The following is a 72,089-nucleotide window of genomic DNA, read 5'->3' on the forward strand; positions in this document are numbered from 1 at the left end:
AGAGTGGGTAGCCATTTCCTCCTCCAAGGGATCTTTCTGACCCAGGAATTGAACCCAGGTCTCCTGCAGCTCCTGCATTGCAGGCGAATTCTTTCCCTTTGAGCCACCAGGGAAACCCCATTCCCCCAACTTGTACAGTATTTGTTTATATATACTGGACAGCAGTTCTGATCATCCATCTCCCAGCATACCCCAGAGACTCCTACTTGCACATGGTCCAGACTCAGTGATTATGGAGTGGCTGCAGCCGTTCCCTCCATGGGCTCCATAACGCCTCATCCACTTAGGGTAACACCCACACTGTGTCCTATGGCCTGTGGGGCCCTACATGGCCTGGCCCCTCCTTGCCTTCTTTATTCAGTGCCCATTTCCCCCTGTTAATTCTGCTTCAGCCTCTCTGACCTTCCTGCTGTTCTTTGAACACTCTGGGCTCACTCCTATCTTAGGGCCTCTGCATTTGCTCTTCCTCCTGTATGAAAACTATTCCCACATGTTTTATCCTTTTGGTCTTCAGTCTAGTATCGCCTCCTCAAGAGGCCTCCCCTAATGTAGTCTTCTCACACCAAGTCACTCTCACGTCACCCTCTTTGATTTTCTTCATTGTACTTGTCACTGTCTGAAATTATTTGCCTGTCTATTTGGAATGTAATTTCTGAGCCCACTGATTGGGGAACCTGCTCTGAATCCCAGCATCATAGCTTCCTGTGTGAACTTGGGAGAGTGAATTGGCCTCTCTCTACCTTGGTTTTTCATTTACCAATTAGGGTTAATGAGAGCACCTACCACAGTTGTTATGAAGTCAAGTAACACAGGCAAAATTTTTATAGTAGTGTCCGGTTCATAATAACTCATAATCATATGAGTGACGGCTTGAGTGCTATGTAAGCCTTTGCTCATATGATTGCTCCGTCTGCTGTCCCCCTGCTGCTGCTCCCATTACCACTGTCAGCATCCCCATCTTCGTCGTCTTCAGCACCATCACAACCATCACCATCACCACTCTTGTCATCACCTTCGTTACCATCACCACCACCATCACCAACATAGTTATTCCATCACAAGAATATAAACTCAACTGAATATAAACTGAAGTGCTTGTTCATTCTTCCCAGGGTCTAGAACAGTGCTTGGCATGCAGTAGGCATGTAAGAATTTATCGAATGAATGTGGAGTTATTAAAAGAATACATGCGCAAATACTCCTGTTGACATTGAATTCTGCTGCAAAGCTGACGTTACGCGGAATAGACTGCTGATTGCTGGAGTGTGGAAGAACAGGGTCAAAAATGAAAACCACCCTCCCACCCGCTCAGGATGCTCTTCTAGCCTTGCCTGACTTCCAGCACCTCTGAATCACAGGGGCTCCATGCTGCCTCATTGATTAAATGTCCAGGCCCATTCAGTGATGGATTTTGCATCAATTCCATCCCGCCCCTGGGAGCAGGCCTGGGCAGGAAAGCTCTCTAAATAAAGACATTTAATGATAGGTTTGTGACCCTGTGTGAAGGGAGGCAGGGTAGGGAACTCCTTTTTCATTAGCTGAGGCCAGAAGAAGCCAGGTGGGAGGAGGAAAGAGGGCTGGAGCCTTGGAGCCTGTACTGTTCTCTGAGTCAGAGGAGCCTGGGTCACAAAGCTGCCTGTGAGTTGTCTGGGCAGAGGGTATTAGAGTGACTTGTAGTGAGGTGTCCTGAGGCTGATACAAAGGAGATGGGAAACTCCTACTTGACTTTGCAGCCTGTTTGCCTGGAGGCTGCAAGGGAGAAAGGGATGGAGCAGCTTTGGGGCAGCCATCCGAGAGTGCCTGGCAAAGGGAGGGAATTCAGATGCTTGTTCATAAGATTCAGCTCAATAGATTGCAATAAGAATTCAGGTTCTGTAACACTAGCTGTATTCCACTAATCCAGAAAAAAGAAAATAAGAGAAATACGTTTCATTCATGTGTGCTATCAAATTGCATCATTTATAAAATGCTCTTTTTTCCCCCTAGATACTTAAATTGCTAATACTCTTGCACAATTTATAGACCAACACCTGAGGTAGTTTTTCCCTCAGGCTTCTTTTCTGTGTATTATGGAAATCTAAAGCCCTCTCCAAGACTCCATATATCCCCCTGGGAAATGGTCTCCTTTGACACCAAGCTGCCTCCACTGCACGTAATTCCTCATCCCATATTCCCTGTGTCTATTCTGTTCATAAATGCCCAGATCTGGGACTCAGCCTTCATCCTTATTTTCCATGAAAGAAAGATAGGGAGGAAGGGAGTGAGGAAGGAAAGAGGGGTTTGCACAGATCACTCAACATGTTCTGATAACTGCAGGACCCCTGGCCCAGCCCTTCCTCCTTCTGGATGCTCCTCCCATCTCCTGGCTGATGGTCAATTTGCAAAGTTATCAGAAAAGACTCCTGTAGGTTTAATTAATTAACCTACAGGATATTTTCTTCTTTCTGGTCCATACCCCTTTCTCCATTACAACAACACTGGTCTTACAGCTTTTTAGGGAAAAGTTGATGCTGTGGAATGGTTGAGTCACAAATCTTGTTTTGACTTTGGAAGACTCACAGCATAGACTTGGAGGGCTACTGGGTTCATTTTTGTCATCTGCAAATAAGGCGACAGTGGCCAGTCTAGACAGTGGTAAGACGAGGTTTGGACAGGAAGCAGGACAGAAGGGCCTGGAACTGACCCTGTGTTGGTTGAATGAGGTGGGAGGATCTGAGACTACGAGGGGACCTTGCTCTCTTTCCAGGTGGAGCTTTGGAGGCAGGAAGTCTCCTGGGTTCTCTGCCTGCAGAGGGGGCTATGTCAATGATAATAGCTGCACAGGATCCCCCACATTCCCAGAGTGTCAGAGAAAATTACTTCTGTGGCACCAAGGGGGCCTTGGCTGGGTGGGGAGATAGAGACCAACAGGGGCACCACAGTCAAGATGGTGAGTCTAAAGCAGTTACCACATGGACCACAGTGAGAACCAAGGAGAACACGGGACAGCGTGCCCTCAGTCGTCGTGACCCCTTGAAACTGGGCACACAACATCAGGTTCCAGACCCCACACCCACCCTCCATTGCCTGGGCCCCAGGAAGACCCTCCCCTCCAACAACTTGAAGATGGAGTTGAGGAGGGAGACTCTGAGCTGGTCACTCTCCATTCGCTGGCCTCTCAGCTCTGCTCTCTTATGGACTGTAACCCTCAGATGCCATTAACAGCCTCCTCCATTGAGTCTGGCCTAAAGGGCGGCCCAAGGCGGAGGCTGAGAGGCAGGAGGAGGGGGAAGCAGAGTAACTTCTCCCTCATCCCTCCCTGCCGAGTCTGTGGTTCTGGCAGTCCTTCAGGGCCACTGCCCTCCCCGGGTTCTGTGACAATCTCTTCTCCCAGGCCAAAGGGAAAGGGTAACTGCCTGCCCTGGCTAGTCCCTGGTGTGTCAACATCCCTGGTGATTTCCTTGTGCCCTGCCCACAGCTCTGAGAACAAACTCTTTATGAGACCACCCTGTGAACCCCCTGAGCTGGATCCTCTTCCGTTGGGACTCTGAAAGTCTGAACTGGCTGAGATGCACTCATGGACCAAGGTGGCATTTCTCACCCCATGGGGAAATGGAGGCTCAGGCAGGGACCACGGGGAGACTCCCAGGCACACAGAGCTCCCTTGGTGCACCCCTGAATATGCGGTCTGGGGTCACATCTGCTCCAGTTCCCAAGGCCTCCTTTGCACCCAAAGCTACCCCCCTCCTCCTCCTAGAAGTGGCTTCAGAGCTGCCTGAATCTGCAAACTCAGAACTCCCAGGGCCACACTGTGACTGACAGACACTCACAATGAAAACTTGCAGAGCTCCTGTAAAGCTGAGTCGATGTGAAGAATCTTCAGGAACAGAGCAGTCCTGGCCCCGGCTGTCTGCCCTTGCTTGGACATTCCCTAGAGTTAGAGGATGTGAACACCACTAGCACTGTGGAAAGTAGTGGACATGGGGACTCCAGGAGTCTTTCTAGCCAAGTATTTAGATCAGAGCTTTAGGGAATAGGGAATAAAACTCCGTATTAAAGTCTCTTGGACTTCCCCGGCAGTCCAGTGGTTAAGACTTCATCTTCCAATGGCAGGGGCTGTGGGTTCGAACCCTGGTTGGGGAGCTAAAATGCCACATGCCTTGCAGCCAAAAACCCAAAGCATAAAGCAAAAGCAATATTGTAACAAATTCAATAAAGACTAAAGAAATGGCCCACATAAAAAAATCTTTAAAAAATAATTTAAAAAATTGTTTCCTTTGTACAAAATAAAGTTTTTTAGTCCCTTGCCAAGTCATTTCTGATATGACTAGTCTGCAACCCACAGCTGAGAATCAAGTCCCTGATTCATGGAAGGGTCCCCAACCTGGATGGCTGCTGGGTCTCCCCTTCTTTGGACAGAGGGGCTGGCTTTGCAGAGCTCCCAGCAAGAGGCATTTATCACTCAGGTCATTAGGAGGAAGCGGTGTCCTTGGGTAATATTTATATGGTAAACATCCTGGGACTTTATAAGTGGCAAAGACAGCTATCATCACAGTAATTTTCCTCACGCCATCATAATAGCTTGAAGCGTTAAATAGCCTTGTAAAAGTCACAGCTCTCCTTAGGAAGGACAGTGTCCTTACTGAAGAATGCTTTAGAGGCAGAGTATACATGATCTACTGAGGAAGGCAGCCTGGGCTTCCTTTCTGTTGTAAATTACTTGGCCTGACAGCATGTCCAAGTATTGAATTATTAAGTAGAGAGATGTTGGCCCCGTTTAATACAGTTCCTGTAAACCAGGTGTTGGAGAAAAGGTCACAAAGGAAATTTTAATATAAAGATGAGGGGAAACCTAGGACCAAGATCCAAATGGCCAAATGCTGCAGAAGAATCAGTCCCTGCTGATGAAAGATAGGAAACAGGGCAGAATGGAGAATATGATTGCCCTGACTTACTAGAGGAGCTTTCCTCCAGGCTGGAGTATGGTCCCTACTATGAGGTTTGTAGACATGGAGGGACAGCTTCTCAAAGCAGCTAGTGAAAGCAGATGCGCATTCTAGGGCCAGCATGTGGAAACACTCTGCTTACTCCATTCCAGCCCTGAATAAAGGACTTCCAGCCTCCCTGAATCTACATGAAATGCAGGAGACCTGGGTTCAATCTCTGGTTCAGGAAGATCCTCTGAAGAAGGGAACAGCAACCCACTCCAGTATTCTTGCCTGGAAAATCCCATGAACAGAGGAGCCTGGCAGATTGCAGTCCACGGGGTCGCAAAAAGTCAGAAAGGACAGAGCAACTAATGCAACTTCCACGAGCCTCCTGGATTGGCTCGGATCTCTCCAGGGTGCTGAAAACTTCCTGCCTGTTGTTTCCACGGTGACTGAGATGTTGCATGAGTCCTGTAGTCACATCTATACTGGACTGGATATCTCCTCAGTTCTCCTAGTGTGTCTTCACTAGCCAGGAGTGGTCTCCCTTGTCCCTGTGCCGTGTCTACACTGACTGCACCCACTCCCTGCACTGACCCAGGATTCTGTTTGTTTATCTTGCTTTACGGACTTGGTTAGCTCCCCATTTCCTCTGGTGAGTCTACACAGGCCTGGGAAATTTTCCCAGACCTTTGCTGTGTTTGCTCTGACCTAGAATGTTTTTCAAGTGTCTATACTGCTTGGGATTATCCCCTCTTTATCCTGCTGTGTCTACAATGAACTAGGATCTTCCCCAATTCCCCTCAAATGTCTACAGTGATCTGGCATGTGTTTGTTAGTTGCTCTCCTGTGTCTACACTGACCTAGATTACCTCCCAAATTCCTCTGGCAGGGCAATTCTGGTCTGGGATGTCTTCTTAGTTCCTTTCTGTTTCTATAGTGACCTGGGATGATTCACCAGTGCCCCAGGTGTGTCTGCACGGGCCTTGTTGTCTTCTTAGTTATCCTGTTGTATCTACACTGAGCCGGCAGTGTCTCCCCAGCTCCCTTGGTCCTGCCTTGGCTATGTGAGCTCAGTCAAGAGTTTATAGAGAAATACAGCCTGGAGCAGGTGCTCAGTGCCCGTCTGTGGACATAGGCCCCTGTCCTCAGTCAGGGGCACCAGCTCCTGGTCTTCAAGCATCAATGCAGAACTCTTTCCTCATCTGTCACTCTATTCCAGACAAAATCTCTTAGTCAGTCAGCTTTATGAGCCACCCTTTATCATGCATTGATCTGTCCAGTCTGAGGCTGGCCCTTCTATGCTCAAGCTTGTTAAACAAGCACAAGGTCCCTGGGTCAGGAGCTCATTCATGGCGGAGGCACTGTTGCTGGAGGAGAAGATGGAGTTCCTTTTCCTAAAATAGATCCTGTTTCTCCATGAAGGAACTTGCAAGGTGCAGCCAGGAGGGGTTCAGGCAGCTTTCCACAGTCATGGCTTCTGAAGACTCCCTGGGCAGTGACCCCCTCCATGGTGAGAACCCAGAAGAGCTGCCCCAGGGGTCTGACCCCAAGGACTTCACAGGTGTAGCAGCCCTGAGCCATGGGGCACCTGACTGGGAGATGGATGGGGCCCTTGCTCTCACCCTCAGACCATTTCTCTGCCCGTAGGATGGAGCTGAGTTGTCTCCAGAGAACAGAGTTGGACCTGCTCCTGCACCCACAGTCAGAGGACTCTGGGTCCCCACAGCTCCCTGTCCTCTGTTCCCCCAGGTACACTCAGGGCTGGTTGTGGGGCAGGAAGCAAGTTTAATCCACTGTTCACACCTGCATGAGTCACCAGGTGAGTGGCTTTGCAGAAAATGCAGCCCTGAGTGTGGGTCTGAGCCTCCTAGGGGCCCTTCAAACCCTACTTACTCCGGGTATCACCTGAGCTGTGCCCAGGGATGAAGGGCAGGTGGGTTTCCTGCTCTGTGACTGTCACTGCAGATTTGAGCTGCAGAAGGGGCAGTTTGAACTCCAGACAGGAATAATGGAGCTCCTTTGTGAAGAGGGGCTCAGAGGTTTCCAGAATACAGAGCAGGCCTCCTACCTCCAGCCCAGCCTGAGATTGGAGCCACAAGATGACTGGCTCCCTAAACCCCAGTGCCCATGGGTTCCATGTCAAGTATCAGTAGAGACCAGACTGCAGGTGAGGATTCACTTTTACTGCATCATAAATGTCAAAGCAGCAGTTGGAGGTCTGCAGCATGCAAAACGCAAACACACCATCTGGCAGAATCTTCTTTCTCCTCTAACCCCCATCTGTCAAAAGGGCCCTAACACCTGACTTGAGGAGGCGGTGGGATGTTTGCTTTGTCCCTGAGGCTTCAGGAGGGAAACGGGGGGAGGTCTGCCGGGAGAGGCAGCAGCTGGAGCAGGAGTCCTGGGATACCTCCCTGTTCAGAGGGAACAGCTGGGAGGCGGTATGCAGGGGCTCTGCTGGGGGCCAAAATTCAGGATAGGCAGGAACCTGGGGGTAGAGGATGGAGAATAGCCACCTGCAGAGCTGGGCTATGGTGAGAGCTGAGGATGGCTGACCTGGGCCCACAGGGAAGATGTTTCTCACAATCCCATGAAGGGGCTGCTTGTTTCACAGGGGGTGAGGACCCTGTCACTGGGAAGGTTCAAGCATGTCAGACTTTTAGCTTCTCCCTGCAGAATCTGACTCTGGGAGAGTCAGATCTGGTCTGGAGTGGGGCCTGAGAACCCTTTTACCTCTGCAGCTGTTCCTGGTGTCCTGGAGTCTTTGCCTCTGCAGCTGCTCCTGAGAGTCCTGATCCCTGGGGTCTGAAAGCCCAGGCCTGGGACTGGCCTTGGACTCTGCTCCACGCAGACATAGCTCTGGAGCAGGGTCTCCATCACAGCGCTGAGAACAGCTCTGGCTCCAGGCAGATTCTCAAACAAAGAGGTCAGTGCCCCCTTCCCCTCTCCAGCATCAGGGCTGTGAGACAAGAGCCCTAATCCTGGGGACACTGAGCGTACAGCCTGTGGAGATGAGCCCTGGTCACTGACAACCCTGTCAGGAAGCCCCGGGAGGAGGCGGCGCTCAGAGAAGTCTGGTCCCAGCCCATGGTGTCCTTCTGCAGGAGGGGTCTTCCCACTGAGACCACTAAGGATACACTGAGTGAGTCTCCCCTCCCTGAACAGTCGGCAGGTGGTCTTGCTTTGAAGTCAAACTCAAGTTGGGAGCAGCATCCACACTGGGTGCTGTATGTGGACTGATTGTCAGACACAAGGTTTGTTTCCGATTCAGGACCCAAGTCAACGCTGAGCCCCCTGTTCCTCTGTGTACACTTGGGGGTCAGAAGAAGAAGTCCAGGGCAATGCATTTATGGGGCAGGGCCCTCAGCATCACCCTCCATGAGGACAGGGCCTGGGGGGCAGGGATCTGGGCTGAGCAGCTCTCAGGTGGGAGCAGGACACCTGCTCAGGAAGCTGACTCTCCTGCCTGTGTTGCTGGGCCAGTGGGCAGAGACGCAGAAGTGACCAGACGCACCCAGTCCTAGAGGGGCCCCCAGCACAGCCCTGCAGCCCTGCCACAGGCAGATCCATCCTCCCGGGGGAAACCGTGCTGTGCTGGATCCCCCAGATTCCCACAGGAAGTGACCCCAGAACCCAATCTCTGCTGATCACAGTGACGTCAGCACAGAGCACAGAAGGTGGGCTGAACTATGGGCTCAGGTGACCAGGCCAGGTTTTCTCCTGCTTGTGATTAGACCCATCAGGGGTGGGGAGCAGGCCTCAGGGAGCCTGGGGGAGGGGATCTGTCTCAGGTGAGGTTCCCAGATCACCCTGGAGCACCTGATGGATCCCCAGGTAGCCATGACCTGGACCCTCAAAGTGCTCTTGGACCTGATGCCCAAGGAACTCACTCTCCAGGGGGTGCAGAGTGTTTCCCACCTGCATCCTGCCTGGCACTGCCCAAGACAGCTTCTGCCTTTGGGGCGGGGGACTGACTTGCACTTTGCAGACAAGACCCAGGTGGCTGAGTGATCTCAGTTTAAATAATTCAGTAGGAAGCATGGAGATTAAGCAGGAGATATTTCTGCTTAAGGACAACACATTACAAACTTATGGGTTATTTATTCCTTTAATTTTGTCTCTAATGCAACCATAAATTTACATTATTAGATTTTTCATGAATATTAATTTCTAAAAGAAAATTAGTGGTGGTTGTGGTTTTCCAGTGAAAGGGGAGGGAGGGAAGGAGACTGCATTTCTCAGGCTCTGAGGGCCCTGACTTCTGGGGCAGGTCCTGGACTCTCAGGTGCCTAGTGCAGGAGAACCCGCTGTGGAGTCTTCCTGCAAAGGGGCAGCCGCCCCCCAAGGCAGGAATGAGCAGGAGACAGGAAGCAGGCAGAGCTGAGGGTATAGACACACCCCTCGAGTCAAGCCTGGTTTCAGGGAAGAAGTTTGCTTCTGCAGAGGGGCTGGCTTTGCGGCATTTAGGGTGCAGGTGTGGCAGGCAGGGGTGGGGCAGACGGGTGCAGGAGGAGTGAGGGGCAGAGATACCACATCTTCTCGGCCCTGGACTTTTCACTCTTCCCTCCGTTTAGCTCCCACACTCACTCTGCCCCGCACTGTCTGAGAGGCTGACCTCTGACCTCCATCTGCGGGTTTGGACATCATGGGCGCCAGCAGGAGAGCAGAGGGAAGGAGGAGGGGAGGCGGACATTTATTCCCACCCCTCTCTGCTCGGCGCTCTGGACTCAGGCAGGCCCCCCCTCCCCCAACATACACACCTGTGCATACACAACATACACACACACACACTCAACATGCACACCACGCAGCCAGGCTCTGCGGACGTGAAGTCCGGGAGCCTGGGGACCCAGGAAGACACACATGCTGTGTAGAAAATGTAGGGTGAGGAGGGATGACTGGGGGGTGATGGAGGATAAGGGAGTCTCCCCGAGGAGGGGACATTTGTGTTGAGAACGCTTGTGATGGCTCAGTGGGCAGCTGAGCTGTGGATTGTAATTTAATCATTTACTTCCTGCAAACTGGAAGTCAGGAACTGTCCACCCAGATTAGATGTTTGTGGGGTTGGAAGTTTTTAGCTGCCTTCTGCCAGCAGCCCAGGCCCCCTCAGGTTGTGAGTTATGAGCAGCTAGGACCCCAAAGAGCTCCTTGAACATCTGTCTTCCAAACAAGTGCCTCTCAGAAGCACCCAAAGAGCTTGTTAAACTGTAGACTCTGATTCCGGTGGAGCAGGTTGAGTTTATATTTCTATTGTGATCTACCCACCCCATCTTTTGTCCCCTGAGTTCCTCAGTGGGGTTCACCCTTGTCCTGCCCATGGAGTCGGGTCTCCTGCCCGGCCACTGAAGTCTGTTTCCTGTTCAGTTTCCTTCTGCTTCCTGTTTACAGAGCAGTCCCACATGGCATCTGGCTTGACTTTGGGGCTCCACTCCAACACTTGTTAATCTTGCTTTAAACAAGGAGAGAGAGGCCCGAGTCTCAGAGACCTTGGCAGCTGCTGTGTTTGGCTAGCATTTAACAACAGGCCTCTTTGGAGGCATTTCCATGCACTTAGGTGAAAAAATGAGTCATTATTTTAAAATACTGTGTATATGAAAAGAGAAGTTTTAGGTGGACAACAAAATTGAGGGAAATAATATAGAGACTTCCTGTATAACCCACTTCCTCATGCGTGCACAGCCTCTCTCTTTCTCAACACTCCCCATCAGATGGTACATTTGTCACAACTGAAGAACCTACATTGACTCGTTGTTATCACTCAGAGTCCATAGATTACTTTATGGTTCACTCTTGGCTCTGTGTGTATGAGCTTGGACAACTGTACACTGACTTGACCCATCATTATAACATCACACAGACCATTTTCACCGCCCTGGAAATCCTTTGTTCTCCAACTGTTTATCCCTCCCTCCCTCCCACCCAAACCCTGGCAACCACTGATCTTTTCACTGTCTGTGTAGTTTTGCTTTTCTGGAATGTCAGTAGTTGGAATCATACAGTAGGCAGCCTTTTCAGATGGCTTCTCTCACTTAGGAACATGCATTTAAGGTTCCTCCCTGTCTTTTCATGGCTTGATAGCTCACTTATTTTTTCCAGTCCTATTGAGGTATAATTGACATATTAATTTGTGCAGGTATAAGGTGTACTTACAATATGTTGATTTGAACATATATGTTTGCACCTATACACTGCCAAAGTTAATATCCCCATCATATCACATAATTACTGATTCTTTTCTATGGTGAGAACACTTAAGATTTACTCTCTTTGTAATTTTCAAGCATATAATCAGTATTATTAACTATAATCACCATGCCCTACATTAGACCCCCAGAACTTATTCATCTTATAATTGGAGATTTGTACCCTTTGACTAACATTTCCCCATTCCCCTCACTGAGCCCCTGGTAACTACCATACTAGTCTCTCTAACTATGAGTTTGGCTGTTTATGATTCCACATATAAGTGATGCAGTATTTTTCTTCCTCTATTTTACTTACCATAATGCTCTTAAGGTCTGTTCATTTGGTCCTATGGCAGAATTTCCCTTTTTCTCATGGCTAAATGATATCCCATTGTATTTGTATATGTATATGTATAAGTATAAATATATGTGTATGTATATGCAGGGTTTCTTCCCTGGTGGCTCAGATGGTAAAGAATCTGCCTTTCATGCGGGAGACCTGGGTTCAATCCCTGGGTCAGGAAGATCCCCTGGAGGAGGGTATGGCAACCCACTCCAGTATTCCTGCCTGGAGAATTCCCATGGATGGAGGCGCCTGGTGGGCTATCGTTCATGGAGTCGCAAAGAGTTGGACATGACTGAGCGTATACCTTTATACAGATAGCTAGCTATCACATATTCTTTATCCATTCTTCTGCTGATGGACTTTTAGGATGTTTCCTTATCTTGGCTGTTGAGAATCAGGCTGCAGTGAACATGGGAATGCATCCTATACATATTCTGTTTTCTTTGGACATATATCCAGAAGTAGAACTCCTGGATCATACAGCAACTCCATTTTTAGTTTTTGGAAGAAACTCCATAATTTTTTTCCATAGTGGTCACATCAGTTTCCATTCCTACCAACAGTGCACCAAGCCTCCCTTTTCTCCATATCCTCACCAACACTTCTCTCTAGTCTTCTGGTGATAGCTGTCCTAACAGCTGTGAGGTATGATAGCTCACTTTGGTTCTGATTTGCCTTTCCTCAGTGGTTAGTGATATCAAGCACCTTTCCATGATTCTGTTGAGAATCTGTATGTCTTTTTTGGGAAAATGTCTACTCAGTTCCTCTGCCATTTTGAAATCAGATAGTTTGCTTTTTTTGCTTTGAGTTGTATGAATACTTTACGTATTTTGGATATTAACCGCTTATCAGATATATGATTTGAAAGTATTTCCTCCCATTCCAGATGTAGTCTTACTTGGAGATTTCCAGTATGTTTTCTTCTAGGAGTTTTATGATTTCAGGTCTGGTATTGATATATTTAATCCATTTCAAGTTGAATTTTGCAAGAAAGGTCCAATTGCAGAAATTGGTGGTATCAGTGTTCTGGACTTTGGCTGGTCTGATAAGTGTGTAGTAGAATTTCATTGTTGCTTTAATCTGCATTTTTCTGATGACAGGTGACATGGGGCTTGATTCCATGTGCTTATTTGCCATCTGTATATCTTCTTTCATGAGATTGGTTAAGGTCTCTGGCCTGTTTTAAAATTGGGTTGTTTGTTTTCTTATTGTTGAGTTTTAAGAGTTCTTTATATTTTTGGATAGCTGTCCTCTATCAGTCGTGGCTTATCTCTTTAATCCCTTGACAGTGTCTTTCACGTAACAGAAGTTTACAATTTTAACCAAGTCTAGCTTATCAATTATTTCTTTCATGAATTATGACTTTGGTGTCCTTTCTAAAAAGTCATTGGTATACTCAAGGTCATCTAGGTTCTCTCCCATGTTGTCTTCCAGGAATTTTAGAATTTTGCAGTTTATGTTGAGGCCTGTGATGCATTTTGAGTTAATTTTTGTGAAATGGGTAGGATCTATGTTTAGATTCAGTTTTTTTAAAAATAATTTTATTTATTTATGGGCTGTACTGGGTCTTCATTGGTGCTTGAGGGCTTTCCTCTAGTTTTGGAGAGTGGGGGCTACTCTTTAACACAGTCCTTAGAACACGGAGATTTCAGCAGTTGCGGCACATGGGCTTGGTTGCTCCGCAGCATGTAGAATCTTCCTGGACCGGGGATCAAACCCATGTCCTCTGCATTGGCAGGCAGATTCTTATCCATTGCACCACCTGGGAATTCCTAGATTTAGTTTTTTAAAACGTAGATGTTTAAGGTAGTTGTTTCAGTATTTGTTGAATGTGGATCTGTTTCTGGGCTCTCTATCCTGTTACACTGATTCACATGTCTGTTCTTTCACCAATGCCACATGCTCTTAATACTGTAGCCTAAAGTTGGGTTATCATTAGTCTTCCAGCTTTATCCTTTTCCTTCAATGTCGTGTTGACTACTCTGGGTCTTTTGCTTCTCCATATAATCTTTAGAATCAGTTTGTTAATATCCACAACATAACTTGCTGAGGTTTTCATTGGGATTCCACCAAATCTATAAACCAATTTGGGAAAAACTGAAAATTTGACAATGTTGAGTTTCTCTATTCATAACATCACAGTATATGTATTTATTTAGTTCTTTTTGGATTTCATTTATAGTTTTCCTCATAGAGATCTCGCACATATTTTGATTTATACTAAGTATTTAACTTTTTTGGTTGCTAATGTAGATGGTATTGTGTCACTGGGCATATCCATGTGGTCAACACATCCCTGATTAGCTCATCAGTTCACTAACCCATCCCTCCTATTGACTATCTCACTCCCAGGCTCTCCTTCGCAGCAGGAGGCCCAACTCTACACAGTCCAGGCTGTGGCTCCCTCCCTCCTGTCTTCTTCCATCCCCTGGTGCCTTCCTTCCCTCCTCCTTCCTCTCTCCTCCTTACTTCCCTCCTCCCTCCTCAACTCCCCTGCTACCCCATCCTCCCTTTAACATGATGCCCCATTGCTGTTGTCTCTCCCCTGAAGCCTTTCCCCCTTTGCCTTTCCCATGGGATGTCAGCAGTGGCCCAGGTAAAAGGCACCACGAACCAAAGGACTGGCAAGTGGGGGAGGGGGAGAGAGAGAAGTGAGGAAAACAAAGGTGGGGGAGGGCAGGGACAGACTTGCAGGGGAGAGAGGGACTCAAAGCCTTTGGACAGAAGTGACACACACATTCCCTCTCACACTTATTTGGCTGAAGTAAGTTGGTGCTTGAGCACCTCTGAGTTGAGCAGAGTGGGGATTCATGGTCTTTTCACAGGGATGCGCGTGCTGTTGCTTCAGTCATGTCCGACTCTTTGCAACCTTATGGACTGTAGCCTGCCAGGCTCCTCTGTCCATGGGGATTCTCCAGGCAAGAATACTGGAGTGGGTTGCCGTCCCTCCTCCAGGAGATCTTCCCCACCCAGGGATTGAACCTGCATCTCCCACATTGTAGGTGGATTCTTTACCCACTGAGCCACCTAGGAAGGAAGCCCTGAAGCTAATAAAAACAATGGGGTCTGTTCCTTAAAACAGAATGTCCTTGGTTATCTCAGGGAATGACTTATTTTTCCTTTTGTTGAAATTCAATTACAAATCACAGTACATAGCCCAGTAGATTTCCGCCTGGGCAAGCACACCTGGGTGACCTGCAGTCAGCTCAGGAAACAACTTAAAGAGAAGAGCCCTCCCACTCAGGACTTGCTTTGCTCTGGAATCCAGCAGATGGCAACTCTAATCAGAGAAACCACTGTTCAGTGTATCTGGAAAACATAATTAAAAGCAACAAATTAGAAATGTGGAAGGGCCTGTGTTGATAGAACTGTGGCTCTGGAATAGAAGGGTCTTCTGGATCTGTGCCTGAGATGCGTTGGTTCTAATTACAAATCCCACTGGATTCTGTTTTCATTTGGACTTTCACGGTCTATGGTTCTGGCTCTGTTTTCATTGTTTCATGTCCCCCCTTTATTCATAAGTTATCAATCCACCAGAAAAACCAATTAAAAACTAAAAGAGATGAAAGGCATTTACTGTTACCATGTGAACATTTCTATAGCATTGGGAACAAGCAGCTTAAAAACTACTCACATTAAAATTAAACAAATGCGTTACATTCAGTGTTCATTTTCTTGGTCAGATTTTGTGTTGTTTCTATGGAAACATGCAGCACTTAACGCTAAATGCAGCACCCTTCATGGTTTATGTACTTTTATGCCCAGCTCTGGATACTTGCGCTAATATCTGAGTACTTCTTCAGTAAGGTTTCTCGCTAAAGTACGGCACGCGATGTCTAATGCAGCATCATTTTAAGGCAGATTTCATGGTAGGAAAACAGAAGTTTTGCCTCAGGGACGCGTGCACTATATCTTTAGGGGAACACAACAAAATGTCCCAAGATTCCTTCTGGTGCACAGTTTTGTATCTTCGCAGAAAATAGAAACAGACTTTTCAATGGCCTGCCTCCAGGGGAATTCAGTGTCTGTCCCAGTTCTCATTCAACCAGCAAGAAAGCCCTGAATTCCAATGGTCAGTGGTAAGCTCAGACAGCTTATGATCGGAGATTAGAAAGAAAAATCCAAATCGTGAATTCCATTTTTGAGCCAAGTGATACAATTAGATAATACCTCTGAATAAAAATTGTACCCCATTGCCTCAAAAAGTAGAAACTGACTCTCAGGAATGAGGCAGTACTCAGTAAACTCTATGAGAACAGGAGGCTAGCTAGCTGTTGGGTCCTGGTGGGAAGGCAGTCCTGAGCCTCCTACAGCTCAGTCTTGGCAGCACAGTTCACCCCAGGGAAGGAGCTGGTTACAGTGACACCTGTGGTCATGAGAGAGTCACACAGTGGGTCCGTCACTGGGAAACTCTGGGTGACTTGGTAACAAAGTGTGTGAGATGCAGACAAGAGCCTGCTCATCTTTGGTCATCAGTGTCAGGCCCTATGAGTCACTCAGTGTGGATACGTGGCTCTTCTGAGCAAGCTTGTAGCATATAGAGACCCATGTCTTTCACACAACATGGCTCTTACATGCAAGCCGTCTCCTTTACCTGATGCCCAGCTGGAGAAGCATGGGTCTGGCCCATCACTGCAGGAAGACTGTCCATGGTGGGTGCATGAGAGATGCTGGGTCCTCACACTACAGTGCAAGGGCTCCCTAAGGCAGAATGTCAAGGGCAACTTTGATTATTCATGATTTCGTCCCATGTGCTGACTTTAGAACTTTATTCTGAAAATGATTTCTTCACCTATTCCATTTTAAAAAGTGACTTTTTAAAAAGGGACCTACTGCCTGAGGGAAACTTCTATAATTCTAGGGTCAGAACTGGAGCCTCAGGCCGAGTGATTTGGAACAAGAGAAGTGTGGCAGAAATGACTGACACATTTGTAAAAGAGACTTCTATTAACTCTGTGTTTGAAGGATAAAAAAGTATAATTATAACTGACACAGAGAACACAGTATGTGCCTGCACTGTTCAAATTAAATTGTCACAGAAGCCCATTCTGTTGATAAGGAAATGGAGACACAGAGAGTTTAAACATCTTCCCCACTGCCCCACAGCTTGTAGACAACAGAGCAGGTGAACCAGTGTCTGGCTCCAGAATCTGTGGCCGTGACCACTAAACATTTGCCTGTAAGAGCTGTGCATGCTAAGTCACTTCAGTCGTGTCCAACTCTGAAACCCTGTGGGCTGTATCCTGCCAGGCTTCTCTGTCCATGGGATTTTCCAGGCAAGGGTGCTGGAGTGGATTGCCATTTCCTTCTCCAGGGGATCTTCCCGGCCCAGGAATCAAACCCAGGTCTCCCGCATTGCAGGCAGATGCTTTACCGTCTGAGCCACCAGGGAAGTTAGAATAAGAGCAGAACTCCAGGTTATTCCTTTATACATGGAACACAAATGCTGATCAAATCAGATGGTCACCTTGGCCTGACAGAGTAGACTCTTCTCTCCAAAGGACTGGTAGTGGAGGGTTGTCGGTCTCTAAGAGTCTCAGTGGAGGTCACTTTCGGCTCCCTTTTCCCACATCTACCTCTGGGACCCTGGGTTGGCCCACTCAGCTGCCCTTGGAGGTGCAGAGACCCCCGCTCACAGCACTGTTTCTGTTGGATGAGTCACACCCTCCCAGAGGCATCCTGGACCCTGCGTCCACATCTGTCTCAGCTGCACATCCCCAGTTCTCCCACTGCTCACAGCTAAGGGGGAATCTGAGCCCAGGGTGGTTCCCAGTGCTTCTCTCTCCTGTCTCATCCTGGGGATCCCTGCCCACCCTCTTATTTACCATGTTCCCACCTCTCACTCACATTTGGAGGATGGCTCCCTAATTTACCCACATGAATCCAGTTCTCAAGGGTGGTAACAACTTAGCCCCACTGTGGTGGATACTGGTGTTTCTGATGTCTCGTTGGTTTGTTGCCTGACATCCACTGGACATATGGGTGGTTGTGGGAAGGCAGGACTGAAAAGATGAACACTTTGCATTAATCTTCCCTAATAGCTGGGCTTCCCTAATAGCTCAGTTGGTAAAGAATCCGCCTGCAATGCAGGAGACCCCGGTTCGATTCCTGGGTCTGGAAGATCCACTGGAGAAGGGATAGGCTACCCCCTCCACTATTCCTGAGCTTCCCTTGTGACTCAGCTGGTAAAGAATCTGCCTGCAATGCGGGAGATATGGGTTTGATCCCTGCGTTGGGAGGATCCCCTGGAGAAGGGAAAGGCTACCTACTCCAGTATTCTGGCCTGGAGAATTCCACAGACTATATAGTCCGTGGGGTCGCAAAGAGCCAGACACAGCTGAGCAACTTTCATTTTCACTTGCGTTAATCTAAACTGACTCATTAGCCCTGAAGATGTCAGGAACTGATTACGTTAAAACAAACCATTTAGCAATGGACAGGAAATCAGAAATATATGTATGGACATTCTAAGGGGCTGATATCTGGGCATCTATGTAAAAATTTCTTAAAACTTCCTTTTATATTCACATTTGGACCTGTGATTGAACCTGTTCTCACATTTGGCCAAGGTGCGCCATAGGAGAGAACATCCAGTCCACCCTCCAACCTCAGTTTTCAGCTTTGGGTTCTGGTAAAGGAAAACGTGTGAAATCAGCCCCAGAGAAACTGTCTGGGCACACTGTAAGAATAGAGATGACTCAGGGGCTGCCCACGCTCATTTCGTCTGTGATAAAATGACTTCTGTAAGGCTCCTTTGTCATTTTCATTATATTGGACCTTTCCATTAGTGGCAACTGGAAAGGTGACCACAGCTTAGTGAGGGCGCCAGCGACAGACCTAGAGCCTGGATCCAAAGAGTCTCAGATAAGGAAATGGAAATATGAGACATGACTTCACATGTGTGATAGCTCCTGTAACAGAAAAGAGATGGGAGTTTAGGATTAGGTGGTGTGGCTTTTATTCCCAGCCCCACTGCAAAAATATTAACTGTCATTCTTTGGAAATTACAAAATTTGAACATGCTGTTTGAAATTCTACACTCAGAGGGGCTTGTAGTAGGATATTCACTGGGACCCTTTTCATCATCCAGAGAGAGCTGATGGCAACTTCAAGGGGGATAACATAGAGATGCTGGTTAGCCCCAGGAGAGGAACCTTCTTGAGCCTTTATTAAAGGCTGTTGGGGCCTCTCTGAAACGGAGGAGTCAGTAAACGGAGTACAAGAAGGGCTCAATATCAAAGATCAGCCTGGTTTGGTTTAGTTACCAAATCGTGTCTGACTCTTGCAATCTCATGGACTGTAGCCCACCAGGCTCCTCTATCCATGGGATTTCCCAGGCAAGAATCCTGGAGTGAGTTGCCGTTTTCTTCTACAGGGGATCTTCTTGACCCAGGGATCAAACCTGCATCTCCTGCATTGCAAGTGGATTCTTTCTTTACTGACTGAGCCACCAGGGAGTCCCCCAAATCAGCATAATACACCTCTTTAACAGAATGCGGGGAAAAGAACCACATGATCATTTCGACTGGTGCAGAAAACACATTTTACATAGCGCAACACCCTTTCGTGATAAAAACACTTAAGAAACTTGAAATGAGGTGCCATGCTTCCTGAAGTTACTAAAGCTTGATATGGTTTTATGTTAAGATGGGAAATTAATAACTGAGTATAAGAGCTGGGGGAAAAAACTTGAAATGGAAAGAAATTTCCTCAATATAATAAAGGCAACATATGAAAAAACCCACAGCTAATATCATACTCAATGGTGAAAGAGTGAAACTTTTCCTCTAAGATCAGGAAGATAAAGTACCTGCTTTAGCTACTTGTTTTCAACATAATATTGCAAGGTTTAGCCAGGACAATAAGAGAAGAAAGAGTAATAAAAGGCACAGAAATTGGAAAGGAAGAAGTAATGTTACTTTTGTTCACAGGCAACATGATCTTATATGTAGAAAACTCTAATGTCTCCAAAACCAAGACAACTGTTAGAACTAGTAAACAAATTCAGGAAAGTGGCAGGATGAAAAATCAACATGCAGAAATCACCTGTGTTTCAATATACTAACAATAAGCAATCCATCAAGGAATTTAAGAAGCCAATTCCATTAAAATGGCATCAAAAAGGATAAAATATTTAGAAATAAACTAAACCAAGGAGACAAAACACTTGTACACTGAAAACTGTAAAATGTTGCTGAAAGAAAATAGCATTAATAAATGGAAAGACATCTGTGTTCATGGTTTGGATAACTTGATGTTGCTAGAAGGTCAATAATACCCAGAGTGACCTGCAGATTCAGTGCAATCACAATCAAATCCTAAAGACATTTTGGAGTAGAAATAGAAAAATACATCCTAAATTTCATACAGAATTTCAAGTGGCCCAGAATAATCAAAACAATCTAAAAAAAGAATAGTTTTGGAGAACTGACACTTTCTGATTTCAAAATTTACTGCAAAGATATATTAATCAAATACTGTTGTACTGGCATAAAGACAGAAGTACAGACCAATGAAATGGAAGAGAGATTGAGAAATAAACACTCACATATGTGGTCAAGTGGCTTTTGACAAGACCAGCAACACCATTCAGTGGGGGAAAGATAGTCTTTTCAACAAACGGTGTATGGAATGCTGGATACACATGCAAAAGGATGAAGGGGAAACTTTACATTACACCATATTGATAAATTAACTAAAATTGAATCAAATACCTAAGTGTAAGGTACACTTGCAGTCTTAGTGTAAAACTAAGTATAAAACTCTTAAAAGAGTATAAAACTTAGAAGAAAACTCTTAGTATAGTATAAAACTCTTAGAAGAAAATACAGGGGAAAAGATTCATGACATTGGATTTGCCAGTGATTAATTGGCTATATAAAGCACAACTAGAAAAAATAGATAAACTGAGCTGCAGCAAAATTTGAAACTTTTGGGCATCAAAGGACTCTGTTAAGCAAGTTAGAAGACAACTCACAGAGTGGGAGCAAATATCTTCCAATCATGTAGCTGATAAAGGATTAATTAAAAATATATATAGAATTTTTACAACTTAACAAAAACAACCCAACTGAAATAATGGGCAAAGGGCTGGAATAAACATTTTTTCAGACTATGTATGAATGGCCATAAGTACATGAAAAGATACTCAACATCCCTAGTCAGTATATAAAGGCAAATCAAAATTAGGAGATACTATTTCTAAAAAAAAAAAAACCAGAAAATAACAATCGTTGGCAAGGCTATGGAGAAATTGGAACTCATGTGCATTGCTGATGGAATGTAAAATGGTGCACTCATAGTGGAAATAGTGTGGAAGTAGCTGAAAGAATTAAACACAGAATTACCATATGATTCAGTAATTCTGTCTTGGTATATACCCTAAGGAGTTGGATATATACTCAGTGTTCATGGCAGTATTATTTACAAGAGCCAAAAGGTGGCAACAAGCCTGATGTCTCCCCCAGCATCACCCCATGGGACACCCCATCACCAAATGCCCCTGACCCTTGATGGGGCAAGATTGCAGTGCTCTCTGGACCTCACATCGGCCCCAGGGGGGTCAACCCCAAGGCAGGGCCCCCTCCTCTGAGGTTGTCTCTCCCTGGTGGACCAGCCTCCCACCCCTGGAAAGCAACCAAGACCCAAGTCAGGAGACAGAGCACTTTGCAAAATTAGCTTCCTCTGCCAAAAGTGTCTCACTCAAACAGCAGTCTCTTATAATTGCTCATTTTGGGATCTGATCAGGTATTTCCTTCACAAGAGTCTGTGGATACAATGTTAAAAGAAAATATTATTGCATTTCTGAGCTCTTTTTGCCAAAGGCACCCAAACTCATTTCTTATTAGTTTTTTGCTGGCAGGTTTATTTTTGCTTTTCCTCTTTATTGCTGGTCTCGAGGGAACCAGCACACTTTGAGGGGAGAGAGATTCAGACTTTCCAGCTCTGCCATGCGGCTCATCAATATTGTGCTCATAGCAGAGTCTGGTCCCAAGTCCAGACTCAGTTGGTGGAGGGCTTTCGGGGGGACAACCATGAGGGCAGCCGGTGGGGGCTCCGGGAACTGGAGTGTGTGCACCCCCTCTGATGGGGTCGCTGATCATTGCCTGGTGTGGAGTCCAGTGTTGGGAAACTTCTGATTATCCAAGGGTGTCTGGGGGGTCTGCATTCTTGGGTGAGACCCCCTGATGTCCACAGGGGGCTTGTGGACCCCTCTATCCTCCAGAGCCACCCTCTTTCACCCACTGCACCCCCAGGAGATGACCTGGGGGCCGGGTCACCCAGGCTGCCTTGCCTCCTGCCTTCTGTTCTGGCCCCCGCAGTGGGAGGCTCCCGGGAGATCCGAGAGTGTGTGGAGAGAGGGTGGGGCATTTGGCACCCACATCTCCCTGCTGGGGGCTGCACTGCTGGCAGGACCTGTGATCCTCAGCCCGCAGCCCCTCTCCCTGTGACCATCTCCCCCTATGTCGTCCCCTCCTGCCCTTCTGGAGGGGGTGGACACAACCTCCCACTGTTGTTCCTCTCTGAGTGTCCCAGCTTCTCAGTTTGTTTCTCTGTAAGAGTCCCTGCTTTTATATTTTCTCATCCACACTTGAGAGGAATTCTCTTCCTGCCAGGACTCAGGCTGACAGAGTCCTGAATTGTTAATAAATAGTGAGAAAGTACAAGTGTCTGATCCCCTCCCTCATTTGACAAAGAATCAACCTCCCCTTTATTAGAACAAGCAAACAATCTCCACATCTGTCTGACTTTGCCCTTGGACTAACGTTCGGGTCCAGAGCACAAGGTCAGATGGCGCCCACCTCTCAATCCACTGTGGCCACAATATGGCCCTCGAGCCCGGCCCTTCCTGCAGGCTGGCTGGCAGTGGGCAGTTGAAGGCAGGAGAGGTGCAGAGGGGAGGGCTGGGGAGTCTGGGGCAGGAATTCCTGGGACAGGTGGGTCCTTGGAACAGTGTAGAGAGATCAGCAGGTCAGCAGAGAATCCATGTCGAGAAAGGATGTCTGTTCTCTAAAGGATGGAGCCTCCTGCAGGGGCAGCCTGTTCTGTGAATGGGGAGTTCCCAGCCTGGCTGTGAACCTCCGAACTGGGAAGAAGTAGCCATTTGGTGGGATTTCTGCCTGGTGGTGCTAGTGGTAAAGAACCTGCCTGCCAATGCAGAAGACATCCGAGATATGGGTTCCGTCCCTGGGAAGGGAAGATCCTCTGGAGGAAGGCGTGACAACCCACTGCAGTTTCCTTGCCTGGAGAATCCTTGGACAGAGGACACTGGTGGGCTGCAGTCCACGGGGTTGCAAAGAGTTGGACATGACTGAAATGGCTTAGCATGGACGCATGCACACTGCCCTGAGGTATGGGCCCACCAGCTGCTGCTTGTGGCTCTCATTCATGCCGGAAAAAACACAGGCTTCTCCTGGTACTGCAGGGGCCACTGGCTGGTGGGTGGCCACTGGCTGGCGTCTCCCAGGCATGTTCTTGTCCCCAGGTGGCTCCAGCAGCCTCGCTCTCAGGTGAGAGAAGGGCCTGCAGTCCAGAAGGAGGGGGAGGGCTCCTTCCCCACTTGGAACTGATAGCATCACTTTGCTGCTTGTCAAAGAGATTTGTGGCCCTTGCTGAGGAAAAAGATAAATGACGCAATGGAAAAGTATGTTGAATGAAATAGGAAGCCCGTGGAGGAGGAAGTCAAAGTGCCCTTCCAGCCCCCCACCAGGTAAGCAACTTGTTGATGTTTTCCCAGCTTTTACAAATTTTCACAAACTAATGTCATCCATGTATTTGGAAACAAATTGGGTCATAATGTAGAAAAGATTTTTATTTTAATTTCAGGTTCTGCCATGGCATTATTCCAATGAACAAAGATCTACAACACCTTATAAAAGGAAATATAATATTTCATTGGGAGGCTGCATCTCCACTGGCAAAACCGATGTTCTCTTACCAGAGCCTTGATTTGTCATCCACATGTCTCCAGCATAAATATTGTTGGTGGAAATTCCTGTATACATGTGCTGTAAGCTTGCCTTTGTGGGAACTTATTCACTTGCCAAGTTGAAGACTTGACACCTGTCATCAAACTGCCCCACGAAAGTGATGTACATCTGACCCTTCCCCAGCCTGGGAGCACCTGGAGGGTGATATTCCTGGGCCCTTGCCAGTGAAAGTTATTATAGTGGTTTTACTCTTTATTAAACCCAGTGAACACAAAATATTTTCTTTTCACTGGCTTAATTGTGATAACGAGAGATGAGGGGTTCTTTGGCAGTTGTATTCTTTTTTATTTTTTTTATTATTTTTTTTAACTTTATAATATTGTATTGGTTTTGCCATATATCAACATGAATCCGCCACAGGTATACATGTGTTCCCCATCCTGAACCCTCCTCCCTCCTCCCTCCCCGTACCATCCCTCTGGGTCATCCCAGTGCACCAGCCCCAAGCATCCAGTATCATGCATCAAACCTGGACTGGTGACTCATTTCATATATGATATTACACATGTTTCAATGCCATTCTCCCAAATCATCCCACCCTCTCCCTCTCCCACAGAGTCCTTTTTCATTATTTACTGTGTGCTCAGTCGTGTCCAACTCTTTTCTACCCCATGGACTGTAGCCCATCAGGCTCCTCTGTCCATTTAATTTTCCAGGGAAGAATACTGGAGTGGGTTACCATGCCCTTCTCCAGGGTTTCTTCCCAACCCAGGGATTGAACCTGCATATCTTGTGTCTCCTACACTGGCAGGCAGATTCTTTACCACTGTGCCACCTGGGAAGCCCTTGTATCATTTATATTAATATATGAATCTTATTTTTGATATCCTTTTAAAGCTCTTTCTTTTCTTATAAAAATCTTCTTCTTATTGATTTGAATACTCTCTTGGAACAGTAAGAGTAGAAACCTAATGTTTGTCATATTCTCATATTTTCTTTAGATATTTTTCTCCAGGTCATTTGCCTTATGCTATTAAGATTTTTTAAAAAATTATTTATTTTAATTGAAGGCTAATTACTTTACAATACTGTGGTGGTTTTTGCCATACATTGATGTGAATCAGTACATGTGTCCTGCTGTCCTGAATCTCCTCCCACCTCCTTCCCTATCCCATCCCTCTGGGTTGTCCAAGTGCATCTGCTTTGAGTGCCCTATTGTACAGTCAGAAAATTTTAAATCTACATTATTAACCTATATTTTGCCTATTATTTTCCCTTTGCCTGCATTGTGGTTAACAAAACCTTTCTCACCCTCAAGATTTTAGATTATTAACCTCAACTTTCCTTAAAATGTGTGTCGATTTTAAAGTTAATGTATTTTATTTTATTTATTCATTTTTTAAAAGGATTTCTATTTTTCACCATTGAGGATAATGTTTGCTGTGGGTTTGTCATATATAGCTTTTATTATGTTGAGGTATGTTCCTTCTGTTCCTGCTTTCTGGAGAATTTTTATCATAAATGGATGTTGAATTTTGTCAAAGGCTTTCTCTGCATCTATTGAGATAATCGTATGGCTTTTATTTTTCAATTTGTTAATGTGGTGTATTACATTGATTGATTTGTGGATATTGAAGAATCCTTGCATCCCTGGGATAAAGCCCACTTGGTCATGGTGTAAGATCTTTTTAATGTGTTGTTGGATTCTGATTGCTAGAATTTTGTTAAGGCTTTTTGCATCTATGTTCATCAGTGATATTGGCCTGTAGTTTTATTTTTTTGTGGCATCTTTGTCAGGTTTTGGTATTAGGGTGATGGTGGCCTCATAGAATGAGTTTGAAAGCATTTCCCCTAAAGTCAGGAATAAGACAAGGGTGCCCACTTTCACCACTACTCTTCAACATAGTTCTGGAAGTTTTGGCCACAGAAATCAGAGCAGAAAAAGAAATAAAAGGAATCTAAATTGGAAAAAGAAGAAGTAAAACTCTCACTGTTTGCAGGTGACATGATCCTTTACATAGAAAATTACTAGAGCTAATCAATGAATATAGTAAAATTGCAGGATATAAAATCAACACACAGAAATCCCTTGCATTCCTATACTAATAATGAGAAAATGGAAAGAGAAATTAAGGAAACAATTCCATTCACCATTGCAATGAAAAGAATAAAATACTTAGGAATATATCTACCTAAAGAAACTAAAGACCTATACATAGAAAACTATAAAACACTGGTGAAAGAAATCAAAGAGGACACTAATAGATGGAGAAATATACCAAGTTCATGGATCAGAAGAATCAATATAGTGAAAATGAGTATACTACCCAAAGCAATCTATAGATTCAATGCAATCCCTATCAAGTTAACAACGAATTTTTCACAGAGCTAGAACAAATAATTTCACAATTTGTATGGAAATACAAAAAACCTCGAATAGCCAAAGCAATCTTGAGAAAGAAGAATGGAACTGGAGGAATCAACTTGCCTGACTTTAGGCTCTACTACAAAGCCACAGTCATCAGACAGTATGGTACTGGCACAAAGACAGAAATATAGATCAATGGAACAAAATAGAAAGCCCAGAGATAAACCCACGCACCTATGGACACCTTATCTTTGACAAAGGAGGCAAGAATATATAATGGAGAAAAGACAATCTCTTTAACAAGTGGTGCTGGGAAAACTGGTCAACCACTTGTAAAAGAATGAAACTAGAACACTTTCTAACACCATACACAAAAATAAACTCAAAATGGATTAAAGATCTAAACATAAGACCAGAAACTATAAAACTCTTAGAGGAGAACATAGACAAAACACTCTCTGACATAAATCACAGCAGGATCCTCAATGACCCATCTCCCAGAATATTGGAAATAAAAGAAAAAATAAACAAATGGGACCTAATTAAAATTAAAAGCTTCTGCACATCAAAGGAAACTATAAGCAAGGTAAAAAGACAGCTTTCAGATGGGAGAAAATAATAGCAAATGAAACAACTGACAAACAACTAATCTCAAAAATATACAAGCAACTCCTGCAGCTCAATTCCAGAAAAATAAATGACCCAGTCAAAAAATGGGCCAAAGAACTAAACAGACATTTCTCCAAAGAAGACATACAGATGGCTAACAAACACATGAAAAGATGCTCAACATCACTCATTATCAAAGAAATGCAAATCAAAACCACAATGAGGTACCATTTCACGCCGGTCAGAATGGCTGCTATTCAAAAGTCTACAAGCAATAAACGCTGGAGAGGGTGTGGAGAAAAGGGAAACCTCTTACACTGTTGATGGGAATGCAAACTAGTACAGCCACTATGGAGAACAGTGTGGAGATTCCTTAAAAAACTGGAAGTAGAACTGCCTTATGACCCAGCAATCCCACTGCTGGGCATACACACTGAGGAAACCAGAATTGAAAGAGACACGTGTACCCCAATGTTCATCTCAGCACTCTTTATAATAGCCAGGACATGGAAACAACCTAGATGTCCATCAGCAGATGAATGGATAAGAAAGCTGTGGTACATATACACAATGGAGTATTGCTCAGCCATTAAAAAGAATACATTTGAATCAGTTCTAATGAGGTGGATGAAACTGGAGCCGATTATACAGAGTTAAATAAGCCAGAAAGAAAAACACCAATACAGTATACTAACACATATATATGGAATTTAGAAAGATGGTAACGATAACCCTGTATGCGAGACAGCAAAAGAGACACAGATGTACAGAACAGTCTTTTGGACTCTGTGGGAGAGGGAGAGAGTGGGATGATTTGGGAGAATGGCATTGAAACAGGTATAATATCATATAAGAAACGAATCGCCAGTCCAGGTTCGATGCAGGATACAGGATGCTCAGGGCTGGTGCACTGGGATGACCCAGAGGAATGGTATGGGGAGGGAGGTGTGAGGGGGTTCAGGATTTGGAACACGTATACACCCGTGGCAGATTCATGTTGATGTATGGCAAAACCAATACAATATTGTAAAGTAATTAGCCTCCAATTAAAATAAGTAAATTAAAAAAAGAAACCTGTTTAGTAGCATTTCAAATGCTAGACTAAAACTGGAGGAACGTTTAATTTGCATTTTATTGTTTTTAAAATGAAATTGTTCTCATCTTGGTCTAAGAGAAAAATTTCCTGCAGCACTTGGCATCTTTTGAAAAACTAATAATAAACTCTTCCACCCATTAAAAAAAAAAAAAAAGATTTCTTTCTTTTTAGTTTAGGTTGCTCTGGATCTTCCTTGCTGTGTGTAGGCTTTCTCTAGTTGTAGAGAATTGGGGGCTACTCTTCATTGTGGTGCATGGGTTTGTCAATGCAGTGGCTTCTCTCATTGCAGAGCACAGGCTCTGGGCACGTGAGCTTTAGCAGTAGCAGCACATGGGCTCAGCAGTTGTGGCTCATAGGCTTAATTGCCCCGTGGCATGTGGGATCTTCCCAGACCAGGATTCAAACCCATGTGACCCCTGCATTGCAAGGTGGATTCGTAACCACTGGACCACCAGGGAAGCCTAAGTTAATGTCTTTTAAATAACAAAAATTTAATGTATCTAGTAAAAATTTCAGAGAATTCAACAGAGCCCATTTTTGGAAGAGTTACTATGAGCTGGACTGTACTTAATGCTGGGTGTATCATGGAAAAATCTGTGCCCTTAGAGTTCATATCTGGGAAAGCTTCCCAAATATCACACAAGTAACTATAAAATTAACTCTGGAAATTCAGAAATAAGCACAAGATAAATGCAAAACCACCTCTGAGAATTCACAGATCATCATAGAGAACATGTAAAAATTCTGCCAAGACAAGTTGTATGAAGATGAGATATTGGGAGTAGTGATGCTGACACAAGAGTGGCTGACCCAGGTCACCCCATTAGCACATTTCCCAGAGACAAGAACAGTTGGATTGGGATGTAACATGAGTGGAAGTTCACTACACATGGAAGGTAGTGGTGGTTGGAGGGGAGGGGAGTGGGAATAGGGAAGAGCATTCTGAGAGTCTGAAAGAGCATGTGCAAGTGTCCTGGGGCAGGTGGATATGGAGCATGCAGAGCAAGATGTCACTGAGATAGTGGGAGAGGGGCTGAAGGGTCACAGAAGGGTAAAAATGTAATGTATTTCTTCTCTGTCCCCTCCTGACTCACTGCCTTCTTGTCCCAATCTCAGAGGCTACCACAGTTGAAATCTGGGTGTTTACCTTTGTAGATAATTTCTGTGCATATGTAAAAATAAATGTACAATATTAATGATAGAAATATAATAATAATAATGGGAAAAATGATGTATACATATTTATATTTGCTTTCTAATTATGAAAAGGTAAACATACTCAAGGCTAGAGACATAAAACTCTCATAAACCCATCACCCAACATCAATAACCATCAACATTTTGCCACCCCCAGAAGCAGTCAAGAATATACGGAACTATGCAAAAAAGTCTCAATGACTTGATGGTATGGATACCACGATGGTGTGGTCACTCACCTAGAGCCAGACATCCTGGAGTGTGAAGTCAAGTGGACCTTAAGAAGCATTACTATGAACAAAGCTAGGGGAGATAATTCCAGCCAAGCTGTTTTAAATCCTAAAAGATGATGCTGTTAATGTGCTGTACTCAGTATGCCAGCACATCTGGAAAACTCACCAGTGGCCAGAAGACTGGAAAAGTTTTCATTCCAATCCCAAAGAAGAGGAGTGTCAAAGAATATTCAAACTACTGCACAATTGCACTCTTTTCACGTGCTAGAAAGATAATGCTTAAATCCTTCAAGCTAGGCTTCAACAGCATGTGAACTGAGAACTTGTAGATGTACAAGCTGGATTTAGAAAAGGCAGAGGAACCAGAGAGCAAATTGACAACATCGGTTGGATCATAGAGAAAGCAAGGGAATTCCAGAAAAACTTCTACTTTTGCTTCATTGAATACACTAAACCCTTTGTGTGGATCACAGCAAACTGAAAAATTCTTCAAGAGATGAGAACACCAGACCACCTGACCTGCCTCCTGAGAAATCTGTATGCAGGTCGATAAGCAATAGTTAGAACCAAAATGGAACAACAGACTGGTTTCAAATTTTGAAAGAAATTTGTCAAGGCTGTATATTGTCACTCTGCTTATTTAACTTATATGCAGAGTACATCATGAAAAATCCCAGGTTGGATGAATCACAAGCTGGAATCAAGACTGCAGGGAGAAATATCAATAACTCAGATGTACAGATGACACCACTCTTATGGCAGAAAGTGAAGAGGAACTAAGGAGCCGCTTGATGAGGGTGAAAGAGGAGAGTAAAAAGCTGGCTTAAAACTCAACATTCAAAAAACTAAGATCATGGCATCCAGTTGCATCACTTTATGACAAATAGATGGGGAAAACGGTTACAGAGTTTCTTTTCTTGGGCTTCAAAATTACTGTGGATGGTGACCCAAGCCATGAAATTAAAAAATGCTTACTCCTTGGAAGAAAAGCTATGACAAACCTACGCAGCATATTAGAAAGCAGAGATATCACTTTGCTGACAAACGTGCGTATCGTCAAAGCTATGCTTTTTCCGGTAGTCATGTATGGATGTGGGATCTGGACAAAAAGAAGGCTATGTGCCAGAGAATTGATGCTTTCAAATTGTGGTGCTGGAGAAGACTCTTGATAGTCCCTTGGACAGCAAGGAAATCAAACCAGTCAATCCTAAAGGAAATCAACCCAGAATATTCATTGGAAGGACTGATGCCGAAACTGAAGCTCCAGTACTTTGGCCACCTGATGCAAACAGCCAACTCGTTGGAAAAGACCCTGATGCTGGGAAAGATTGAGGGCAGCAGGAGGAGGGGGTGACAGAGGTTGAGATAGTTGGATAGCATCATGGACTCAATGGACGTGAGTTTGAGCAAACTCCAGGAGGCAGTGAAGGACAGGGAAACCTGGTAGGCTGCAGTTCGTGGGGTCACAAGGAGTCAGATGTGACTTGGCGACTAAACAGCGGAAACAGCAAGAGGCAGTCAGAATTCCCCAGATAACATAGGAACTCGGGGTTGGGGAAGAGCTCAACGAAGGACAGTGTGCACACGGGTGGGCGGGGTGAAGAGTGCATCACTTTAGGATCTGCAACAGCAGGAAGCAGTTCTGTGTCTGAGTGGAAGGGATGGTGGTTACCCAGATCACAAGAGCTGTGACTATCTGTGAAGGAGGCATGCGGGGTGGGGGTACGGGTGGGTGAGGCACCAGTGCCTACGTACAGCCTGGTGACTAATGCTCTGAACACTCCCCTTTGCCTCTGATTGAACCAAGGGATTCCAGAGGGAAAGCGTTCCTTTATTCCAAGATAAGGAGCTTAGCATCCTGAACATAGAAGGCTAATAGAATCTGGAGGTGTGAAAGAATACTGAGCACAGCTTTCTTTTTCAGTGCAGTATTAAAAATTTTTTGTTATTTATTATTTATTTGGCTGCACCTTGTCTTAGTTGTGGCATGCAGGATCTTAGATCTTTGTTGCATCATACGAACTCTTAGTTGCGGCATTCAGAATCTAGTTCCCCAATCACGGATTGAATCCGGATCCTCTATATGGGGAGCGTGAGCCAGCCACTGGACCACCAGGGAAATCCCTTCATTGCAGTATTTTAAAGCAAATTGAATACATGGTGTCATTTCACTCCTAAATACCTCAATAAGCATCCTAATAAAGAACCTCACCTTTCATAACTACCATATTATTATCATATTTTATCAAACACAAATTTCTTAATTTAATTCCAGTCCATGTGCAAACTTCCTTGTCTGAAAAACTATGTTAATGATTGGCTCATTTGAACCCCAGCTGAAGCAGATTCTATGTACTGTGTATGAATTCTATATTTCTTGTCTCTCTAAATCGAGAATAGGTCCCTCCCTCTCTCGTGTCATGGATTTCTAATTTCACATTGACTAGTTGAAGACACCGTGTCAATGTCTTTGTTAGAATGCCCTGTATTCTGATTTCAGCTGAATTGCTTCCTTGGCTCTTGTTTCATTTGCTCTCCTGTTTCCCAAATAGCTGCAGGCTTGTCATGAAGTCTGAAGGCTGAGTAGATTCAGATTGGTCGGTTTTGCATGAATACTTCGTGGGTGAAGCTGAGTTCTTTATACTACATTCTATCATGAGGTACATAATGACTGTCCCTCTCACTTCTCATGATGTTGATGGACTGGTGATTTCAAATGGTGATGCTCTAACTCCTCCATGTAAATTTCCTCATCGATCTTCCACCTAATAATTTTAATATCCATGGAATGATCAGAATAGATTTTTTAATAAGATGCTGAAGCTTTTGATTCTTCAGTTCTTCTGAAATTATTAGTTTGAGTTCTGTTTGGAAGAGCTATTCCATATGACTAGGACTGTGGATTTACTATGAAGTATTCATACCAGAAAGGCAAGATTAATGCTTAATTTTCCTCTTTATCAATTTTCAGAGTAATAAATTGGTATGCTAGAAATTTCTAGTGGTGTGCAATGAGTATTTTAGAACATAATTTTTCTCTTTGTCATCTCCTAATCTATTATTTTACTCATGGTTTTTACTTTAATTGAGGTGAAATTCACATAACATAAAATTAAGGATTTTAAAGTGTACAATTTAGTGGCCATTAGTACATTTAAAATGCTATGCAGCCATCACCTTTATTCTGTTTCAAAACATTTTGACCAACCCCTATTCTTTCCTGCACCGCAGTCCCTGACAATTACTAAACAGTTTTCTATTGCTATAAATTTGTGTAGTCTTAACATTTCATATGAAATTAAAAATAGGTGACTTTGTTTCTGATTTCTTTTATTATACTTAGCATAAAGTTTTCAATGTTTATCCATGTAGTAGCACTTAATCCATTTTGTGGCTGAATAATATTCTATTGCATGGGTATACCACTTTTGTCTATCCATTCATTTGTTGGTGGATATTTAAAAATTTTTGGCAATTATCTGTAGCATTGCTATGAACATTCATGTACAAGTATTTTTTCTGTGGTCAGTACTCAGTCGCTCAGTCGTGTCCAGCTCTTTGTGACCCCATGGACTGTAGCCCACCAGGCTCCTCTGTCCATAGAATTTTCCAGGCAAGAATATCTGTTTTCAACTCTTTTGGGTATAAGCATAGGAGTGGAAATTCTGGATCATTTGGTAATTCTATATTTATCTTTTTGAGGAAATTTTCAACATTTTCCATAGCAGCTGCACCATTTTATATTTCAGTCAGCACATCCTTCCCCACATGTGTAATTTTCTAAAAAATATTGTTATAGCCATTCTGGTGTAGACTGAAGTCTCACTGTAGTTGTGATTTGCTTTTCCCTAATGATGCTGATGTTGAGCATGTTTTCATGTCCTTGTTGGCCATTTGTATATCTTCTGTGGATGTCTGTTCAGTTTTTAATTGTGTTGTTTGCCTTTTGTTGTTGAAATGTAAGAGTTCTTAATATATTCTGAATCCTAAACTCATATCAGATTTGTAGTTCAGTCTCCAAGTCATGCCTGACTCTTTGAAACCCCATGAACTGCAGCATACCAGGCTTTCTTGTCCTTCACTATCTCCCCGAGTTTGCTTAAACTCGTGTCCATTGAGTCAGTGATCCATCTAAACATCTCATCATCTGCCACCCCCTTCTCCTACTCTCAATCTTTCTCAGCATCAGAGTCTTTTCCAATAAGTCAGTTCTTTGTATCAGGTGGCCAAATATTGGAGCTTCAGCTTTAGCATAAGTCCTTCCAGTGAATATTCTGGGTTGATTTCCTTTAGGATTGTCTGGTTTGATCTCTTTGCCATTCAAGAGACTCTCAAGAGTCTTCTCCAGCACCACAATTTGAAAGCATCAATTCTTCAGTGCTCAGCCTTCTTTGTGGTCCAACTCGCCCATCTGTATGTGACTATATGGACCTTTGTCAGCAAAGTGATGTCTCTGCTTTTTAATACACTGTCTGGTTTTATCATAGCTTTTCTTAACTACTTGCAAATATTTCCTCCCATTGTGAAGGTTGCCTTTTCACTTTTGTGATAATGTCCTTTGATATACAAAAGGTTTTTAATTTTGATGAAGTGCAACTTATTTTTTCTTTTATTGCCTGTACTTTATTTTTTTTTTTGGAATATTATGCTTTATTATTTCAAGAAAGGTAAAAATGCAACTGAAATGTAAAAAGATTTGTGCAATGTATAGAGAGTGTAAAAGCTGACAAAACTCAACATTCAAAAAATGAAGATCATAGCATCTGGTCCCATCACTTCATGGCAAATAGATAGGGGGAAATGTGGAAACAGTGATAGATTTCATTTTCTTGGGCTCCGAAAGCACTGTGGACAATGACAATAGCCACAAAAAAGACACTTTCTCCTTGGAAGAAAAGCTATGACAAACCTAGACAGTGTACTAAAAGTCAGAGACATCATTTTGCTGACAAAGATCCACTTAGTCAAAGCTATGATTTTTCCAGTAGTCATGTACAGATGTGAGAGTTGGACCATAAAGAAGGCTGAGGTTGAAGAATTGATGCTTTTGAACTCTGTCGGTGGGGAAGATTTTTGAGAGTCCCTTGGACAGCAAGATCAAACCAGTCAATCCTAAAGGAAATCAACTCTGAATATTCATTGGAAAGACTGATGATGAAGTTGATGCTCCAATACTCCACCTGATTCAAAGAGCTGATGTTGGAAAATACCCTGATGCAGGAAAAGATTGAAGGCAGAGGAGAAGGGAGTTGAGGTAGTTGGATGACATCACCAACTCAATGGACATGAGTTTGAGCAAACTCCAAAAGATAGTGAAGGATAGGAAAATCTTGCATGTTGCAGACCATGGGGTCACAGAGTCGGATACAACTTAGCAAATGAACAACAAGTGTATGGAGAAAGTGCTGTGACTAATTTAATGTGGTCTGCAAAGTTTTGTGCTGGAATATTCTCATCAGTGGATGCTTCACTGTCAGGTAGACCAGTTGAAATTGATAGCAGTCAAATCAAGACATTAATAGAGAGCAATGTTAATACCATGTGAGAGATAGCCAACATATTCAAAATGTTGCCTGTACTTAAAAAAAAAATTCTTTTTAATTGGAGGATAATTACAGTATTGTGTTGACTTCTGACATACAACCACATGATCAGCCACAAGTATACATATGTCCCCTCCCTCCTGAACCTTCCCCCACCCTCACCCCATCCCACCCCTCTGGGTTGTTACAGAGTACCACATTGAGCTCCCTGTGTTGCCTGTACTTTTGACATCATATCCAAGAATCCATGATCAAATCTGAGGTCATGAAAATTTACCACTAAATTTTCTCCAAGGAAATGTACATTTTTACCTCTTAAATTTAGGTCATTCATCTATTTTTGTTAGTTTTTATATATGGAATAACATAAGGTTCCATTTCATTCTTGTACATGTGGTTATCCAGTTGCCCCTGTGCCATTTTTTTTCCAAGAGTCTATTCTTTTCCAAAAGAATGGTCTTGAAACTTTTGTCAAAAGTTGCTGACCATGAATTTATGTGTTGACTTCTGGATTCTTAGTGCTACTGAATTTGTCTATATGGCTCTATTTATGCCAATACCACAGTCATTTGATTACTGTAGCTTTGTGTAGGTTTTAAAATTGGGATGTATTTTCTTCCAATTTTATTCTTTTCCAAGATTGTTTTCGCTATTTGGGATAACTTGAAATTCCTTATGAATTTTAGGATCTGATTTACTATTTTTGCAAAAAAAAAAAAAGCCATTGAGATTTTGGTGGAGATTGCATTACATCTATGATTTGTATAATTTTGACTTCTTAAACATATTAAATCTCCAGTCAATAAATAAAATACTTATTTCCTTTTATTTAGGTTTTTTAATTTTTCTTTTAGTAATGTTTTATATTCTCAGTGTACAGGTCTTGCACCTCCTTGATAGAATTTGTTCTTACATATTTTATTATTTTGATGTTGTAAGTGAAATTATTTTCTTAATTTTTGAATTGCTTATTAGCACCCTGGTGGGCTGGAGAAGGAAATGGCAACCCACTCCAGTACTCTTGCCTGGAGAATCCCGTGAATGGAGAAGCCTGGTAGGCTACAGTCCATAGGGTCGCAAAGAGTTGGACATGATTGAGCGACTTCACTTTCACGCATTGGAGAAGGAAATGGCAACCCACTCCAGTGTTCTTGCCTGGAAAATCCCAGGGACGGGGGAGCCTGGTGGGCTGCCGTCTATGGGGTCGCACAGAGTCGGACACGACTGAAGCGACTTAGCAGCAGCAGCAGCAGTGTATAAAAATCAAACCAGTTAATCCTAAAGGAAATCAGCCCTGAATATTCAATGGAAGGACTGATGCTGAAGCTGAAGCTCCAACACTTGGGCCACCCAATGTGAAGAGCCAACTCATTGGAAAAGACCCTGATGCTGGGAAAGATTGAAGGCAAGAGAAGAAGGGGATGACAGAGGATGAGATGGTTGGATGGCATCACCGACTCAATGGACATAAGTTTGAGCAAATTCCAGGAGATAGTGAAGGACAGGGAAGCCTGGCATGTTGCAGTCCATGGGGTCACAAACACAGGGACATGACTTAGTGATTGAACAGCAACATAAAAATGCAACTGATTTGGTGTTTTGATCTTACATCCTGAAATCGCTTTGTTTTCTGTATGTGGGTTCTTTAGGATTTTCTATATATCAGTATAAGATCAAGTTATCTGTAAATAGAAATTTTCTTATTTCCAATTTTTCAATATTTCTGTGCTTCCCATAATTTTTCTGGTTAGGAATTCCAGTATAATGTTGAATAGAAATGGCAAAAGCAGGTCAGTTTTCTTCCTGAACTTAGGGGAAAAAACTCTTAGTCATTAGCCATTTAATATAATATTGAGTATGATGTTAAACATAGCTTTTAAAAAATAATTTTTTCCATTGTGATAAAACACACACACCATAGCATTTACCATTTTAATGATTTTGAAGGGCACAATTCAGTGGTATTAAGTACAGTCATATTGTTACATAAGCATCCTCTGTACTTATCTCCAGAACTCTTTTCTTCTATTTTCCTAATAGCATTAAATTGTTCCTCTGTGTTCTCTTATAGCTTTCTGATCATCTTTAGAACATTTATTTTCAATTCCCTGTCAGGCAATTCCTGGGTTTGGCCAGTTACCGGAGGTTTAATGTGTTCCTTTGGCGGAGTCATGTTTCCTTGATTCTTTGTAATCCTTGCATTCTTCTGTGGTATTAGTGCATTTGAGGAAGCAGAAACTGCTTCCTCTATCTGCAAGGAAAGACCTTTACCTGTAAGAGGAAGCACTCTGGAGTGTGTTGTGACCCTGGGTCTAATGGTGCAGGGTGTCAAGCACGCGGGTGCATGGCAGTGCTGCTTCCAGAGTGGGGGCATGATTTATTGACTTATGTCATTGAGACCTACAGCTCTGACAATTGCATAGTCCTTGGTGAGCACTGAAGGGCATTCAAGAAGGGATGTTGGGGTCCTCAGCTGTGCTTTCAGTTCTATCAGCCAAGCATCAAGGTAAGCAGCAGTAGTGGCCAGACCCAGTGGTGTCTACACGCTCAACTCCAGGGCACAGCTGCAAGTCTTATATAGTGGCAGGGTCCAGTTGCAAACACATAGATAGTGTTGGGGGCTGAGGTAGGCACAAGAGACAGGGACAACTGTGGGAATGCTGGTAGCTACCAGGGCTGTCAGCATGCTCTTCCGTGGCTGCACAGCATCTCCCTTAGTGAGCGCATGGCAGTGGAGGTCAGGGAAGGGTGTCAGGCTGGTATTGTGTGAGTACACAGCTGCAGAGGCTGGTCTTGAGTGCACACACAGCAATGGGCATCAGACACGGGGGTCTAGGCTGGTGTTTTGCTGTGGTGCAGCTGCCGAGGACTGGCATGGCTGCCAGTGCTGTTCCTAGGCTCTGGTAGGGGCCAGGGCGGGAGAGAGCAGAGAGGGATTCACGCAGCTGTGTGGGGAAAGCTGGTGAAGTCTCCAGGGGGTCTGCGATGACTGTGCTGGCTTTGGTTTCTTCAGTGGCAGAGACTGCTAGGGTCATCTGCTGAAGAGATCCCTGTGCACAGTAATTACTTTTACAATGTTTGGTAGTGTTCACCAGTGAAGCCTGGGCTTTTCTTTTGGGGAGGTTTCTCATCACTGAGTTCCATCTCTTCGCTTGTCAGATCAGATTTCCCATTTCTTCTTGAGTCAGTTGTGGTAGTTTTTTTATTCTAGGAGTTTCTCCATTTAATCCAGGGTATCTGATCTGTTCGTGTACACTTGTTCTCAGTGTTCTCTTTTAATCCTTTTATCTGTGTAAGATAAATAGTAATGCCCACCTTTTCATTTCTGCTTTTTAGGATTGATGATGTGTTTAATCCACTGCAGTCATTATTCTTTTTTAAAAATATGAATTAAACTTTTCTTATTGGAGGACAATTGCTCTACAATATTGTGTTGGCCTTTGCCATACATCAACACAAATCAGCCACAGGTATACATATATCCCCTCCCTCTTGTACCCACCTCCCATCTCCCACCCCATCCACCCCTCTAGGTTGATACAGAGCTCTGGGTTGAGCTCCCTGTGCCACACAGCAAATTCTCACTTGCTCTCTATTTTACATATGGCAATGTATATGTTTCCATGCGATTCTCTCAACTAACCCATCCCTATGCAGCGAGAGACCCATCACGATGGCTCTTGTGTCCGGTTGACACAGTTTCACTAGCCCTTTGTAGCTTCTTTGCTTTATGAAACATCAGGTGGCTCAGAGTCTTACCAGATCCATTGGCAATGTGAATGGGCAATTCCCTACTCCCTGGCACTCTGTCCTTGTGTTCCTTTTTGGTTCAGGTGGTATTTAATCTTCAGGACTTAGATTAAATGTCACTTCCTCAGGGACATCTTTACTACATCCCAGATACTATGGAACCTCTGGTTTCCATACTTTGTTAGACTGGTAATTTTTTGTTTAAAGTCTGGACTACTGATATTAATGATGATCTGAGTTTGAGCCTTTCGGGTCATGACATGTGAAGCCTGACAATGACTTTAATCATGATGGCAGCGTCATGTGCTAAAGAGACTCCGGTCCTGATGGTACTACTTAGCCCTGACTGCAGCTCTGCCCAGAATCAGTACTCACATGGCTTTTTCAAATACTCAAGCAAAAAAAAAAAAAAAAAAAAAATCCTGTTTGCTGCTTAACCTAGAAGGAATCAGGTTTAAGTCATTTGCAGCCAAGAGTGACTTATAAAATTATCTTCTCCAAGCTTTTTAGAATTTTGCCTCCTGTCTACCACCTGCTACCATGACAACTGCACACACTGTGATGAGCTAGCTCCATGCGTAAAGAAGGTGAAGAGGAAGCTTATTGTATTCATCTCCTCAAGCTTTATCAACTTTAGTGTTTTGAAATTAGATTCTCTAGCCATTGTAGACGTTCAGATGCTTCAACGATCCCAAATGACCAGATGCTGCCCTTCCAAAAGGCAGCTTATCTGAGGAGAATTTAAACCATAAGCAGTACAGGAGGGATCAGAACAAGTATGTCTGCACTGACCTGGGATGTCTTCCTTATTTCCCATGTGTGTTTGCTCTGATTGGGGATTTTTCCCTTACTCCTGAGGCGTCTAATCTAGCCTGGGATGTCTCCCTAATTGCCCATGTGCGTTTACCCTGATCTGTGACCTCGTCTCTAATTCCCCACTTGTGTCTACTTTGATCTGGGATTCACATTAATACCGCCCTTATCTCCTCTGAATGGGATTTCTCCCAAATCACCCAGGTATGTCTACACTTCCCTGAGATACCTCCGTTTATCCCCAGAAGAACCTACATCAACCTGAAATCTCTCCTTGATTCCCCAACTGTTCTATTCTTTCTGGGATGCCCTCTAGTTCCCTAGGTGTGTCTACCCAACCTAGCATGTCTCCAGAATTCCCCAGGTATGGCTACTTTGACCTGGGCTCTTTCCCTCATTCGCTAGCTGTGTCTACGTGGATCCAATACGTCTCCTCAGTCCCCCCAGTTTGGTGTACAGTGAACTGGGCTCTGTGTATAATTCTACAAGGGTATTTACCCAAATCTGTGATGTCACCTGCTTCCCACTGTGACTACCTGGCTTGGGAGGCCTTGCTAATTCCCTAAGTGTTTCTACTGTTCCCTTGGTGTGCTGTTCTTAGTTGCTCAGTAGTACCTGACTCTTTTCGACCCCATGGACTGCAGCCCACCAGGCTCCTCTGTCCATTGGGATTCTCCAGGGCAGAATACTGGAATGGGTACCTATTTCCTTCTCCAGGGGATCTTCCCAACCCAGGGATCATATGCAGGTCTCCCACATTGCAGGTGGATTCTTTACCAGCTAAGCTACCAGGGAAGCCCACTATTCCCTTGGATGCCTCTCCAATAATCCAGTTTTACTTACTGTGACCTTTGCGTGTCTCCATAATTCTCCAATGTGTTTACTCTGACCTGGCACGTTTCCCTAGTTCCCAGATATGTCTACCTGAGCTAAGAAGTCTCCTTAATTCTCAGGTGTGTCTACTATGACCTGGCGTGTCTCCTGTGCATGTACACTGAACTGGGAAGTCTCTTTATTTTCTGAGTTGTGGTTTCTGACTGTGGTTATTTCCATGACCTGGGATGTCTCCCACATTCTCCAAGTGTGTCTTCCCTGACATAAGATGTCTCGAGGTGTGTATTCAGAAGGTGTGTCTGTTCTGACCTGGAATATCTCCTTAACTGTCCATGTGTTTCTCCCTTGTCCTGAGATGTCTCCCCTGAGCTATTTTCTTTTTAATCTGCATGTGTCTACATTGATCCAGGATGCTGCCTTGATTTTCCAGGCATATCTGCAATGACCTGGAATGTCTCCCACATTCCCATGGGTGTTCTCTCTGACCTGAGGGATCTCCATAATTTGGGTGTGTGTACTCTGACCTGGGATATTTCCCTAATTCCATGGGTCTGTCTACTGACTTTGTATATCTCCTTTATTCCCACATGCTTAAAACTTTTTCTTTAATGTCAGAAACAAGGAGAGAATGCCCACTCTCTGCACTCCTATTCAATACAATACTAGAAGTCTTAGCCAGAGCAATCAAACAAGATAAAGAAATAAAAGGCACCCAAACCAGAAAGGAAGAAGTAACATCATTTTTATTTGCAGGTGATAAGATCTCATATAGAGACTCACCCAAAAAACTGTTAGAATTAATCAATAATACTGTTAAATTTTAGGGCACAAAATCAGCATACAGAAATCCACTGTCTTTTTAGACACAAAAAATGAAACATCTGAAAAAGAAATTAAAAACTCATTCATAACAGCATCAAAAGTAGTGAAATACTTAGAAATAGATTTAACCAAGGAGGTGAAAATCTGTAAACTGAAAATTATAAGAGTTTAATGAAAGAAATGGAAGAAGACTCAAATAAATGGAAAAATACCCCATGTTTGTGGTTCAGAAGAAATAATATGTTTATGCTCCTATAATGCCCCAAGGGTTTCCACCTGGATTTTGCATGTTTTCCTAATTCTCTGCTTTGTCTAAACTAACCAATGATGTCTCCTTAATTTTCCAGATGTGTCTTTGTGTCTTCTTGAAATGGAGCAGGACCATATGGTCCTTGCCACCCCCACCTCACCCCCCATGCCTTCTGCCTGCGTTTTGCCTGTGGAAAACTTTAGTCAGAGGATAAGTTTAATCACAGAAATGAGAAAAGCTGAAACAAAGGAAAACCGTCAGAGAAAACTAAATAATAATAACGTGGTCATCAAGCATAGTCAAGGACTTTTAGTTCTTTCTCAAGGGCTATAGATGATATTCTGAGCATATTCTGTGAGCTGTCTTATAGTTACCAAAACACCAGGTGGGGAAGTTAACTATGTGATGACCAGATTGTACCCAGGACATGAGCTGCCACAATTCTGAGAATTGACTGCAAAGGAATGGGAACAAACGGACCCTGGAAATGAAGATTAACTGTTCCTAAAACAATCAAGATGGTGCTGATCAGACCACTGATGACCAATTTGAAGATGATTGTTAGAGATAACTGTGCTGTTTCTGCATGTACCCTCCCCCCAACTCTGTCTATAAAAGCTCTCACTGCCTGCTTTTTGGGGTGGAGTTGGCCTTTGGACAGATGTCTGCCACCCCCACCCCCCAGTTGCCAGCATCTGAAATAAAGCAAATGTTCCTTTCCACCAACCTGGCCTGTTTGTTGGCTTTTGAGTGGCAAGCAGCTGGACTCCATGAACATACTCCCCCATCGGTAAAATTCCCTGAGCAGTTTACACACCTTAAGGTATGGATGTGTTTACTTTCTTCTGGGATGTCTCCTATATTCCTCATACCTGACCTGGCATGTCTATCTTATTTTCCAGATGTGTCTTATTAAATTTCCCCAGGTGTGCCTACCTATACCTGGGATGTCGCCCCAGTTCCCCAAGTGTGTTTACCTTGACCTGGGAAATATCCCTAATTCCCCAGTATGTCGACTCTGACCTGCTCTTATACCCTTATTTCTCTGAAGTGTCTATACTGACCTGGGAGGTTTCCCTAAATCCTCCAGTGTGTCTACACTGACACGGGATATCTCTCTAATTGCCCATGTAATTTGCTGACTTGTATTTCCATGATACCCAAGGGTGTCTCCTCTGATACCTAAGGAGGTATCCCACATCAGAGGTTTGTCTCCCTTTGCCTGGCCTGTCTTCTTAATTCCCCAGCTATGCTTACCCTGGCATTGGATGTTTCCCTTATTCCTCAGACTTGTTTGCTTTGGCCTGGATTTTCCTTAATTATCCAAGTGTCTACACTGACCTGGAATGTCCCCCTTATTTCCCAGGTGTATCTACTTTGACCAGTGATGTCTCCCTAATTCCCTAGGTATGACTCACTGTTTCCTTAAATATCCTGGTGTCTACTACTTCCTAGGATGTCTTTCTAATTACCTAGGTATGTCTCCCTTGATCTGAAAGCTTTTTTAAATCTCCCAAGTATGTCTTTTGTGACTTGGGTTGACTCTACTTCCTCAGGAGTGTCTACTCAGACCATGAATGGTTCCCTAATTCCCTGGAGTTTCTTATCTGTCATGGAATAACAGCCTAATTACCATTGTATGTCTACGCTGACTGGGATGACGCATCTGTCTCCCAGGTGTGTTTACTCTGACCTGATAACTTCCCAGTCCTTCCAGTGTCTATATTGACCGGGATGTTTCCCTAGTGTACTGACCTGCGATGTGTTGCTAATTCACTCAGTGTGTTGTCTTCCCAGTTTCCCAGTTGTGTCTACACTGATGCAGATGTCTCTCTAATTTCACAGGTTTGTCTGCACTAATTTGGGATCTCAGTAAAGATCCAGAGGAGGTTACTTTGACCTGGGATGTCTCATTAATACCCTAGGTGTTTCATACGGGTGATTTCTCTAATCCTCCAGGTGTGTCTATGCTCACCTGTGATGTCTCAATAATTCCCTAAATGTGTACATTGACCTAGAATGCTTACCTAATTCCATGGTTTGTCTGCCCTGACCTGGTCTGATAGCCTAATTTCTCAAGTGCATCTACTCTAACCTGGGAAGCCGTCCTAGTTCTCCAGGTGTGTTGGATGGATCTGTAATTCTCCAAGTGTCTACACTAATCTGTGTGCTCATGCATGCTTAATCCCTAAATCATGTCTGACTCTTTGAGACCCCATGGACTGTAGCCCTCCAGATTCCTCTGTCCATGGGATTCTGCAAGGCAAGAATACTGAGTGGTTTGCCTTTTCCTTCTCCAGGGGATCTTTTCAATCCAGAAATCGAACCCATGACTCCTGCATCTCCTGCATTGGCAGGCAGAATCTTTATCACTGAGCCACCTTGGAACTGAGTTGTTTCCAAACATGTCCACTGTGATATGGGTTTTATCCCTTACTCCCTATTTTTCTACACTGACCAGGGATACGTTCCTAATTACCAAGATGTGTTTACACTGACCTGGGATATGTCTCTAATTCCCCATGTTTGTACGATATGTCCTAGACTCTTTTTCACATTATGTATATTTATAAGCTTTGACTAACTACTACTTTGGCCCAGGATATAACAGTTGTAATCCAGATGTGTCTACAGTGACCTGTGATGTCTCTCTATATTCCTACTTGTGTCTGTATTGACTTGTGATGTCTTCCTAATTACCTAGTTGTGTCTTTCCTGACCTGGGATGTATACTCATTTCTCAGATTTGTCTACCTTAGCCTGAGATGTCTCTGTAATTCCTGAGTTGCATCTACAACTCTCTATCCCCAGACTTGTCTATTTATTTGGAGTATAGCCCTAATTACTTAGGTGTGTCCACATTGACCAGACATGTCTCACGAATTCTCCAGGCATGTCTCACTAATTCTCACTCTTGATGTGGTAAGACTTTGTAATTGTCTATTGTGTGTAATGTGACCTGAGATGTTTCTAAGACCTCAATGTTTAATTTGTCCTAAGAAGTCTCCCTAAAGCTCCAGGTGTGTCTATCCTGACCTTGGTGTGTGCATGCTAAGTCACTTCAGTGGTGTCCAACTCTTTGTGACCCTATAGACCATAGCCTGCCAGGTTCCTCTGTCCATGGGATTCTCCAGGCAAGAACACTGGAGTGGGTTGTCATGCCCTCCTCCAAGGGATCTTCCTGATCCAGGGGTCCAACGTGCATCTCTTACATCTCCTACATTGGCAGGCGAGTTCTTTACCACCAGTGCCACCTGAAAAGCCCATCCTGACCTTGGATGTTCCCTAATTCTCCATGCACTTCTGCTCTGACCTAGTTCCTAATTACCTAGGGAAGTCTACAGTGACCGGGGAGTCTAATTTCCTAGGTGTGTCTACTTAGATCTGCAACCTATCCTTAACTCCCAGTTGACCCTTATCCTGTATGTCTGCACAATTCTTCAGGTGCTTTACATTGACCTGTGATGTTTCTATCATTCACTAGATGTGCTTACCCTAATTCTGCCTACTTTTCCTGATGTGTCTACACTGAACTGGGATGTTTTTTTAATTCATCAGCTGAGTCTACCTTGACAAAGAATTGTCCCTGTTGACTCAATGATATGTGTCTATTCTTGAGAGGGTAACAGGCAGGAAGTCCAGGGGTCTCCAAATGGAGGAAATAGCCTACAAGTGTCAGACATTTTTCTCTCTTTTAAGCGGCAGGAGGAAACAAACTAGCAATAATTTTTTCCTTCTCTATACAAATTTAAAAGGAGGTTTCTCTTAAAATACTGTGTTGCCATAATGACACCTGGTTTCACCTGAAGTTAACTACTCTCAAACCTAGAGATAACCAATGCATTTCTCTTATGGAAATGTTTGTCTTAAGCTATGCTAATGTACTATGCATTTACCCCAGACTCTGTCTTCAAGTCGGTTCCCCCTCTTGGCTCAGAACCTACTTGACAAACCAGTATGTTATACTCAGATATTGTTCCCCTAATCTATGTAAATGAAATTATTTGTATGGTGATCTGCCCTTCTTCAAGATTTAAGTTAATCATTTTATGGCCCAGGATGAAACATTTGGTGCCAAGATTATCCCAAAATGCATTTTATGGGTGAGGGGCCTAGTGCCATTCTGAGTTTTAAGACATTCCTTTGTTTTATTAACAGACTGCTAGTGACTACATAACATCCAGCTGAAGACTAGCAGGGGGGTACTCTTTCTGCCCCCTTCTGATGCCTATGTCAGAAGATTTCTCTATCTCCTTCATACTTTAATAAAACTTTATTACACAAAAGCTCTGAGCGATCAAGCCTCGTCTCTGGCCCCGGATTGAATTCTTCTCCTTCCGGGGGCCAAGAATCCCGGCGTCTTTTTTCATTCAACAACAACCTTTCATTCTGAGCTTGGATAGCTCCCTAATTTTTGGGGTTGTTTATCCTGACCCAAGATGTCACACTACTTTCCAAGGTTTCTCTTCTTAGACTTGGGATTTCTTCCTAATTCAGGAGATCTGTTCAAACTTATTTGCAATATTTCCTTAATTTCTCAGATATTTCTACTTTGATATTGGTTGTCCCCCTAATAACTTAGCTGTGTCTATATTGACTTGGGATATCTCACTAAGACCCTAGAATTTCCTACCTACTTTGAGATGTCTCCATAATTCCCTAGTTGTATCTACCCTTATGTTGGTTGTCTCTCTAAATTTTCAGGTTTTTCTACTATGACATGTTTCCCAAATTCCCCAGGTTTGTTTACCCAGACCTGGGATGTATCTTAATTGTTTAAGTGTGTCGTCAAGGCTGTATATTGTCACCCTGTTTATTTAACTTCTATGCAGAGTACATCATGATAAACGCTGGGCTGGAAGAAGCACAAGCTGGAATCAAGATTGCCAGGAGAAATATCAATAACCTCAGATATGCAGATGACACCACCCTTATGGCAGAAAGTGAAGAGGAACTAAAGAGCCTCTTGATGAAAGTGAAAGTGGAGAGTGAAAAAGTTGGCTTAAAGCTCAACATTCAGAAAACGAAGATCATGGCATCTGGTCCTATCACTTCATGGGAAATAGATGGGGAAACAGTGGAAACAGTGTCAGACTTTATTTTTGGGCTCTAAAATCACTGCAGATGGTGATTGCAGCCATGAAATTAAAAGACACTTACTCCTTGGAAGGAAAGTTATGACCAACCTAGATAGCATATTCAAAAGCAGAGACAATACTTTGCTAACAAAGGTCCATCTAGTCAAGGTTATGGTTTTTCCAGTGGTCATGTATGGATTTTAGAGTTGGACTGTGAAGAGGGCTGAGCGCCAAAGAATTGATGCTTTTGAACTGTGGTGCTGGAGAAGACTATTGAGAGTCCCTTGGACTGCAAGGAGATCCAACCAGTCCATCCTAAAGGACATCAGTCCTGGGTGTTCATTGGAAGGACTGATGCTGAAGCTGAAACTCCAGTACTTTGGCCACCTGATGCGAAGAGTTGACTCATTGGAAAAGACTCTGATGCTGGGAGGGATTAGGAGCAGGAGGAGAAGGGGACGGCAGAGGATGAGATGGCTGGATAGCATCACCGACTTGATGCACATGAGTTTGGGTGAACTCCGGGAGTTGGTGATGGACTGGGAGGCCTGGCGTGCTGCAATTCATGGGGTCGCAAAGAGTCGGACACGAATGAGCAACTGAACTGACTGACTGAACTGATGTTGACTATTGCCATCTTCTTAATTCTCCAGGTGTATCTACTTTGAACTGGTAAGTCTCTAGATCGGGGCATGTTTACTTGACCTGGAATACCTCTCTAAAGCCTCTGGAATATCTACATTGATGAAAAATGGTTCCCTAATTCTCCAGCTGTGCTAACACTGAAATTGGGCAACTCCTCCTGAATTCCTCAAGCGTCTATATTTACCTGGGATGCTTTCCGATGTCTGCCTAATACTGTCGGTTGTCATCCCTGACCAAGTATGTCTATATAATAAACCACATATATCTACCCTGACCTGGGATCTTTTTCCAGTTCCCTGGTTCATCTGTCTTGAGATGTCTTCTTCATTCCCCTGGTCAAGCCTTATATGTCTCCCAGATTCACTAAGTATGTCTTCTCTGATTGGCATGTATCTCTGTTTCTCAATACTGTCTACACTGACATGAGATGTCTCCCTTACCCCCATATATATCTGCTGTGACCTAGGATGTGACCCTAATTCCCCATCTATCTCTGACCTTGGACGTCTCCCTAGTTCTCCGGTGAATCTACTGTGACATATAACGTCCCTTAATTCCCCTAGGAGTGTGTATACTGACTTGTCTCCATGTCTCCCCTGCTGTGTCTATTCTAGTCTGAAGTACTTACCTAGCTCCCCAGATGTGCCTTCTTTGACTTGAGTGTTTCTCAGATTCTCCCAAAGTCTACCCTAATTTAGGTGTCTCTGTAATTCCCCAAGAGTGTCTACCTTAACCTGGAATATCTCATTGTTCCCATGTGTGTCTATACTGATCTGAGCTAGCTCTCTTAAGTCTCCAGGCTTATCACTTGTGACCTAGGATGACTCACATTTTGAGATACGTTTACACTGCCTGGATGTCGTGTTTTCTAGGTGTGTCTACTCTGTTATGATCCGAAGGTGTGTTTACACTGACCTCAGATGGTTTCCTAATTCTTCAAGTGAGTCTGCACTGACCTGGGATATCTCTCTATTTCCTCTGGTGTGCCCTCTCTGACCTGGGAAATCTACATAAATTCCTAGGTGTTTCTGCTCTAATCTCTTTTCCCCTCTATTTGTAAAGATGTGTTTACCCTTGGTTCTCCAGTGTGTCCAACTTGTCCTGTGACATCTCTAGGTCTTTCAGTTTATAATTTTTATGTGGAATGTTGCTCTAATTCTCCAGGTAAGTCTATTCAAACAAAGATAACACCTTATTTCCCCAGGTGTGCCTTTCCTGACTTGGCCTTCTCAACAGTGTCTCAGTTGTGTAAACGCAGGTCTGGAATATGCACCTAATTCCCTAATGAATCTAAGCTGAGCTCAGAGGTGTCCCTTACTCACCTGGTGTTAGGATGACCAGGATTTCACTCACTTTCTTCAGAAATGTCTACTCTTAACTGTGAAGTCTTCCTGATTTTCCAGAAGTATTTTCCTTTTACCTGGGATAGCACTGTATTCCCCAGGTGTGGCTTATTTGAACTTGACTGCTTGCCTTACTTACCCAGATGTGTCTATATTGATCTGGAGTGTGCCTCCACTAGCCTTGGGTGACCTCCTAACTCTCTAGTGTCTACACTGATCTGGGATGTATACCTAATCTCTCAGGTGTCTGCTATGACATGGTGCATGCATGCTCAGTCGCTTCGGTCATGTCCAACTGTTTGCAACTCCATGGACCACAGCCCACCAGGCTCCTCTGTCCATGGGATTTTCCAGGCAAGAATACTGGAGTCAATTCCCATGCCTTCCTCCAGGGGATCTTCCCGACTGAAGACTGAACCTGTCTCCTGCATTGCAGGTCAATTCTTTACAGCTAAGTCATGAGAGAAGCCCTATTATGACATGGTATATTATTTTTCAGTAGTAGCTACCTTGACCTGGTGTGTTTCCATAATTTCTAAGGTGTACACTGACCTGTACAGTCTCTATAATACCCACTCTGGTTTTGATGTCTCCGTATTTCTACATGCTTGTCTACTCTTATTTGAGATGTTTTTCTTATTCACCATGTGTCTCTACTGTAACCTGGGGTGTCTCCTAATTCGACAAGTGTATCTACTCTTGACTTGGGAGATATCCCAAAGTGCCAGGTGTGTCTATTCTAATCTGGGATGTTCCCGTAATTGCTCAGGTGTGCCTATACTAGCCCTGGATACTTCTCTAATTCCTCAGGCATGTCTACCCATATTTTGGAGGTCTCCCAACTCCTGGGTATGTCTACACTGAATTGGGATGTCTCTCTAATTCCCCATGTGTGTCTTCTCTTACCTGGCATGTCTCCCTATTCCCTAGGAGATCAAATGGGGGTCTCTCCTTAGTCCTCTAGACTCATATACTTTCAAGTACCCCAGGTATATCTAATCTGGATTGTCCCCCCAATTCCCTAGTTTTGAGAATACTGACTTGGTTTGTCTCCTTAATTCATAAGGTGTTTCTCTTTTGACCTGGGATTTTTCTCTAGTCACCAAGTATGTCTATCTTGAACTAGGATGTATCCCTGATTACTCAGGTATTACTATAGTAACCTTGAATGTCTACCTAATACCAAAGGTGTGTCTAGCCTGGCTTAGGATGTATTATTATCCTTTAGGTATGTCTTCCCTGACCTGGGATGAATCCCAGATGTGTCGAGCCCGATTCTGTTCTGAGAGAGACAGAAGTGAATGTTCTTGCAGTGGATCTTAGTTCTTTGCCTAGGTATTGAATTTTAGATAGCCTGAGTGAATACCAGGAATCCTAGCCACTAGTCTACCACGGGCTAGAGGCTAGAGACCGGAGAAGGCACTGGCAACCCACGCCAATATTCTTGGCTGGAAAATACTATGGATAGAGGAGCCTGGTAGGCTGCAGTCCATGGGGTTGATAAGAGTCAGACACGACTGAGCGACTTCACTTTCACTTTCCACTTTCATGCATTGGAGAAGGAAATGGCAACCCACTCCAGTGTTCTTGCCTGGAGAATCCCAGGGACGGGGGAGCCTGGTGGGCTGCCGTCTATGGGGTCACACAGAGTCGGACATGACTGATGAGACTTAGCAGCAGCAGCAGAGGCTAGAGAAAACGTTGCTATGGCTCTTGCCCTATTTGCAAAACTAATTTTTCAAGGAGGCAAAAACAGGTACAAAGCTTATTATGAGAGACACAGCACAACAAGTGGAAGAGCACATGGAGAAGCGGTTTAAGACAGAAGCCGGACAGAAATGAACATCTGGAGAGAGTGAGTGTGGGCGTCCTCCCTAATGAGGAGGAGTGCAATAAAGAGGTGGTTAAATCGCTTATATAGGAGTGGTTGTTCTGGGTCTGCTTACCTTTGACCAATCATCTTGTTTCTTTTCTGCACTTGACCTGTCCTAGGGCCCTTCTCAATATATGTACGTATCTTTTTTTGCCAAGACAGATTCTAGCATGGAAGCCTGTGGGAAGTTTGACAACACCTATTATGGGATGCTGCCCCTTCCCTCTGTGACCTCTGAGGAGCCTTCCTGCACATGTGCAGCTGAGGAGGTTTCCTTGACCTCAGGAGTGGTAGATGCAGTCTTCTTATCTCTTTATTCCAGCAGAACTCAGTTCCTGCCATTAATTTTATTCTTGGAGTGTCTAGGGAAAACAAAGCTCAAATTTACCCTGCTTGTCAAACTCAGGCTGCTCTATTGAACGGCCCACCTATCTCCTACCTCAATTCTGATTCATCACTCTAATTACCCTGGTGTGTCTATACTCACCTGGGATGTCTAATATCTATTCAGACTTAAAATGTTTCATAATGCCCTAGGTACATCTACACAAATAAGGAAGACTCTAATTCCCCAGGTGTTTGTACTCTGACCTGGGATGGCTCTCTAATCCTTTAGGTATGTCTATACTGAATTAGAATGTTTCACCAAAATTTCAGGTGCATCTATCCTAATTTTGGATGTCTGCCTAATTATGCTGGTGTGTCAACAGTAATCTAGGATGTCTAATTCCACAGATGTGTCTTCTATGACCTGTTATATCTTTTTATTTCCCCAAATGTATCTTTCCCAATAAGGAATGTCTTCTCTGTTTCATTGAGATGTCAACCATAACCAGAGATGTCACCCTAACTCCCCAGGTATAACTAGTATGAGCTGGATTATCTCTCTAGTTCATGAGGTGTGATAGATTCTTATTATGATTTTAGATATTCTGAAACATATAGGGTCACCTGTAATGAGTTTCAAGTCTTTCACTTAGATACACCTGGGGAATTTTGGAGAAATAATTTTTAAGTTTATGCATTCCCAGGCAACTAAGTCAAAACCCCAGTTTAGAATAGAAACATCTTGGGAATTAGAGAGATATCCTAATCAGTATAGACATACTCATGGAACTAGGTAGATATATCAGGTCAAAGTAATGCACCTATGTTACAGGGAAAGCTCACTGGTCAAGTTAGACACACCAGGGTAACCAGGTACATCTCCCAGGTAAGAAGAGTCATTTTGGGGTTTAGAGGGAAATTCTAGGTCACGGTAGAATTATCTGGGATGTAGGGATCCCAGCAAGATATGTGACTAAATACAATGATTGTGCCCAGACCCAAGGCAGTACCTCAGAGGTGACATAGACCATTTACCCCCTGTGTACTAGCATCTTGGGCTGGTTTCCACAACAATCCATATTAAACTCCTTGTGGGAATTATGGAGGCACTCTTTGTGAGTGTAGACATACCTGCAGACTAAGGGATACAACCAAGATCAGAGTAGTCACACCTGGAAAACTAGGTAGACAACCTCATTAACTGTAGACACACCTGGGGAATTATAGATAATCCAGTTCAGTAGAGACACACTGTGAAACTGGAGTGACACCCAGGTCAGGACAGACCCTGCAGTAGAGACAGTCCAGGTAAGAGTAGACAAATATTGAGAAAAAGAAAGACGTTCAGGGTAAATGTATACCCAATCATTTATTAATTAAGGAGACATTTATGTCCAGGTTATACACACCAGGGTAAGTATAGAGGCATCCCTGACCAAAGTATAGAGACCTTGGAAATCAGAAAGACACACAAGTTAAAAGAATGCACCGCAGAGGAAACACAGTTTCCCAAGGTCAGTATGGAAATACTTAGGGAATCAAGGTGACATCCTAGGTCATGATAGCTTCTACTGGGGAAACTGAAACATTTTATGTCCGAGTAGACAGACACTGGTTATTAGGGAGACATCCCTGATCAAAATAGATGTACTTACTGTGGAGTAAAGTAGACATTTCCAGTTGGTGTAAGCACACCTGAGTTATTAAGCAGACATCCCAGTAAGGGTGGACATGCCTGGGGAATTAAGGAGACATCACATACCAGGATACATGCATCTTGGGAATTAGGAGGATGTTGGAGAAGAAACACCTAGAGAAACAAGGTGATATTCCAGATGAGGTTAGGAACAATGGGAGTATTAGTATCTCAAGTCAGAGTAGACACACATGGATTATTATGTAGACATACCACGTCAGGATATACAAAGTCAGGGAAGACACATGTGGGTAATTAGGGAGAGATCCCAGGTCAGACTGACATTCTTGGTGAATTAGAGTGTCACCACAAGGTAGACACACCTGGGTAATTAGAGACATCACAGATCAGAATAGACACATCTGGAGAAATTGGGGGACAACTCAGATCATTGTGAACATGCCTTGGTGATTAGGGAGGTCTCATTGGTCAAGGCAGATTACCTGGGGAAATACAGGGTCATCCTTGAACAATATATACACACTGGTGTGTGTATATATCCCAGGTAGGGATATATTCCAGGTCAGTGTCTACACACTATGGAATTAGATGCCCAAATTTACAGTAGACAAAACTGAGGAATAAGGGCTACATCCTAAGTGACAGTAGACAAATCTGAAAAATTAGAGATATCCAAGATTAGGTCAGAGAAAAATAGAAAATAAGGGATACATTCCAAGTCAGAGTAAACACTCCTAGCGAATTAGGGAGATATGTTTGGTGAGTAGATATGCTTGTTGAAATGGGTCATTCCAGGTCATATTAAACTCATCTGGAATGAGAGAGCCATCCCTGGTCATGTTAGACAATCCAGAGTAACCAAGGACATAACCCACATCAGGGCAGACAATTCTGATGCAATAGGGAGACATCCCGGGAGAAAGCAGACACACCTGGGGAATGGTGGAGATATCTCAGTTTAGGGGATATAGAATTAGAGTTAGGGAGAGTTCAGAATAGACATCCTAGATCATATTTTCCACATTTGGGAAACCAGGTAGACACCCATGTCATGGTTAGATAGATATAGGGAATCTTGGCAATATTCCAGTGAGTAAAGGCACGTGAACAATTAGTGGGTTTTCCAAGTTGCTGGAGACAAACCTGTGAAATTAAGGAGACAAGCCAGGTCAATTTAGGCAGACTGGAAATTTAGAGACATCAGAGTACATACATGTGGAGATGTCTTAAGACAGTGTAGACACATCATTCAACTTAGAGTGACATCCCAGTTCAATTCAGGGGAATTTGAGATCTTGCATCCTAGTAAACACAGCTGGGGAGTGTGGAAACATCAAAGGCATAGAGTGACTATATGGACACAAAAACAAGACACACATACATGATGACTACAAGAGACTCAATTCAGATCTAAAGAGAATCAGAGACTGAAAGTGAAGGGATGGGAAAAGTATTTCTCAAAAATGGAAGTGGAGAGAAAGCTGCATTAGCAATACTTTCAAATAAAGGCTACAGTGAGACAAAGACGGACGTTACATAATGATAAAGGGATTAATCCAAGAAAATATAACAACTGTAAATATATATGCATCCAACATTTAGACACCTGTGTTAGTCACTCAGTCATGTCCAACTCTTTGCAACAGCATGGACTGAAGCCTGCCAGGCTCCTCTGTCTGTAGAATTCTCCAGGCAAAGAATACTGGAGTGGATTGTCATTCCTTTCTCAAGGGGATCTTCCCAACCCAGAGATCAAACCCGGGTCTCCTGCATTGCAGGCAGATTCTTTACCATCTGGGCCACCAGGAAAGCCTCAAACACAGGAGCATATAAATGCATAAAATGAGTATTAATAGATATCAAGGGAGAAATTGACAGTAACACAAATAACAGAGAATTCTGTTGTAACTCTGGTTACATCAAGAGAAAGATCATTCAGACAGAAAAATCATTAAAAAAACATAGGTCTTAAATGACACATTAGACTAGACTTTTGTGGTTGTTCAGTTGCTAAGCCGTGTCCAACTCTTTGCGACCCCGTGGACTATAGCAGGCCAGGCTTCCCTGTCCTTCACTATCTCTGAAGTTTGGTTCAAACTCAAGTCCGTTGAGTCAGTGATGCTCTTCAACCATCTCATCCTCTGTTGCCCCCTTCTCCTTCTGCCCTCAATTTTTCCCAGCATCAGCGTATTCCAATGAGTTGCCTTTGCATCAGGTGGCTAGAGTATTAGAGCTTCAGCTTCAGCATTAGTCCTTCCAATGAATATTCAGGGTTGATTTTCTTTAGGATTGACTGGTTTGATCTCCTTGCTATCCAAGGGACTCTTAAGAGTCTTCTCCAGCACCGCAATTCAAAAGTGTCAATTCTTCAGTGCTCAGCCTTCCTTATGGTCCAACTCTCACATCCATACATGACTACTGGAAAAACCATAGCTTTGACTATACAGATTTTTGTAGTACTCTTGCCTGAAAAATCCCATGGATGGAGGAGCCTGGTAGGCTTCAGTCCATGGGGTCACTAAGAGTCAGATATACTACTGAGCGACTTCACTTTCATGCATTGGAGAAGGAAATGGCAACCCACTCCAGTGTTCTTGCCTGGAAAATCCCAGGGACGGGGGAGCCTGGTGGGCTGCCGTCTATGGGGTCACACAGAGTCGGACACGACTGAAGTGACTTAGCAGTAGCAGCAGGCAAAATGATGTCTCTGCTTTTTAATATACTGTCTAGGTTTGTCATAGCTTTCCTTCCAAGGAACAAGTGTCTTTTAATTTCATGGCTGCAGTCACCATCTGCAGTGATTTTGGAGCCCAAGAAAATAAAGCCTATTACTGTTTCCATTGCTTCCCCATCTATTTGCTATGAAGTGATAGGACCAGATGTCATGTTCTCAGTTTTTTGAATGTTGAATTTTAAGCCAGGTTTTTCACTCTCCTCTTTCACCTTCATCAAGAGGCTAATCTTTAGTTCCTCTTCACTTTCTGCCATTAGGGTGGTATCATCTGTGTATCTATATCTGGGGCTGTTGATATTTCTCCCAGCAATCTTGATTCCAGCTTGTGATTCATCCAGTCCAGCATTTTGCATGATGACTAAGTATATATATATAAAACGTTCCACCCCAAAGCAGCAGACTACACAAGCTTCATAAAATTGAAGAAGATTGAAATCATATCAAGCATCTTTTCTGAGCATGTTATGAGACTAGAAATCAACAACAAGAAAAAAACTGTCAAAAACACAAACATGTGGAGTGTAAGCAGTATGATATTATAATATGTTATATGCTATAACAACCAGTGGGTCACTGACAAAGAGGAAATAAAAATACCTGCAGATAAATGAAAATGAAAACATCCAAAATCTGTGGGAGGCAGCAAAAAAGCAGTTCTAAGAAGGACGTTTATGGCCATACAGGCCTCAGGAAACATGAAATATCTCAAATAAACAACCCAGTCTTACACCTAAAAGAAGTAGAAAAAGAAAAACAAACACAGCCCAAACTTAGTAGAAGGGAAGAAAGTGTAAAGAAATCAATGGCATAAACAGAGAATCAGATGAAGGTAATCAGAAGGTACAAACTTCTAGTTGTAAGATAAATAAGTAATATGGATGTAATGTACAAGATAAATATAATTAACACTGCTGTATGTTATATTTGAAAGTTGTTAAGAATGTAAATCCTATTTCATCAAAAGGAAATATATATATTTTTTATTTCTGTAATTTTTTGTGTATATGAGATGATGGATGTTCACTAAGCTTATTGTCTTTTTTTTTTTTTTTTTAATTTAAAAAATCCTGCACGGAGACCCGGGGTCTCTGGTTCCCGTGGGAGGTCCCCCTAGCCGGGCTGTCTCCCTCGAGCCCTACAGTCCGCAAACCCCAGAGCGGATGAGTCTCAGAGGGAGTGGGGGGGCCTGCCCTCAGCTTATTGTCTTAATTACTTCATGATGTATGTAAGTCACACCATACAATGTTGCATGTCAATTATATCTCAATAAAACTAAAAAGAAAAAAACACATCTAGAAATTTAGGCAGTGATACCATGTCAAAATCACTGCAGATGGTGACTGCAGCCATGAAATTAAAAGACGCTTACCTCTTGGAAGAAATGTTATGACCAACCTAGATAGCATATTCAAAAGCAGAGACATTACTTTGCCAACAAAGATCTGTCTAGTCAAGGCTATGGTTTTTCCTGTGGTCATGTATGGATGTGAAAGTTGGACTGTGAAGAAGGCTGAGTGCCAAAGAATTGATGCTTTTGAACTGTGGTGTTGGAGAAGACTCTTGAGAGTCCCTTGGACTGCAAGGAGATCCAACCAGTCCATTCGGAAGGAGATCAGCCCTGGGATTTCTTTGGAAGTGATGATACTAAAGTTGAAACTCCAGTACTTTGGCCACCTGATGCGAAGAGTTGACTCATTGGAAAAGACTCTGATGCTGGGAGGGATTGGGGGCGGGAGGAGAAGGGGACGACAGAGGATGAGATGGCTGGATGGCATCACTGACTCGATGTGAGTCTGAGTGAACTCCAGGAGTTGGTGATGGACAGGGAGGCCTGGTGTGCTGTGATTCATGGGGTCACAAAGAGTCGGACATGACTGAGCGACTGAACTGAACTGAACTGAACCATGTCAAAGAAGACAAACCTGAAGAATTATGGAGGCATCATTGTTTCAGAATAGACACACTTGCTGAATAATAGATATACTTCATGCCAATGTATGCATACATGAGATTTAGTGAGACATCTTGGCTTAGGAAACTCACGCCTGGGAATTTAGTTATCTTTCAAAAAACAGGGTACAAAAACTTGGAAATTTGAGAGACCTCCCAAGTCAGTGTAGAAACACCTGGACATTAGGGAGATATCCAGGTTAATGAAGACACATAAGATGAGATAGAGGATTTGGAGGACATCTCAAGTTAGAGTAGATACACCTGGGAAATTGGGGAAACAAAGATGCCAGGTCCCTCTATAGTGACTATTCCTAAGGAATAGGCACACATCCTATGTCGTTACAGAATCACTTTGGCTATGAGGGGACATCTCAGATCTATGTAGACACATCTGTGGATTTGGTAAGATGTATCCCTGGTGGCTCAGATGGTAAAGAATCTGCCTGTCAAGCAGGAGACATGAGTTCAGCTCCTGGGTTGGGAAGATCCCCTGGAGAAGGAAATGGCAACCCACTCCAGTATTCTTGGTTGAAAAATCCTGTGGACAGGGGAGCCTGGCAGGCGACAGTCCATGTGGTCACAAAGAGCTGGACATGACTTAGTGACTAAACAATAATAGTGTTTAGTGACTAAACATTAACTAAACAACTAAAATAACTAAACAACAATAAATATGTCAGAATAGAAATGCTTGGGGAATTAGAGGGACTTTGCTCTTCAGGGCAGGCACACTTAAGGTAGTAGGGAAATAAAGGAAGACAGTTTTGGGGAAACAGGTATCCTTCCCAGGTCAGAAGAGACACACTGTTCGAATTAAGGAGATATCCCATATCACAGTAAACACACCTGGAGAATTTGAGTGACATTACATATTGGTGTAGACAGACTTGGGGAATAAGGAAGACTTCTCAGCTCAGATATACATACCTGGGAAGATATTCCAGCTTGCCTTTCCTTTCCCAACTTTATAATTGACATAAAATGTTGTAGAAGTTCAAGTTATGCGATAATGATTTATACGTATATATTGTGAAATGATTAGCATAAGGTTAACTAACACATTCACCGGAGTGATGTCAGCACCACGGCAGCATAACATGTCCCTCGCTGTCTGTCCCCTTTGACAACTAAAACCTGGCATCCACCTATACACAGAGTTCCTCTGCAGGACTTACGGGATCCAATATCACACTCTGAGGTTCTGGAGAAGAGTCTTTCTCACCTGCCCTTCTTCAGGTAACAGGCAGACAGACCACAGCATGGGCTTTTGAACTGGTAGCACCCCGTGAACCAGCTTCATCTCCTTTCAGCTGTGGCCTGGGAGCACCTGGAGAATGCAGACTTGCAGACATCCATGGGTGAGAGAGCCTTTGTAAAAATCCAGGTTTCCAGAGATGTTCTAGCACTCTGTTGGAAGAAAAAAGAAATATTTATTTTATATATTAAAAGTTTGTGTGTGAATCCGGATTTATTGGAATGGGTAAGAGGAACTTTGCCAGCGTCACCTCTCCCCCTAAGGTGGCACAAGCCTATTGCTACAGGAAGGCAGTTATCTCTCCTGGAAGGAAAAGAAATGGTGTGAGTGAATGCCTGGTATGCATTCCCAGGTATGCACGATGCTGCTAAAGAAACCCATTCCTCTCCTGCAGCAATGGGTGTCCGTGACTTGGGGAGTGAGAGCAGGAAAGATGCAAATAAGAATATCAGAGGGCATTAAAGGGATGCAATTTCTGCTGGCTGCATTTGGGACTCCAGTAGGAAGCTGACTCATGAGCTGCTGGGAAGACTTTACCCAAGGTTCCTTCCAACTGGACTGTGAGCATTCCTAACTTCCCCAATTCCAGTTCCACCTCTCTCCCCACTCTGCAGCAAGCTCCCTGTGTGTAAATCCTGAAGGGAGCAATGAGAGCAAGCTCTGGTAGACAGGGAGCAGGTATGGAATACAGGCCGGGGGTCTGTGGCCAAGGAAAAAACCACAATCCTGATCTGTAGCGCCACCTTCAGGAAAACAAGATAGGTCTGTGGAAAGATCAAGAGAAGACATACAAGTTTAAGAATCCTGCCACAAGAGGGAGCAAGAAACATGGAGCAGGTGTTTCTACAGGTCAGAGTAAACAGAACATATAGCAGGACCAACAAAAAGTTGTCTCTCACTTGAAGGTAGCTAGTAAAAAATGGAGAAGGTGACTGCCATATAAAACATGGAAACAGTGACGCAAAACCCCTTTTGTGAAGGAAGATGAAGAATCAAGGAGACATGACATCATGAAAAGATCACAATAATTCTCCAGTTGTTCAGTCGCTAGGTTGTGTCTGACTCTTTGTGATCCCATGGACTGCAGCATGCCAGGCTTCCCTGTCCTTCACCATCTCCCTGAGTTTGCTCAAATTCACGTCCACTGAATCGATGATGCCATCCAACCATCTCATCCTCCACTGCCCCCTTCTCCTCCTGCCCTCAGTCTTTCCCAGCATCAGGGTCTTTTCAGTAACTGATGCCAAAGAAATGGAGACTAGTGATTTACCTGACAAAGAATAAAAAATAGCTGTTTTGAGGAAACTTAAGGAGCCACAAGAAAACACAGAAAAGACAACTCAATGCAATCAGGAAAACACTAAAGAACAAAATAAGAAATTTGACAAAGGGATAGAAATCATAAAAAAAGAACTAAACAGAAGTCAACTGAACAATTGTGAGCTGAAGAATTCAGTGAATGAAATAAAGAATGCGATAGAGATCATCAGTATAAGAATAGATCAGAAAGAAGAAAGAACCAGTGAGTTATAAGATAGGATAGAAACTTTGAGATAACCCACTCAGTGGAGGGAAAAAAACCCCCAAAAAACAAAAAAAAGAGTGTAAGTGATCCATGGGACATATCAAAAGAAACGATATCAGAATCGTTGCAGTTCTAGAAGGAGAAGAAAGGGAGAAGCAGACATAAACTTTATTTAAAGATATAATGGATGAGAACTCTCCAAACCTGAAATAGCTTACTTCATGATTTTAAACCAAGAAGTCTTTTCCAAGACACATTATAACGAAGCTATCAAAAATCACAGACAGAGAGAATTATAAAAGCAGGAAGAGAGGAAAAGGTTCTAACATACAAAGGCACCGGCATTAGCTATCATTGGATTTCTTAGCAGAAATCTTTCAGGCCAGGAGGGAATAGGATGATATCTTCAAGGTGGTGAATGAAAAAACCCTACCAGTTAAGGATACACTTACCAGAAAAGGCATCGTTTGGAAATGAAGGAGAATTAAAGACAAACAAAAGCTGGTGGAGTTCATCAGGGGCACTAGACCTGCCTTATAAGAAATGCTGAAAGGAACTCTTCAATCTAAAATAAGAAGACACTAAGTAGTAACATGAAAATATGAACATATACAGCACTCTGGATGAAGTAAATGTGCAGTCATATGAATAAAACTCTAATTCTGTAAAATGATGGTGTGTTAATCTGTTAAATATAACATAAAGATTAAAAGAAAGGAGCATTAAGAATAACTACAGCTATTATAATTTTTTAAAGTTAAAATTTAAATGAACACATACAAAATATACAAAGAAGTAAACCTTGACATTAAAAATACAAAAGGAAGAAATAAAGGGTAGTTTTTGCATGTGATTGCAGTTAAGCTGGTCATCAGCATAAATTATACACATATCAATAAGATGTTTTATGTAAAGTACTACAAGGCAAACCTCGTAGATTGGCAAAAGGTTAAGGGAAGGGAATCAGAGCATACCACCACAGAACAGGAGCAGTCCACAAAGGTAGGCATCAAAAGACGAAAGGAGGAATAATACAATTATAAAACAGCTAGAAAGCAACTAAGAAGCTGGCATTAGCAAATTCTTACCTATCAATAATTACTCTAGGTGTAAATGGATTGAATTCTCCAATCAAAAACATGAAGTGACTGGATGGATAAAAATAAATTAAGCAAGATCCATGTTTTTGTTTGTTCATAAGAGACTCACTTAAGCTTTAAGGGTATCAGTTCAGTTCAGTCACTCAGTCGTGTTTGACTCTTTGCGACCCCATGAATCGCAGCACGCCAGGCCTCCCTGTCCATCACCAACTCCCGGAGTTCACTCAGACTCATGTCCATCGAGTTGGTGAAGCCATCCAGCCATCTCACCCTCTTATCTTCCTGCCCTCAATCCCTCCCAGCATCAAGGTCTTTTCCAATGAGTCAACTCTTCGCATGTGGTGGCCAAAGTACTGAAGTTTCAGCTTCAGCATCAGTCCTTCCAAAGAACACCCACGACTAATCTCCTTTAGGATGGACTGGTTGGATCTCCTTGCAGTCCAAGGGACTCTCAAGAGTCTTCTCCAACACCACAGTTCAAAAGCACCAATTCTTCGGCGCTCAGCTTTCTTCACAGTTCAACTCTCGCATCCATACATGACCACTGGAAAAACCATAGCCTTGACTAGATGGACCTTTGTTGGCAAAGTAATGTCTCTGCTTTTGAATATGCTATCTAGGTTGGTCATAACTTTCCTTCCAAGGAGTAAGCGTTTTTTAATTTCATGGCTGCAATCACCATCTGCAGTGATTTTGGAGCCCCCAAAAATAAAGTCTGACACTGTTTCCACTGTTTCCCCATCTATTTCCCATGAAGTGATGGGACCAGATGCCATGATCTTCGTTTTCTGAATGTTGAGCTTTAAGCCAACTTTTTCACTCTCCTCTTTCACTTTCATCAAGAGACTTTTTAGTTCCTCTTCACTTTCTGCCATAAGGGTGGTGTCATCTGCATATCTGAGGTTATTGATATTTCTCCCGGCAATCTTGATTCCAGCTTGTGCTTCTTCCAGCCCAGCATTTCTCATGATGTACTCTGCATAGAAGTTAAATAAGCAGGTGAGAATATGCAGCCTTGATGTACTCCTTTTCCAATTTGGAACCAGTCTGTTGTTCCATGTCCAGTTCTAACTGCTGCTTCCTGACCTGCATATAGGTTTCTCAAGAGGCAGGTCAGGTGGTCTGGTATTCCCATCTCTTTCAGAATTTTCCACAGTTGATTGTGATCCACACAGTCAAAGGCTTTGGCATAGTCAATAAAGCAGAAATAGATGTTTTTCTGGAACTCTCTTGCTTTTTCCATGATCCAGCGGATGTTGGCAATTTGATCTCTGGTTCCTCTGCCTTTTCTAAAACCAGCTTGCACATCAGGAAGTTCACGGTTCACATATTGCTGAAGCCTGGCTTGGAGAATTTTGAGCATTACTTTACTAGTGTGTGAGATGAGCACAATTGTGTGGTAGTTTGAGCATTCTTTGGCATTGCCTTTCTTTGGGATTGGAATGAAAACTGACCTTTTCCAGTCCTGTGGCCACTGCTGAGTTTTCCAAATTTGCTGGCATATTGAGTGCAGCACTCTCACAGCATCATCTTTCAGGATTTGGAATAGCTCACCTGGAATTCCATCACCTCCACTAGCTTTGTTCATAGTGATGCGTTCTGAGGCCCACTTGACTTCACATTCCAGGATGTCTGGCTCTAGGTGAGTGATCACACCATCATGATTATCTGGGTTGTGAAGATCTTTTTTATACAGTTCTTCTGTGTATTCTTGCCATCTCTTTTAATATCTTCTGGTTCTGTTGGGTCCATACCATTTCTGCCCTTTATCGAGCCCATCTTTGCATGAAATATTCCCTTAGTATCTCTAATTTTCTTAAAGAGATCTCTAGTTTTTCCCATTCTGTTGTTTTCCTCTATTTCTTTGCATTGATTGCTGAGGAAGGCTTTCTTATCTCTCCTTGCTATTCTTTGGAACTCTGCATTCAGATGCTTATATCTTTCCTTTTCTCCTTTGCTTTCCACTTCTCTTCTTTTCACAGCTATTTGTAAGGCCTCCCCAGACAGCCATTTTGCTTTTTTGCATTTCTTTTCCATGGGGATGGCCTTGATCCCTGTCTCCTGTACAATGTCATGAACCTCAGTCCATAGTTCATCAGGCACTCTATCAGATCTAGGCCCTTAAATCTATTTCTCACTTCCACTGTATAATCATAAGGGATTTGATTTAGGTCATACCTGAATGGTCTAGTGGTTTTCCCTACTTTCTTCAATTTAAGTCTGAATTTGGCAATAGGGAGTTCATGATCTGAGCCACAGTCAGCTCCTGGTCTTGTTTTTGCTGACTGTATAGAGCTTCTCCATCTTTGGCTGCAAAGAATATAATCAATCTGATTTTGGTGTTGAACATCTGGTGATGTCCATGTGTAGAGTCTTCTCTTGTGTTGTTGGAAGAGGATGTTTGCTATGACCAGTGTGTTCTCTTGGCAAAACTCTATTAGCCTTTGCCCTGCTTCATTCTGTACTCCAAGGCCAAATTTGCCTGTTACTCCAGGTGTTTCTTGACTTCCTACTTTTGCATTCCAGTCCCCTATAATGAAAAGGACATCTTTTTTGGGTGTTAGTTCTAAAAGGTGTTGTAAGTCTTCATATAACCATTCAACTTCAGCTTCTTCAGTGTTATTGGTAGGGGCATAGACTTGGATTACTGTGATATTGAATGGTTTGCCTTGGAAACAAACAGAGATCATTCTGTCGTTTTTGAGATTGCATCCAAGTGCTGCATTTCAGACTCTTCTGTTGACCATGATGGATACTCCATTTCTTCTAAGGGATTCCTGCCCACAGTAGTGGATATACTGGTCATCTGAGTTAAATTCACCCATTTCAGTCCATTTTAGTTCGGTGATTGCTAGAATGTCGATGTTCACTCTTGCCATCTCCTATTTGACCACTTCCAATTTGCTTTGATTCATGGACCTAACATTCCAGGTTACTATGCAGTATTGCTCTTTACAGCATCAGACCTTACTTCTGTCACCAGTCACAAAGAGTATACATCAACTAAAAGTGAAGAGATGAAAAAAAATATTCCATTAAGTGAAAACCAAATGAGAACCAAAGTAGCTATAGTTATATCAGACAAAATAGACTTAAGTAAAAAATGGAAATAAGAGGCAAATAAAGTCATTACATAATGATAAAGGGGTCAATTCTTCAGGAAGACATAACATTTGGAAATATACATATGCATTCAACACCAGAGTACCTAAATATATTTAGCAAATATTAACCAAAACTCATGGAATGCTGAAAATGTAGTTCTGAGAGGGAAGTTTCAGCAATAAATGCATACATTCATAAAATAGAGGCAGGAATGTTTCAAGATGGTGGTGTCAGAAGACCCTGAACTCACCTCACAGATGCAACAAACCTACAAAAAATTTCCTCTGAAAAATACCTGAAAGCTATCTACAGCAAAAGATAATGGGACAGCATCAGAATGGCAGAAGTTAAATCCAAATCCCAAAGTAAAAATCTCACTGGAAAAGGTAAATATATATATGATAAAGGCAAAGGACCAATCACTTATAAACAAGTATAAAGGTTAAAAGACAAAATTGTAACATTAACTTAATTACAATAATTATTTAAAGAAGGCATAAAATTAAAAGATGTAAATATAAAACATGTAAAACATTGAAAATATAAAATATGGGGAGATGTAAAATGTAAGTTCTAGTTTGTGTTCAAATTTAAGCTGTCACCAACTTAAAATTTAAAACACTGTGAGAGAATTTATATGAACCTTATGGTAACCACAAAGCAAAAACTGATACTGAATATAGAAAAGAAAATGAGAAAGGAATCTAAACATAACATTAAAGAAAGCCATTAAACTGAATGGAAAGAGAGAAAGAAAAGATAAAAAAAGACAGAGAGGAACTATTATAGAAAAACAGAAAACAACAGAATGGCAGTAAGTTTCACCTATTAATAATTACTTTAGATGTAAATGGACTAAGTAATCCAACCAAAAAACATAGAGTGGCTTAATAGGTTAAAAAACAAGACTCATCTATATGTGGTCTACTAAAGACTCACTTCAGAGAAACACATAGACTGAAAGTGAAGAGATGGAGAAAAATATTCCAAACAAATTGAACTGAAAAGACAACTGGTGTAGCAGTCCTCATATCAGACTAAGCAGATTTTAAAGCAGACTGTAATAAAAGGCAAAGAAGGACACTGCATAAAGGATAAAAGGGTCAATTAGGCAAGAAGATGTATTTATATATATGCATTCAACATAAGAGCACTAAAATATATAAAGCAAATATTAACAGATCTAGAGGGAGAAACTGACAGCAATACAATAGTAGTAGAAGACTTTAATACTCATATCAATGGACAGATTATCCAGACAGAAAATCAGTAAGGACACACTGGCCTGAGATAACATATTAGGCCAGATAGACTGAATAGATATATACAGAACATTTTATCTAAAAGCAAAACATACATTCTTCTCTAGTGTACATGGAACATGCTCCAGGATAGATCACATTAGGCCACAGAACAAGTCTCAATTAATTTAAGAAGATTAAAATCATATTAGGTATCTTTTCTGACTACAATGCTATGGCAAGTAGGAACATATTACTATATGTTTCTATATGAAGAAGAAAACTTGAAAATACAACAAAAAATGGAGATTGAAGATGTTACTGAACAGGAAATGGGTCATCAGAGAAATCAAAGAAGAAATAAAAAATACCTAGAGACAAATGAAAACAGAAACACAGCATGCCAAAATCTATGGGATGCACCAAAAGCAATTCTAAGAGAAAAGCGAAGGTGAAAGTTGTTCAGTCATGTCCAACTCTTTGCGAGTCCATGAACTAAACAGTCCATCAAATTCTCCAGGTCAAATACTGGAGTGGCTAGCCTTTCCCTTCTCCAGGGGATCTTCCCAACCCAGGGATCGAACCGGGATCTCCTGCATTGCAGGCAGATTCTTTACCAACTGAGCTATCTGTGAAGCCCAACTTGACATTCAAAGGATTGAGAAAAAGAACAAAGACCAAAGTTAGTAGAAGGAAAGAAATAAAAATCAGAGTGGAAAATAAATGAAAAAGAGAATAGAAAATCAATTACAAAGATCAATGAAACTAAAAGCTGGTTCTTTGAAAAGATTAACAAAATTGGTAAAGTTTTAGCTAGACTAAGACAAAGAGGGCTCAAATAAATAATATCGGAAATGAAAGAGGAGAAGTTTGTCTGATACCACAGACAAACAAAGGATTATAAGAGACTACTATGAACAACTATAAGACAGCTAATTGGACAACCTAGAAGAAATGGAAATTTTTAGAAACATCTACATTCTAAGACTGAATCATGAGGAAATAGAAAATAAGAACAGACCCATAACTTGTAAGGCTATTGAACCAAGGATCAAAAACTTTTCAACGCACAAAAGCCCGGGGCCAGATGGCTCACTGATGACTTCTGTGAATCATTTAAAGAATAACTAAGGTCGATCTTTCTCAAGTTCTTCCAAAAAATCAAAGGTGGAGGCGGGGAACACTCCAAAATCATCTTACGAGGCCAGCATTACCCTGATACCAAAACCAGAATCAGATAAGAACCCAAGAAGAAAACTACAGACTAATATCCCTGATGAATTTAGATGCAAAAATTCTCACTTCAGTGTTAGCAGACTGGATTCAACATTGCATTTCACCAAAATCAGGTGGGGTTTATCCCTGGGATGCAAGAATTGATACATACCTGCAAATCAATCAACATGATAGAATGAAAAATAAAAATCATATGATCATCTCAGGTAGATTCAGGAAGAGCATTTGAAAAAACACAACATCCTTTCATGATAAAAAGTCTTCAACAAATTGGGTATAGAAGGAACATACCTCAACAAAATAAAGGTCATATAAAACATGCTCACATCTAACACCATACTCAAATAAAAGGTTGAAGATTTTTTCCTTTGATATAAGAAAGAAGACAAGAATGCCCACCACTCCTATTCAACATAATACGAGAAGTCCCAGCCAGAGGAATCAGGCAAGGTAAAAGAGTAAGTCATCCAAATCAGAAAGGAAGAAATAAAATTATTTTTATGGTGGGTGATATGATCTTATATAGAGACCCAACCAAAAGATTGTTAGGACTAATCAACATATACAGTGAAATCTTAAGGTACATGATCAGCATGCAGAAAACAGTTGCCTTTCTATACACAAACAATGAAACATCTGAAAAAGAAAAAATGCATTCACAGTAACATCAAAAGCAATTAAATAGTTAGGAATAAATTTAAAGAAGGAGGTGAAAACTATACACTGAAAACTATAAGAGATTAATGAAAGAGGTTGAAGAATACTCAAATGGAGAAATATCCCACATTCGTGGATCAGAACTAAGATGTTTAAAATGACCACAGAAAAAGATAAATACTATATGATTTCACTTACATGGGGAATATGAAAAAAGCAAACTCAGAAACACAGAAGAATGGTAGTTTTTCAGGGGCTGTGGGAGTGAGGGAAATGTTGATCAAAGGGTACAAACTTCCAGTTGTAAGATTAATTCTGGGGATCCAATATATAGCATGGTGACTATAGTTAATACTGAATCACATACTTGAAAATTGCTGTGAGAATAGATCTTAAATATGCTCATCTCAAAGAAAAAGGTAATTTTGTGAGGTTATGGAGGTGTTAACTAACCTAGCTGTGCTTATCATTTTGCAATATATACTTGTATCAAATTATCACTCTACAACTTAAGCTTACACAATGTCTTACGTCGATTATCCCTGATAAACCTAGGAGTGGAAAAGAAAATCAGATATATTTCCCTTAAGAAATTAATATTCATTGAAAATCTAATAATATGGACTTATGATTGCATTTGAGGAGAAATTAAAGGAATGAATAATCCATCTTTAAATGTGTTTTCTTTAAGCAGAAATACCTCCAGGAAGATTTCATGCTTCCTACTGAATTATTTAAGTTAACTTTACCCAGTTGTTAGAAAATATTCTTAATTTTAACAGTTCTAGCATCCTCTTTATTAATATTACATTTTTAATGCAAAATACACTAATTTACTATTGTATTGAAAGTTCAGTAAACTCTAGGCAGATCATACTTTTAGGCAACTTTTGAATAATTGAGCAAAGTTCCGACATAAATCACCACTTCTGACTGAGGGCAGAATCACAACCACTTAGTTACCAACTGGAGGGGTCCATGGATCTCCAAGTGGGTCCAGCTTGTTTGGCGGTCTCTGTGGGTTCATGCTCTTGGATCACCTGAGGATTTTTACTGAAGTACCAGTAGGGGGTGTTCGGAGCTGAACCTGGGTTTCTAGTGGGGTCAGAGCAGCTACCCTAGGTCTTGTCTGCAAACTGCAAGTCAGCTCCCTCTCCAAGGCAGAGGCTGTCATTGGCAGTGCACCCCCTGGAGAGCGAGCATCAAGCCCAAGAGTACCGTGAGGGTCCAGGTCACTGCTACCTGGATCCATCAGGTGCTCCAGGGTGATCTGGGAGCCTCACTTGAGACAGAACCCCTCCCCCAGGCTCCCTGAGGCCTGCTCCCCACCCCTGATGGAACTAATCACAAGCAGGAGAAGATCTGGCCTGGTCACTTGAGCCCATAGTTCATCCCACCTTCTGTGCCCTGTGCTGACGTCACTGTGACCAGCAGAGATTGGGTTCCGGGGTCACTTCCAGTGGGAACCCTGGGCATTCAGCTCAGTTTCTCCTGGGTGGATAGATCATTGGAGCAAGAGCCTGCTCCCACCTGAACCTGCTTGACCTAGATCCCACCTCCCAGGTCCTGTCCTGATGGAGGGTGATGCTGGGGTGACTACCTCCTAGATACAGTTCCCTGGGCTTCCTCCTTTGACCCCCAAGTGAACACAGAGGAACAGGGGGCTCAGAGTTGACTTGGGTCCTGAACTGGAAACAAACCTTGTGTCTGACGATCAGTCCACATACAGCACCCAATGTGGATGCTGCTCCCCACTTGAGTTTGACTTCAAAGCAAGACCACCTGCCGACTGTTCAGGGAGGGGAGACTCACTCAGTACATCCTTAGTGGTCACAGTGGGAAGACCCCTCCTGCAGGAGGACACCGTGGGCTGGGACCAGACTTCTCTGAGTGCTGCCTCCTCCCGGGGCTTCCTGCTGGGGTTGTCAGTGCCCAGGGCTCATCTCCACAGGCTGGATGCTCAGTGTCCCCAGGACTAGGGCTCTTGTCTTGTAGCCCTGGTGCTGGAGAGGGGAAGGGGGCACTGACCTCCCTGTTTGTTAAATGTCCCCAACACACACTGTGGGAGAATCTGCCTGGAGCCGGAGCTGTTCCGAGCAATGCTTTAGAGCCTTGCCCTCCTGGAGCCCTGTCTGAATGGAGGTGGGTCCAAGATCAGTCCCAGGCCTGAGCTCTCAGACCCCAGGAATCAGGACTCTCAGACCTAGGAGCAGCTGCAGAGGCAAGGGGCTCCTCAGGCCCCACCCCAGAGCCTGAGTCAGACTACAGGGAGAAGCCAGACCCTGAAATGCTAAAGCTTCTCAGGTGCCATTTCCAACATTGATCATCAGGGAGCCTGAAACAGAGGAACCCTGTCAGGTCTGACTTCTCCCCAAGAACTGAGCTGTGAATCAATCACCCCATCTCTGCTTAAACCCTCCCAGTGATGGGGAGGTCACCACCTGTGATGCAGCCCCTTCATGGGATTGTGAGACTTCCTATGACCCACGTGAGGCTCAGGCCAGCCATCCTCAGCCCTTACCCCAGCCCAGCTCTGCAGACAGCTCTGCCACATCCTCCACCCGCATCAGTGTTTACACACAAGGTGAACAGAGGACAGCACAAGTCATTGTAGACACAGCAAAGCGATGTCCAGGGTCACTGTGAACACACCAGGGGGATGAGAAAATTATTCCAAATCAGTGTGGACACTGTAGGTGATTTAATTTTTTTTGAATTACACAGAAATCTTTATTGAAATGTGTCCTTCCGTAATGTGTAAGCACACAAACATTATGCCCGCATATATCTGTACACTCTTTGACACAGCTCATGGATTGCCACCATTAGTTTAACCAATAAATTAAAACTATAAAAAGGTGTGTACTGGGGGGCAAAAGGGGTGGGGGGGTGGAACTAAGGACAAAGTTTTCATGTTTCATCTGGTAAGAAATTGCAAATTTCTCAGAATTTCCCTGGGCAAAACCTGTGACCAGAGAATCTCTGAAAGGTCCGTGTAGACAAAACAAGGGAACAAGGGATCACTCTCAGGTCAGTGTGGATGTGCCAGGGGAGCTGGGAAGCCGTCCCTGGTCGGTCGGTGAAGACATGCCCCAGGCAGCTGTAGACACAGCAGAGGAAAAGGAGACACCCCAGGTCAGTCTTCTCACAGTGCGGGAGGTAGGGAGCCACCCCAGGTTAGTGTAGATACTCCAGGGCACTAGGGAATGGTTTTAGGTCAGTGTAGACACAACAAGGCTCTCGGGAAACCTCCTAGTTTGGTGTAGACAAACAAAGGGAAATAGGGAGGAAATCCAGGCCAGTGCAGACCCAGAAGGAGAATTAGGGAGACATTCCAGGTGAGTGTAGACCTGCCAGAGGAGTTAGGGAGACATCCATACATCCATGATGTACAGTGCGGATACATCAGGAGAACTGGGGAGCTATCTCAGGTCAGTGCTAAAAACCGGGGGACTACAGAGGTCCAGGTCAGCATGGATACACTGGGGGAACTAAGGGGTTACCACTGGTCACTGTTGATGTACCAAGGGAACTAGGGAAATAAACCAGGTCCACATAGAAACTGCAGGAAACTAAGTGGACATCCCACATCCAAAGTCAGCGTAGACACAGCAGTGGAAATAGGGATACATTCAAGGTGGGTATAGGGGGACGAAGTAGACATCCCTGGCCTGTATAGATAACAAGGAGAAAAGGTGGTGCCCACTCATAATGTAGACACAGCAGGGGGACAAGGGGGGACCATGTTCAGTGTAGGGACACCAGGGAAATTATGGAGACACTCCTTGTTGGTATAGAAACACCCAGATGAACTAGGGAGACATCTCTGATCAGTATAGACACTGCAGACAGTTATAGACATCTCAAGTCAGTGTAGACATAGCAGAGAAAATGGGGAGACAGTTCAGGAAGCCTGTGCTGTGGGACATGTGACAGGGAGCTGCCCCACGCTGGATGGTCCCTTTGTTAAGCTACAGAATATGAATTAAGATACGAACATGCCTGGAGGTATCCTGGGGATACAGGGAACCAAAGATGGAACCCATCAGTGTCAGGTCCAGAATTAATTCTGTCATGTAATCACCACTGTTAGGAGGACTCATTAAAGCTGAACAGAAATCAAAGGGGGACCTGCCAGGAGGAGATGAAGACCCTCATGACAAAGTCTAGGGGGTGCACAGGTCTTGCTGCATCAACACGAGCTGTAACTCACAAACTGCAGTTGGCAGGAGGGGATCTGTGTCTGAGGAGGCACAGATAACAGTTTGGGGAGCTCCTCTTGGCTGGTTAAACTCTGGGCCTCTCCCAGGCTGTGCCTCTCTCTCTGTCTTTGTTTTTTCTTGTATAACAAACCATCCAAGAGTATTGTGGCTTAAAACATTACTGATTCATAATCTCCCACAGTTCTGTGGTTGGATTTCGGGCAGGGCCTGGCTGCTGGTTCTTCTGACCCACGTGGACTTGGATGGGGTCACTCCCTCAGCTGCATCCAGCTGGTAGCTTGGTTGAGCTGGAAGGTTCAGGTAGGTGCCGATGTGGCCCCACCTCCATCTGATCTCCCATGACTTCTCCATGTGCTAGTTGGGCTCCCTCACAGCATGGTGCTCTCAGTGAAGTTGTACTTCATCCATGGTGGTGGCTAGCTTCCAGGAGGGAGGAAGTGGAGGCTGCCCATCTCCCAAGTCTGGGGCATGAACGTCCCTGTATATCTCTTCCTCTCTGTTCTATTGGTCAAAGAAAGTTACCATGCCAATCTAAATCCAAGGCAACAGACTCCATCTCTGGAAGCTCTACCACACCACCCAATTTCAAAGTCAAGGGACTCAGCCTCTGACTGGTCAACTTGCCATCTGCCTGCCCCTTGATCAGAGCAGGGAAGGTACTGATGAGCAGATGCATCAAAACTATGCATCTATGCCTGGCAAGGGCTTAATTTCCAAAATATACAAACAGCTTATACAATCCAATAACAACAACCCTGCCAACAACCCAATTAAAAAATGGGCAGAATTTAGAAAGATGGTAACGATAACCCTGCTGTTAACAAAAACAATAACAGCAAAAGAGACACTGATGTATAGAACAGTCTTTCGTACTCTGTGGGAGAGGGAGAGGGTGGGATGATTTGGGAGAATGACATTGAAACATGTATAATATCATATATGAAACGAGTCACCAGTCCAGGTTCGATGCACAATACTGGATTCTTGGCCCTGGTGCACTGGGACGACCCAGAGGGATGGTACGGGGAGGGAGGAGAGAGGAGGGTTCAGGATGGGGAACACGTGTATACCTGTGGCGGATTCATGTTGATATATGGCAAAACCAACACAATATTGTAAAGTTAAAAAATAAAATAAAATAAAAATGGGCAGAATACCCAAATAGACATTTTTCCAAATAAGACATACAGTTGGCCAATAAGCACATGAAAAGATGCTCAACTTTGCTAATCATTCAGTTCAGTTCAGTTC

At 43.3% G+C, this 72,089-nt stretch overlaps 1 long non-coding RNA gene across 2 annotated transcripts; it reads left to right on the forward strand.

Moving 5' to 3' along the window:
* The first annotated feature begins 4,829 nt into the window (after positions 1 to 4,829).
* On the forward strand, positions 4,830 to 41,612 carry LOC147355289 (uncharacterized). Of its 2 annotated transcripts, XR_015143974.1 has the most exons (3): positions 4,830 to 5,562; positions 7,652 to 7,836; positions 40,984 to 41,612. It is a non-coding gene; the product is annotated as an uncharacterized LOC147355289 (long non-coding RNA). The 2 variants fall into 2 exon arrangements; XR_015143973.1 differs by lacking the exon at positions 7,652 to 7,836.
* The last annotated feature ends 30,477 nt before the right edge of the window (positions 41,613 to 72,089 follow it).

The sequence above is a fragment of the Bos grunniens genome, chromosome 17 (assembly GCF_055505025.1).
Source record: "Bos grunniens cultivar Pamir isolate PY7600 chromosome 17, Bosgru_T2T1.0, whole genome shotgun sequence".
NCBI lineage: Eukaryota > Metazoa > Chordata > Mammalia > Artiodactyla > Bovidae > Bos > Bos grunniens.